The sequence below is a fragment of the Oryx dammah genome, unplaced genomic scaffold (genome assembly GCF_014754425.2).
Source record: "Oryx dammah isolate SB20612 unplaced genomic scaffold, SCBI_Odam_1.1 HiC_scaffold_21, whole genome shotgun sequence".
NCBI classification, from domain to species: Eukaryota; Metazoa; Chordata; class Mammalia; order Artiodactyla; family Bovidae; genus Oryx; species Oryx dammah.
Window position 1 is genome coordinate 51,049,446 of NW_024070205.1, and position 60,948 is coordinate 51,110,393.

A 60,948-nucleotide genomic window follows, 5' to 3' on the forward strand; every position below is an offset into this window, starting at 1 on the left:
TTTCTCTATGTCTGTGAGACTGTTTCATAGATAAGTTCATTTCTGTCTTATGTTAAGATTCTTATGATATCACATGTAAGTGATATCATATGGTATTTGTCTCTCACTTCACTTAGTATAATAATCTCGTCAGTATTCTTGCCTGGAGAATCCCATGGACAGAGGAGCCTGGCAGGCTACAGTCCATGGGGTCGCCAAGAGTCGGACACGACTTAGCAAATAAACTACTAAACTACTACTAGGCCCATTCACGAAGCTGCAAATGGCATTATTTCATTCTTTTTTATGGCTTATACTCCATTCCATTCATCTGTCAATGGATATTTGGGTTGTTTCGACATCTTGACTATCGTATACAGTTCTGCTATGAACATAGGAGCGTGTGTATCTTTTCAAATTATATTTTCGTTCAGATATATTAAGGCAGGGATTCTTAACCTTTGTGTGTGTACCCAGGGCCCATTTGTCAATCCAGTGAAGTCTATGAGCCTCTAATGCAATAGTAGCTTCCAGATACACTATCAGGCAAGTTATCTGAGAAGTCCCAGAACAGAAAGCTCCACAGACTAAGATGCTTGAATTGCAAGGCTTATTAAATCAATTTGAAACACCTAATTGACATCTTCTGCAGCAAGGAGAACAACATGGGGTGGATAACATACCCAGGACAGGCTGGAGGAGAAATGGAGCACACCATCTAAACCTGGGGTCCTGCAATGTTCATTTGTTCTGTCTCTCTCTGAGACTGACAGTGGGGTTAAGAAGACTGGAACTGAGGATGTTCAAAGTTATTCAACAGAGAGTAAGTACCTGGAGCCAACCCACAGTCACCTATCAGAAAGACACAGGGGCAAGCACACCTGGCCGCCGATGTAGCTCGCCAATAACCTGCTGAACAGACGTGGGTTTTATCTGCAGTTCTTGAGCAGAGCACATGGAAGCCAGAATGGGATCACAACATTATCACCAGTGAGTGGCTATTAGGGATGACACAGTTGTCAACCCAGAGGTCAAATAATGATGCCTGTTGATTTCGTTATCCTCCAAGTAAAATTTTTTTATTTGTTGCATCGTATATTCCACTTACTCTATTCACATGCAACATATCAAACAGGTCACTACTTAAGCTTCTTGCCTAGGTCTGTCTCACAACCTACTAGCCTACTCAACATCTGCATCTCAAAAACTTCTGGCTTTTTCCTACTGTATGTTTAACAAGTTTTGTTTCATTCATCCTGTTTATTTTTCTTTTCCTCTATAGAATGGAATATTCTCAAATAGAGCATATTCCATTATAATCATGTTTTAGATGAATAAAATAAAATGCATAGAATTGAAAAAGAAACCAGGTATATACAGTTCTACATTAAATAACAAGACCCAGGGCGATGGCACCCCACTCCAGTACTCTTGCCTGGAGAATCCCAGGGACAGGGGAGCCTGGTGGGCTGCCGTCTATAGGGTCGCAGAGTCGGACACGACTGAAGTGACTTAGTAGGGTGGCAGGTCTTTCAGTGACCGAAATTTAAGTAGTGATGAGCTTAATACTGAGTTCTCCCTGTTGACTAAAAAAAGACGTACAACTTGAGAGTTGTGAGTTAAGTTTTATTTGGGGAAAAATGAGGACTGCAGCCTGGGAGGCAGGATCTCAGATATCTCTGAGAGACTGCTCCAAAGCAGCAGTGGGGGGAAAAAGTCAATATATAAGATTCTGATGAAGGGGGAGTTCACTGCCATGAAACACTCATTTTACAAAAGGTTTTTGTTAGTCATGAGGATCTGATGTCACCATGAAGGGATTTAGTGCTTCTCTAGATATGAGGAGATCATAAAATCTGTTCCTAAACACATCCAACTATCTAAAGACCTGTCCCACCAGATTCCCTGGAGCACAGAGTGCCTCATTCCACCCTGAACTCCCTCAGGGTTGTTGAAGGTCAACAGCTTTAGCAGCATGGGGTTCAATCTCTGTAGAGGCAGACGGCAAATGCCTTTGTTGTTGTCATTGGCAATGCTCTTGGTAAGTGCAATTTGTACCCAACAACTGTAAACTGACATGAAAGTGCTGTGATAACTATTGATGAGACTCCTGAAATTTATATCCATGCATTAAAATTCATATGAAGGCAATGCTAGACTTCAGTTAGTACTCGGTCCCAGTGGTCCGCGGACTGTAGTCAAGCCCAGGTGAGGGCCTGCCCCGGTCCTTCGGCTGCCAAAGGACTTTCCCCAGCCAGTCCAGCCCCTTCCAGATTTGGCCGCCCTCAGGGGAGAGGGGACACATGCATTAAGAAGGGACAAGGGTGGAATCAGCTGTGAGGACACTTAAGCCTTCCTGGGGACAAACAGTTAAAGGAGACAAATGGTGAAAGGACTGGCACCCCGTCCTTCCCAGAGCTGCAGGCGAGGGGTCTGCCCGGCCTCTTGCCTCCGGCCTCTTGCCTCCAGCATCCTGGAGAATGGTCGCGCAGCCGCGGGCGCCGGGGAACTACCGCCCCCACCCCCGGCCGGTAGGGGGCGCGCGCGCGCCGACGGCCCCGCCCCTGCGCCCGGGCGCCGGGGCGTGCTAGCCGCCAGGCATCAGCAATCTATCCGGAGCGGCGGGTGGCCTGCGCGGCGTGTTCGGAGGCGGTGGCGGCGGTTCAAGGCGCCTGGCCGCCTGCGGGTAGCGGATCGGTGGGTGAGGCGGCAGTAGCAGCAGCGGGTCTCCAGATCGCAGCGTCGGGCTCCCGGAGCTGTAAGCGGCAGGAGAAGAATGGCGGAGTCTTCAGACAAGCTCTATCGGGTCGAGTACGCCAAGAGCGGGCGCGCGTCTTGCAAGAAATGCAAAGAGAGCATCCCCAAGGACTCGATCCGGATGGCCTTCATGGTGCAGGTGCGGGCGGAGGGGGCGCTTTGTGCGCGGCCGGGCCTTCGCGCGTCCGAGGAGGGTGGGGGGAGGGCCGGCCCGGAGCCGTGGGCCTGGCCGACCGCTCCCAGCCAGCGCGGGGCCTGCGGGCACAGCTGCTATCGCGGGACGAGCCCGCCGGGTGGACCCTTCTTCCGTCAGGTTTTGCTGATCTTGCAGGAAAAGCCCGGGAAATATGGGCTGGAGCCGGTGGGGCCTTTTACTTTGTGAAAATAGGGAGCCGCTTCTATTCTTAGTTCTGGGTTTATTTTATTGCCATACGCTTCGGGAAGGAAACTGACTCGTGGTTTTTTTAAGCTAGTCTGGTTTTGACCTACCTTGTTTTGGAAGATATTTGTCCTACATTGACGGTGGCGACTGGCAAGTGACGATTTGGATTTTTTTTTTAATTGGTTTTTGGCTATCATTTCAACACCCGCTCACTCTTTTTTTTTCTTTTAATTAATTATGCAAAACTATGTAAGTCGATGTCATTTCAGTACAGTGCGTTCACTTTTGGCTTACGTTATGGTTTAACATTTTCCCCCAAACTTTCCAAGTTCACAGAACGTCGCGTTTGTAGCCATCCGGTTTGAGTAAGAGTGGTTCCTAGTGATTCTCATCTGGGCTTGTTAATAGAGTCACGATTCCCTCCAGTGGTCCCTGAGGCTTCCGAGCAGGCCAGGAGGGGTGTTGGAGTGAGGTGGTGCGTCTGAAGACCCCTCCCAGGCAGAGATTCCTGCCACTTTCAGCTTCCAAAAGCTCCCGTCTGTTTGTGTAATTCTAGTTCCCACCCTTCCTGTCCTCCCCACCCTAAGGTAAAGCTTTTGTCCAAGCTTAGTGCTCATGGTCTAGATAGCTTGATTTTCCCTCCACCCATGAGGCAGTAGGTATTTTAGGAATGACTAGGTGGTATTGCTGCATTCGCAGTAGTTAGGTGGTGTAGGGGAATGGGTACCAGTGTGTACTTAGGCTATCTCATTTCATAATATTGTTACCAAATCCCAGCTCAATCTGCTTACTGCTGGACAGGCTAATTGAAGCAAGGAATACTAACTTTATTATTTGGAAAGTCAACTGACCGAGAAAATGGCAGACTGTTGTCGTAAAATCAGCTGTCTTGTTGGGGTCTGGATGCCAGCTTCCTTTATAGGACACAAAGGGGAAGGAATTGAGAAAGTAAAGATCATTTTCTTTCAAATCTCTCCTGAAATGACCAACCTTAGGGAGGGGAAAGAAAGAAACTGAAGTTGCTTGGTCGTGTCCAACTCTGCAACCCCATGGACTGTAGCCTGCTGGGCTCCTCCGTCCATGGGATTTTCCAGGCAAGAATACTGGAGTGGGTTGCCATTTCCTTCTCCAGGGGGTCTTCCCGACCCAGGGATCGAACCCAGGTCCCCGGCACTGCAGGCAGATTCTTTACCATCTGAGCCACCAGGGAAGCCCTTAGAGAGGGGATGTATGTGTTAATCCCTTTAGACAGAGGGGCAGGGTGCCCGGAGGCAGGTTATTATATATGATTATAATAAGGAGCAATGAAAAATAAAGGTTAAAGTCCAATAAACAGGTCCTGATCCATCTGGGAGTTAGAATTACTGACAGTATGTCACTTCTCAGGTGGCACTAGTGGTAAAGAACCTGTCTGCCAGTGCAGGAGACCTGAGAGATGCAGGTTTGATCCCTGGGTCAGGAAGATCCCCTGAAGAAGGAAATGGGAACCCACTCCAGTATTCTTGCCTGGGAAATTACATGGACAGAGGAACCTGACAGGCTCCAACAATATGACAGGGGTTGGCATTGTCATCTTAGTATCATTCTCAGGGCCACCTAGCTCACTGCCCAACACTTAGCGCTTAGTAAACACTCACTGAGCACCAGTTAGGTTCTAGGCGTTAAGTACCATGGGCACAAGGACAGACTCCATTTCTGGGAGCTCCCAATTTGGTTAAAGGGGTGATGACTGGTAAACATTGCTGTCCTGGGGTGGGTGCCACCTGATGGAGCTGTGCCCATGGCATGGTGGGTGCCAAATTGGAGCTCACCACAGAAGTGGCAGGAAGTTGAGGATGGAGGAGTAGAGGAGGCCTTCTGTTTGAAGAGCCTTATCTCCCCCAGACCGTCTTTTCATTTCATCCTGACGTTTGGTTGGCTGGCTGATCTCGTGAACTCCCCATTAATGCAGGGGCTCTTAACCTGGAGTCTGTGGGATGGCACATAGAATTCAAGAGATCCATGAGTTTCAATGAGAAAAGATTCCTGTCTTCCCTGGACTTCGATTACAATTCATTACTTTCTACAGTTATGAATGTAAGCCCCAAAGCAAAGGCACATTAACAGTAACTGCAGTTTTTGTCATCAGTAGTAGTTATTTTCATATCATTTACAGTTGTTGGGGATTTTTTAAAATAATCATTTATACTCATCTCAACAAGATCGTGGGCTGCCCTGGTGGCTCAGACAGTAAAGAATCCACCTGCAGCAGGAAACCTGGGTTCGATCCGTGGGTTGGGAAGATCCCCTGGAGGAGGGCATGGCAACCCATTCCGGTATTCTTGCCTGGAGAATCCCCATGGACAGAGGAGCCTGGCAGCCTACAGTCGTACATGACTGAACAACTAAGCATGGCATAACATGGCAACAAGATTACAGTAGTTGTTAGCAATAAGAATATAGTACTTATTAAAGCGGTACTGTATCTTGTTATTTAATGCTTTAAAGTTTGTGGTGAAGGCCAGGGAAGCCTGGCGTGCCGCATTCCATGGGGTCGCAAAGAGTTGGACTGAGCGACTTGTAGATTACTGTATCCCAGTAAACTTTTTAAATGTTTTCACAGTTATTTTAATACCATTGACTTCCTTTGTGAACTTACATATTTTATTGTGCATTTTAAAATGTTAGTCTGAGAAAGGGACATCCATAGGCTTCACTGGACAGTCAGAGAGAACCCTGTTCTATTGGGACATGGGTGAGGAGTAAAGAGGCTGGTTGGCTCTAGTCCAGGCAGTTCCACCGAGTAATCACTTTCTAAACTAAACAAAGTGTAACATTCTGGGCTCTCCTGCTTACTTGTTAGTGAAGAAAATTTTGTTATTAAAATTAAGTGTGATTTTTCTCTAATGGTAATTGAGGGTGGAGTTTACACAAATGTTTTGTAGGTCCTTTAGGCTGAGCTGGTGAAGGCCAGAAAAAAGAAGCCTTTCTTCCCCCACCCCCGCTTTGGATTTAAATACCTTCTTTTACATTTGTGTGGGAGGATTGTTCTTGGAGTATCAAATACCTGATACTTTAGCTGGCAGGCCCTGGGGCAGCTTGGAGGGGAATGAACAGGACCTTGGTATTCTTGGGAGGGCCTGCAGGAAACGCCTGCTGCCTTTCTTCGTGGTAACAGTTGTTCTGCACTCTCTAGGGTAGGCTGGCCCTGGTGTGGCCTCTCTTTTATAGCCCATTTCTCAGGAAGCAGCCTGAGAGTGGCTCGGTAAGGACCCTGGTGCATGGTGTTTGCTGAGTGTACAGCCAAGGATTCTGCTCCTTACTGGAGCCAGCGACTGCCTGGTGAGGCAGTAGTCTTGTGACCTTGGTCTGGTTACTTTCTTGCCATCTCATCCTCAGTCCTGAGTTCTTAAGTATAAAGCTTTGCATAGATCAAGGGTTCTTTCCTCTGGAGGGAGACCAGCTGCCTCGGCAGTCCTGGAGTTTGTGCCATGAGTATACCCTGGTGGAGGCTTTTCATGTTTGGCACTGTGCCGGTGGCTGGGGACACAGCACTAAGGCCAAAGTTAAAGGAGCAAGTGTGGGGGCCCTCAGAGAGCCAGGAAGCAATTGTGGCCATAGGTTCCAGTGAGGGGCAAGGCAGAGCCATGAGTCAGGGGCCCCCTCTCTGCACTTAAAGAAGGCTTAAAGAGGGGTTCCAGGGCAGGCAGAGCCAGGTCGAGGCCACTGCAGATGCTGTAACAAGACGCCCGGGTGTTGAAGGATATGTTGGCTGCCTTGGTGAACGTTTGAGAGCCAGGACGCGAGTCTGTTCTCTGAAATGCCGTTTGTTAACTGGTTGTGGATGGGGAGGGCTGTCTTGGAGTGAGCAGCTTTCCCACAGCAGGGGTTCCTCGGTCCTTCCTTTCTTCCTCTTCCCTCCACACCTGGGGCACCCCACAAATGTTCTGAGGGCCTGCCGTGACTGTGCTGGCAAGACAGGCATTGCATGGCGCCTCTCAGGCAGCTCCTGACCTGATGCAGGGCACAGGCCTTGATCAAATAATAACCCAAACAGATCTTAATTCTGGGGAGCCATGGGAAGGGGCATCTGTCATGGGACATGAGGAAGTGCTGTTGGCTCTGGTTAGAGCTGGGGGACCCAGGGGACAGCCATTGCTGCTGTAAACCCAAGCTGCACAACCCTGAGTCCTTGTGCCCCAGCCGTTAACCCTGTATTTTATTCAATGCTGTCTATAAAACCCAGAGAGAGGCTGCTCACCTAGTAGGAGAGGGCCAGTTGGGAGAGCTTGTCCCTGCTTTTCCTGAGCACTTTCTGTGTCCGCATGACTCCATCCTAAACGTTCTGCTTGGTGTTTATTTTTAACGCTGTTTTATGCCATCTGCTTGACATTTAGATTTCTGTCCTATCAAAGCAGATGTTTGGGGCCTTCAGTGAGAAGAACCGTTTGTGTATTTTTAAGTACCTCTTCCTGCCGAGCGACGTAGAGCAGCGTAGTGGAAAGAACCGGGGCTGAATCACCTGCTGCCTGTCTGACCGCACCCCCATGAAACTGTGAAATGAGGGTGCTGGTTCCTCAGAGACAGCTGTGGGGTGTCCCATGGTGGGTGGTGGGCAGCAGGGTCCCTCCAGCCCCTGGGGGTGGGGTGCCCCCCTGCCGGTGCCTTTCAGTCTCCCTCATGGAAGTCCTTCATTCCGTGCACATCTGCCTGGCTGCTGCCAGCATGACATTTCTCTGACACGTCTGCTCAGCCCGGCGCTTATCGGGGACTCATTCCCCATTGTCCTAGGTGCACAGAGCCCTGGGGGCCATGCAGGCCCTGGCGGTGGTCGGCCGGGGGGCCCCGGGAGGCAGGACTGGCATCTCCTCTGCCCTCGCCGAGCTCTGAGCTGAGTTTGCGACTGAAACGCAGTGGCAAGTTTGGTAACCACGCTCAGGGCTGAACTCTAAGCTGAAGTGCCGGTCAGCCCCACGGGATGGCCTGGTGCCTGTCCCAGGGCAGGCAAGGCAGCTTCCTCAGCTGAGGGGTGGGTGCCGTCCTCTGTTGACAGATAAGCAAGGGGGTTGGGGATGTCTGGTGCTGAGGCCCGCGCCTGAGGCTCACAGCTCTTTTTCCGCCTCTGATTCCGCCCTTCTAGTCGCCCATGTTTGATGGGAAAATCCCACACTGGCACCACCTCTCCTGCTTCTGGAAGGTTGGCCACTCCATCTGGCACCCTGATGTTGAGGTGGAGGGGTTCTCCGAGCTCCGCTGGGATGACCAGCAGAAGATCAAGAAGATGGCTGAGACTGGAGGAGCAACAGGTGTGTGCGCAGCGGGGAGGCGCGGGGGTCTCCCCAACCCTGGAGCTTCCTGGGTAGGGGCCCGCTCTGGGAGAGCAAAGAGTAGGTCCTTCAGCTCACTCTCCCGTAACTCCAGCAGCATCTCAATGACCCAGAGTTGTCTTGTTGGTACAGGATATGTTACTTCTAGATGCTTGAAATGTAGCCTTTAAATTTGCTGTGGTGGTTATCTTACTAGACCCTCTTTTAGAGTAGTTTCAGGTTCACAGCACAATTAAGCAAAAAGTATGGAAAGTGGAGAGTTTAGTTTTCACAGAAGCGTGACCTCTTCCACCTTCAACTTCTCCCAGCAGCTGAAGTTACGTTGACACATCAGTTCACCCAAAGTCCAGAGTTTATATTAGCCATCAGTCGTGGTGGGGTACATCTTTCCTGTAAGGGTTTGGGCAAATGTTTAATGACATATATCTATCATTATAATGTCATTCAGAGTATTTCCATTGCTCTGTAAAATTCCTCTGCATTCTACCTGTTCATCCCTCGGTCTCCCAACCCCTGGCAACCACTGATGTTTTTCCTATCTCCATAGTTTCATCTTTTCTAGAATATTATGTCGTTAGAATCACACAGTATGTAACCTTTTCAAATTGGCTTATCTCGCTCAGTAATATACATTTAAGGTTCCTGCATATCTTGTCACAGGTTGATAACATTTCTTTGGGGCACTAAATATTCTACTGTCTAGAAGCACCACAGTTTATCCCTTCACCTACTGAAGGACACCTCAGGTGCTTCCAGTTCCATTATGAATAAAACTACCATAAATGTCCCCACGCAGGATTTTGTGTGGACATAAGTGTTTTAATCGTTTGGATAAATACTAAATACCAAGGCACACGGTTGCTGAATTGTATGGTTAAGAGTATCTTTAGACAGCAAGCTTCTTCCAAAGTGGCCAGACCATTACATTCCTACCAGCAGTGAACGAGAGTTCCTGTTACTCCATGTCCTTACTGACCATGTTTGTTACCAGTGTTTTGGATTTTGGCAAACTAATAGGTTTATAGTGGTATCTTGTTTTAATTTGCAATTCCTTAGTACCATATGGGCAAAGGTTAGTGAAGGTTAAGTCACTCAGTCGTGTCCGACTGTTTGCGACCGACCCGGTGGACTGTAGCCCACCAGGCTCCTCTATCCATGGGATTCTCCAGGCAAGAATACTGGAGTGGGTTGCCATTTCCTTCTCCAGGGGATCTTTCCAACCCAGGGATGGAACCCAGGTCTCCCACTTTGCAGGCAGATGCTTTAACCTTTGAGCCACCAGAGAAGCCCATATGGGCAAAGCTAACACAATTCTGCTAAGAGAATGCACTGGTCATAGCAGACACCCTTTGGTGACAACATAAGAGACACTTTACACATGGGTAACACCAAATGGTCAGTACTGAAATCAGATTGATTACATTTTTTGTGGCCAAAGATGGAGAAGCTGTGTACATCAGCAAAAACAAGACCTGGCGCTGACTGCGGCTCAGATCATCAGCTCCTTACAAAGGAGCTGAATTTTAAGCAAAACTCAGGCTTAAATTAAAGAAAGCAAGAAAAACCACTAGGCCAGTAGGATCTAAATCAAATCACCTATGATTATATAGTGGAGATGATGAATAGATTCAAGGGATTAGATCTAGTAAACAGTGCTTGAAGAACTGTGGACAGAGGTTTGTACTATTGTACAGGAGGCAGCGAACAAAACCATCCCAAAGAAAAAGAAATGCAAGAAGGCACAGTGGTTGTCTGAGGAGGCTTTACAAATAGCTGAGGCAGGAAGAGAAGCAAAAAGCAAGGGAGAAGGGGAAAGGTCACCCAACTGAATGTAGAGTTCAGGAGAATAGCAGGGAGAGATAAGAATGCCTTCTTCAGTGAACAATGCAAAGAAATAGAAGAAAGCAACAGAAGGGGAAAGACTAGAGAGCCCCTCAAGAAAATTGGAAATAGCAGTGGAACATTTCATCCAAAGATGGACACAATAAGGGACAGAAACGTTAAGACCTGATAGAAGCACAAAAGATCGAGAAGAGATGGCAAGAATACACAGAAGAACTGGACAAAAAAGATCTTAATGACCTGGATAGCCACAATGATGTGGTCACTCACCCAGAGCCGGACATTCTGGAGTATAAAGTCAAGTGGCCCTTAGGAAGCACTGCTGCCAGTAAAGCCAGTGGAGGTGATGGAATTCCAGCAGAGTTATTTAAAATCCTAAACAATGATGCTATTAAAGTGCTGCACCCAGTATGTCAGCAAATTTGGAAAACCCATCTGTGACCGCAGGACTGAAAGAGGTCAGGCTTCACCCCAGTTCCCAAGAAGGGCAGTACTATAGAGTACTCGTCTCCCGTGGTTCATAACTGTGGAAGACTCTTAAAAGAGATAGAAATACCAGACCATCTTACTTGTCTCCTGAGAAACCTCTGTGCAGGTCAAGAAGCAACAGTTAGAACCTTATATGGAACAACTGATTGGTTCAAAATTGAGAAAGCAATATGATAAGGCTGGTTATTGTCACCCTGTTTGTTTAACTTATATGCAGAGCACATCATGCAAAATGCCAGGGTTTATGAGTTATAAGCTGGAATCAAGATTGCTGGGAGAAATATCAACAACCTCAGATATGTAAATGATACCACTTTAATGGCAGAAAGCGAAGAGAAAGCCTTTTGAGGGTGAAAGAGCAGAGTGAAAAAGCTGGCTTAAAACTCAACATTCAAAAAACTAAGATCATGGCATCCGGTCCCACAACTTCATGGCAAATAGAAGGGGACAAGGTGGAAGCAGTGACAGATTTCCTCTTCTTGGGCTCCAAAATCACCGTGGACGGTGATTGCAGCCATGAAATTAGAAGACAGTTGCTTCTTGAAGACAGGAAAGTTACAACAAACCTAGACAGTGTATTAAAAAGCAAGGACATAAAAGTTTGTATAGTCAAGGCTGTAGTCTTTTTCTAGTAGCCACGTATGGATGTGAAAGTTGGGCCATAAAGAAAGCAGTGCTGAAGAGTTGATGCTTTCAAGCTGGTGCTGGAGAATACTCTTGAGAGCCCCTTGGACAACAGGAAGATCAAACCATTCAATGCTAAAGGAAATCAACTGAATACTCATTGGAAGGACTGATGCTGAAGCTGAAGCTCCATTACTTTGGCTACCTAATGCGAAGAGCAGACTCATTGGAAAAATCCCTGATGCTGGGGAAAATTGAAGGCAGCAGGAGACGAGCGCAACAGCAGATAAAATGGTTGGATAGCATCACCGATTCAATGGACATGAACTTGGGAAAACTCCGGGAGATGGTGAGGGACAGGGAGGCCTGGCATGCTGCAGCCCATGGGGTCACAGAGAATCAGAAACAACTTGGCGATTGAATAGCAAGACGTGCCATATGATTTTGAGCGCCTTTTCACTTCGTTTTATTGAGTTCATCATATAGTTTGGACAGCAGTCTTCTCTCAGATATGTCTTTTGCAAGTATTTTCTCTCAGCCTGTGGCTTATATCTTTTATTCTCTTGATGCTGTCTTTCACAGAGTAGACATTTTTTATTTTAATAAAATCTGACTTACCAATTATTTCTTTTATGTACTGGGTCTGGTACCACCTCTAAAAAGTTATCACCAGGGGCTTCCCTGGCAGTACAGTGGTTGAGACTCTGCGTCTCCAATGCAGGGGGCCCAGGTTCAATCCCTGGTCCAGGAACTAAGATCCTACATGCTGTAAGGCACAGCCAAAAAATTTTAAGAATAATAATAATTGATAAGTAAATAAAAAGTTGCCACCATACCCAGGTGGTGCTAGTGGTAAAGAACTCACCTGCCAATGCAGGAGACTTAAGAAACACAGGTTCAGTCCCTGGGTTGGGAAGATCCCCTGGAGGAGGAAATGGCAACCCACTCCAGTATTGCCTGGAGAATCCCATGGACAGAGGAGTCTGGCAGGCTCGTGGCAGTCCATAAGGCCACACAGAGTCAGCCACGACTGAAGAAACTTAGCACCATACCCAAGGTCATGTCGATTTTCTTCCATGTTATTTTCTAGAAGTTTTATAGTTTTATGTTTAATCAATACGTTTAAGTCTGTGATCCATTTTGAGTTAATATTTGCCACAGATGTAATCTGTCTAGATGAAATTTTTTTGCGCATATATGTCTTACTGTCCCAGCACCACTTGTTGAAAAAGCTGTCTGTTCTCCACTGTGTTGACTTTGCTCCTTTATCAAATATCAGGTGACCGTATCTGTGTGGGTATACTTCTGGACTGTGTTCTGGCTTATTTATCAGTTTCGCCAGTATCACACTGATTTGATGAGATAGCTTTACAGTGAGTCTTGTTGTCAGGCAGTGTCAGTTCCCTGACTTTGTTCCTCTTCACTATTGTGTTGGCTATTCTGCATCTCCTGCCTCTCCATATAAGCTGCAGTCAGTTGGTCAGTATCCACAAACTTAACTTGTGGAGATGCCTTTAAATTTTAAATGGTCTTTTTTTTTTTTTTTTTAATCATCCTTTGAAGGCTATCTCCCGAGACTCTATTCTCATTTCTCTGCCTTCCTGTGAACTGACCCAGTTTAACCTATGGTTGTGACTTCAGGCTGTTGTTGAGAATGAGAAGTTTTAAATTGTCCCAGATCCTGTAATTTGGAAAGAACTATCATTAATATTGCAGGGTGTCTCATTAGAAAATGTTTTTCTATTCAAATATTGATGTTTGTGTGTTTTTATTCCTGGAGAAAAAGGATTCTACCTTAAGTATAATACTTCTTTTTTAATGTTCGGTCACCTTTTCTTTGTGATAAAATATACATAACACAGTGCTTACCACTTTAAGTGTACATTTCAGTGGTGTTAAGTGCAATTCACAATGCTCTGCAGCCATCACCATCATCCTGCTTCAAAACTTTTTCATCTTCCTAAACTATTGCTTCATACCCATTAAAGATTAACTCCTCTTTTCTCCTCCCCTTACTCTCTGAGAACCTCTGTTTCTGTCTCTGTGAATTTGATTACTTCTAAGTACCTCATACAAGTGGAGTCACACAGTACTTATCCTTTTGTGTTTGGCTTATGCTGTATTTGTCCATCTGTGTCTGACTTATTTTACTCTGCATAATGTCTTCAGGGTTCATTCATGTGGCGTCTGTCAGGACTTCCCTCCTTTTAAAGGCCGGATAAGAATTCTGTGATATGGCTATTCCACATTTCATTTATCTGTTCATTCATTGTTGGCATTTGGGTTGTTTCTACCTTTTGGTAATTGGTGAATATTGGTATGCATTTATCTGATGCCGACCTTGTTTTGTGTTCTCTTATGTATATACTCATAAGTGCAGTTATGAGTGGAATTATCATATCAATACTCTACATTCAGTTTTTGTGTAAACTGCAGTACTGTTTGCCGCAGCAGCTGTGGGGTTACGCATCCCCACCAAAAATAGACAGATTTCTGATTGCTCCACATCCTTATCAACACTTTTGTTTTCTGGAATTTTTTGTTTTTTCAGGATTTTTAAAAATATCCTTAATGTTTTGAAGTGATATCTCATAATCTTGATTTGTATTTCCCTGTGGTCTACACATTGCATTTTACAGTTTAATGTTTACTCTTCTCACGTTAAAAGTTACAGATTTCCATCATTATTGTTTAAGATAACGTTGTATTCATTTATTCAGATCTTGCTAAATTTTGTGCATCGTTTGAGTATTCGGCATGTATTACAGTAATTTGATTGAATCCTTGCCGCATTGCTGTATCAGTTTTTCCAGTTAAGCTGAGACACCTGGAAGTTAGTTGAGTGCCCCAAGGTTAGCATGGTGGTGAACTCCCGTGGCAAGATTCAAGCCCAGACTCTCTGCTTTTGAAACTAGGCTGTAAACCATTTAGCTCTGTTACAAACAGAACAGATTTCTCATGTATCCTGGGCATCTATCCAATTATTTCTTTAATTCTAAGAGGAGGAAATACTGCTAAAAGAGATGAACTGTTTCAAGGTGTGTGTGCCAACCTGCCTTTTAGAAAGATTGTATCAGTTCTACCTGTACCAGCAATGTGTGATGTACTCATTTCTCCACTTCCACACCATCCATCTCTAAGTACTTTCATTACTTTTCATTTTGTTGGACATGTGTTTCATCATCATGAAGCTTCATCTTTGAGTCAGTGTTCTTGTTGTAATATCTCTTTTTTCACAGTAACTGTTTTTAGTATTTTGAAATTTTTCATCCAGAATTTTTAAAATAATACACAGTTACATGCACAGACTTTACGCGTACAGTTCAGTGAATTTTGGCAAGTGCATGCACACGTCTAACATTCACTCATCAATAAGAAGCCCCAGAAAGGTCGCTAGGGTCCTTGCCGAGTCATGCTTCCTCTCAGCAAGGTAACCACTGTTCTGATTTCTGTCCCTTTGGATTAATTTTGTGTGATTTAGCATTTGGGAGGAAAAGCAATAGTCTCTTTTTCTCTTGTAAACTGCTTTTGCTCAGCATGTCTGTGAGACTCATCCAGATTGTCTTATCAATTCTTCTTTTTTAATTACTAAAGAACAGGCTTTTGACTATAACTCAGTTTGTTTGTTCATTCTCCTGTTGATCTACTATCATACATCGTAGTAAGCACTTACTAAGTTCTTTCAAAGTGAAGAAAGGGGCTGTAGAGGAGGGGTCGGGGGTGGGAGTGTTAAGACCACCACCAGCTAACATTGTGCTGTTTCCAGGAGCCTGAGAAAATTTTTAATTTCATTGCAAGAGAAGAAACTGTTACCCAACCACAGTAGTTAGAAACAAATGTAGATGAGATGGACCAACTGTGGTTGCCCAAAACACAAGGTGTCCTGGTAGAGGAATCCCAAGAAGTAGAGGAGGACAGGGCTCTTTGGAACTACACTGAGGCTGTTGAAACGAGCATGGCTGTGTTAGATGTTTCAGGCAAAGGCCAAGATGGAGTTGGCAGCAAGACGGAGAAGACCCTGATGGACTTTGGGGCAGGGTACGCCAAGTCCAACAGAAGCACGTGCAAGAGCTGCATGGAGAAGATAGAAAAGGTGAGAGCTTGGGGCTTGGTCTGTCTGGCTTTCTGGGTTTCTTGCACTGGATGTCATTGGATAGCTCAAAAAAAAAAAGAAAATAGGGCTTCAGCGGCTGGGTAAAAATAAAGTGAATCCTCTTAGTAGCAACAGGAGATAACTGACTTTTCTTGTGGCAGATCTAGCCCTGATCATTCACAGTGCTATCCTTGCGTGTCACTGAACCTGCTCTCAGGAAACCTGGGAGAGTTTGGAAAACATGTACACAGTGCGTCTCTTCTGGACCCCCGAAGGGCTGCAGGAAGCTGTTGGTTGTGTTTTATGGTAGACTCAGTTTAAGGAGTGCGGTTGTTCCCTAGTGTCAGCCTCCAGGCTTTCTTCTGCTTAGCCAGGAGCTTCTTCCACCCTCCTTCCTTTCCAGCTCTCAATAGCTGGTCAGGTGGAGTGACGGGACGCAGATCGAGGGGTTGGCCTGTGCCCTTTAGCCTCGTTACCAGAGATCCTCTCGTCTTAGGCAAACATTCTGGTTAATTAATTCAAGGCACTGATGAGAAGTTTCCACCTCCTAAGTATTGTTCAGAAAGGAAAAAACGTGAAATTGCTAGACCTTCTCCAGCTGCCTTCTACCACAAGAATTTGAGGCAAAAGTTGAGTTTCAAAGGGAGCTGCCAAGGCCATGTGTCGTGGCGTGTGGCCAGGCCTGAGGTGGAATTGTGTCAGAGCCGCTTGATCCAAGTTTCCCCACCTGGGGCTCACGGGCCTGAACCCATAGGGATGTCAGACCTGGGCAGGATGGCAGGGCCGGATGCTAGCTTACGGGTTGGCTACCGCATTTCAGGGATCCTTCAGCTGCATAAAGAGACTGAGGTTGCAGAAGATCCCTGCTAGGATTGAGGCCTGCTGTGTGTCCCTCAGGGGCTTCCCTGGTGGCTCAGATGATAAAGAATCTGCCTGAAATACAGGAGACCCAGGTTCAATCCCTAGGTCGGGAAGATCCCCTAGAGGAGGAAACAGACAACCTGCTCCAGTATTCTTGCCTGGAGAATTCCTTGGACAGAGGATCCTGACGGGCTACATTCAGTGGGACTGCAGAATCAAATACGACTGAGCGACTAACACTTTCACTTCTGGCTCCCTTGAGCCTGGAGTATAGCGTCCCAGGCATTGTTCTTAACTCTGCACCGGGGCCTGCAGAGTGTCCTCAGGGTGGTGTTACCACTTTATCACTTGGACTTAAGCTTATTTAAAAATAGGGAGCAGAGGCTTCAGGGTAACAATCCTTAATGGCATAGAACCAAAACCTTCCAGCAGCCCTCCTATCACCTTCATTGTGGACCTGGTCGCCCCTGGGCCACCCCGATGTTTGACCACCCTTCCTTGTCTCTCTTTGGTAACACGTGTGGATTCTCCTACAGGGCCAGGTGCGCCTGTCCAAGAAGGTGGTGTACCCCGATAAGCCCCAGCTGGGCATGGTTGACTGCTGGTACCACCCAAACTGCTTTGTTCAGAAACGGGAGGAGCTGGGCTTCCGTCCCGAGTTCAGCGCAAGCCAGCTCATGGGCTTCAGCTTCCTCACCGCAGAGGACCAAGAAACCCTCAAGAAGCAGCTCCCGGGCATCAAGGGTGAAAGGTGGGTAGAGGGCTGGGGATGGAGGGTGTCCATGGGGCTTCAAGGAAGGGTTTCCGGCAGGCCCAGAGTCTGTATCAGACTGCTGCACCCACCTGACTGCCCCGTCTGTGCGCCCCCCTGACTGGAGTCCGCCACCGCCTTTCCTCTCACCGCTCCATGACCCATTCTCACGTCCCCATAGCATCCTCAAGTGCAGAGGCGGCCTTCAAGCACTATCTCAGTTCTAAATGCGTGCGTTTAGGACTTCCCTGGTGGTCCAGTGGTTGAGAGTCTGCCTTGCCATGCTGGGGGCACAGGTTCAACCCCTGGTCTGGGAAGATTTGACATGCCGCGGGGCAGCTAAGCCTGTGTGCCACGACTACTGAAGCCCATGTGTCTTAGCCCATGCTCTGCAGCAAGAGAATCTACCACAATAAAGACGTCCTCGCACCACAACTAGAGAAAGCCCACACTCAGCCACAAAGACCCAGAGCAGCCGTAAGCAAATAGTAAATTTTAAAAATGAAATAAGTGCACAAGTTGGTTGTACAGCACGTGTGGCTCTGGAATGTTAAAGTAAACTAGAAAGTCAGAGGCATGGATTTTAAAGTCCTCAGGGCGCTTTGACACTCGGTATAGGTGTAAGAGGAATGTATAAGCTTCCATTTATACCATAACCACCAGAATGGGTTGAGCACTTCTGGTATGCTGGGCATTGTGCTAAGCCTTTTACAGGATAATTCATTTAACCATCACCATGATCCTACAAGGTAGAGGGTATTCTTTTCCCCACTTTAATGAATGAGGGAAACTCCAGGGGTTCGATCTCAGGCCAGCGTGACAGCTGAAAGCATTAACCACCATGCCTGGCCTGCCCTGTTTCTGGGGGCTACTGATGACCCTCGGTGCCCTCTCTCAAGTCAGGGGCGATGCTCCTTGGTCAGCAGTGTTTGCTGACCTGGCTGAGGCAGACTGGCTGGCAGCGCCTAGACTACCGCTTCTTGTTGGGCTTGAAATGATAGCTCAGCCTCCCGCGTCTGAGAACAGCCTCTTAGCCTCGGGAGCAGCCCCATGTCTTAGCTTGAAAGACTCAGTGCCTGACATTGGTGCTTTGACTTCTGCGGTCCCTGCCAGAACCCTCCAGGCCATCTTGTCTACGCCAGGAGATGGGTGGCACTTTGATGTCAGATGGGGCCTGAGCCCTGGGTGCTGCGCCGCGTTGTTCCAAGGCTCTGGAGCGACTGCTGGCCCGTCCTCGCAGCTGAGTGTGTCATGAAGTGGCAGCTGCAGACCTGAGCAGACGGCGAGCTCCTGAGTGGGCAGCGCCTGGCCGAGCCGCCTTAGAGTGCCGTGAGGATGCTGTGTCACCCGAGGCGTTGGCTTTCAGGGTCTCAGCGGTTCTGGTTCTTTTTCTCACATCCTTTGTCTCTTTCAGAAAGAGAAAAGGCGATGAGGTGGATGGAATAGATGAAGTGGCCAAGAAGAAATCTAAAAAAGAAAAAGACAAGGAGATTAAACTTGAAAAGGCCCTCAAGGTGAGTCCCGAGCTGCATGTCTCCTCTCGCCATTCAGTCTAATTGTCTTCCTCATTCTGGGGAGAAAGTTAAAGGAGGTGTGGGTGTCCTGCTTTATAAGAGCTTTTAAAATTCCCAAATCGATAGCTGCTGTTCAGTAGCCTGGCTTTCCTCCCGGGCTTTCTTCCCTCCTCCCAAAGCAACGTGAAAGCATCCACAATGGGCTCTCAGCATCAGACCAGTGGCCAGGCTGGTGGGAGCTGAGCTGTTGCTTCCCACTCAGCAACCTCGTGCTGGGATGGGCGTGTCTTGCCTCAGCATCCCAGACCTAGAGCACGTTGGAAACTGGGTATTGAATTCAAGGATGCTGAGCATTCTTGGCACAGAGAATGACTGAAAGAGATAAAATTCAATTTTTTTTTTTTTTTTAATGAAAAATCTCTTCTTGGGGGAAAAAAAAATAGAAGGTATATAGTGAAAGGAGAAAACTGCCCATGAGATCAGTGGTCATTGACCAGAGACATTCATCACCATGTTGGTAAACGTGTGTCGAAGTAAAGTAAGAATTATTAACAGAAAATGGTGAGTGTTTGTTTGGGAAACTAGGAGGGGGCCGTCGGTCTCTTCTTGGGGGTGTGATTTCCATGCTTAATACGAATCACAGACTCGGTGTGGGTTGTCCTTCAGTTTAAAACGTGTCTGTTTTGTGCCAGCCCTGGCTGCAGGGCCGCTGCAGTGGATTTGGTGTTCTTCCTTCCGTGCTCCACACCCCCAACCCGGCACATCCATTTGTGCTGGCTTCCCATCCTTGGTCGCGTAGGTGACATCCTTCTGCTGCTTCCAACTCATCTTGCGCCCTTAGACTTCTTCCTTGTCCTCCCTTGTTCCTTATGCTCTCTCATTCCAAGGCTCACCACATGGTCCTGCAGGGGTGGATTTTTTTAATTGTATATTTTATTTTTAAAAAGTGATGCATACTTATATTTATTTTCACTTTTTTTTTGGACCACACCATGCAGCATGTGGAATCTTAGCTCCCTTGCAGTGGAGGCACGGATTCTTAGCCACTGTACCACCAGGGAAGTTCCAGGGGTCCCTATTACTGAGGCCCTCACTGAGGTGGGGCCAGGGAAGCAGTGTGTGTGATGCAGCTCTGTCATATTAAAGCCCTTCTCATCCGGTGCTGAGAGGGCTGGCATTTCCATCTGTCTTGCAGAGGTGGAGTCTCAGGCTTAACTGGGCATGACCCGCCCAGTCCCCTAAAGCGGGAGGAAGCGCTCCCCTGCCCTGGCTGTGCTCTGGGGAGGCCCCTGCCTTCCTAAGCAAAGCACATGTGAGAATAAGTGCAGTGACGGGGAAAGGGCCCACAAAGAGTAAGCACTGCATAAATACTACCACAGAGACTTACAGTTCTGTTTTCAGAAGACCTGAAGTCTGTTCACAGTAGTGAACATAATGCACGATTGAGGCGGTCGGGGTGTTTGGGGCTTGTCCCTGCTCGCTCGCAGGTAGTTGGGGAGCCGTCCCTCCTCCCTTTGGTGCTGGGTGTTGGGACAGATAAACCTGGTGCCTTCCTGCTTGTGTGTCCTGGGATTTGTCTCTGAGGGGCTGGTTCCGGGGACTCCGGTGCCCAAGTGCTCAAACCCCAGGCTGACTTGGACACGGCGCCCCGTGCTGGGAGCAGAGTCCTGGGGAGGCAGCAGCTCCGCTCAGTGCAGGGCTGTGAAGCCAGGGCTATGATGGGAGCCGAAGCAGGGCCAGGGTGGACCCTTCCTCTGGTTGGGCTTCTTTCTCTGAAAAGAGCCAATCTCTCAGCTGCTGGCTGTCGTACGCAGGCCCAGAACGACCTGATCTGGAACGTCAAGGACGAGCTAAAGAAAGCGTGCTCAACGAACGACCTGAAAGAGCTGCTCATCTTCAACAAGCAGGAAGTGCCCTCCGGGGAGTCGGCGGTGAGCTGCCCTTGTGTTACAGGAGCCGCGAGCCAGGCGGCCAGACCGTGTGCGGTGACTGTCCCGGTGGAGTGTGGGAGGCCCTCCGGTTGAACACCTGCTGGTATTAATTGGGAGTGACGTTCCACAGTCGTGTTGCATGGTCATCGCCATCGAGGTCGCCATTTGCGGGGCAGGAAGGGGCAGGCGCTCAAGCGCTGAGGTGGGCCGCACGTCTGCCTTGTGTGTGCATGCCACGCACTTGGGCCCAAAGAGCTCTCTCTGCTGCCCTCCTCCCAGGCTCCCCGGGGGCCACGAGGGCTGTTTCCCCGGCAGGCCCTGCCATCACTCTGGTGCACTCAGAAGCAGTGGATTCTCTGGGCTCTCCCTCTGTTTCTAAGTCACCGAGGGAAGAGGTAGCTGCAGGAACACTTCATGCGTGGACATAAGTTCCAAGCTCCAACCATGATCCGCCTCCCCTGGGGAATGTTAGGGAGCCTCAGGGCACTCCATGTTTTAGCAAGTGAAGTCTGTGCAGATTCTTCATCCCACATTGGCAAATGTCCTCTCACGGCCCCCCGCCTTTCCTCCCTGACGTGTTTCTTCACTGGCTTCAGATCTTGGACCGCGTGGCCGACGGTATGGTGTTTGGCGCCCTCCTTCCCTGCGAGGAATGCTCGGGCCAGCTGGTCTTCAAGGGCGATGCCTATTATTGTACCGGGGACGTGACTGCCTGGACCAAGTGTATGGTCAAGACACAGACGCCCAACCGGAAGGAGTGGGTGACCCCAAAGGTAAGTCAGGTGGGAGGTAGGAGCAATCCTGAGATCTATTTATAGAAAAACCTGGTCCCACCTCCCATGCTTGTCCACACTCGAGGCCACCACGACTGCAGAGTAGAGTGTCTCAGACCTCTTTACACTGGGGCCTTCCTCATAATCAGAATATAAAGTTATGTCACTAGTTCTGTACATCTGCAAACTACACAGATGGAGAACCAGTGCACTTCCAGCTGGAGCACAGGTTTGTCCAGCTGGTATAAAATGCGAAGACTGTGAGTCATTTTTAATTTCTGTTTCTCTTTGCCAGGCACTGTCCTAGGCACAAGGGACACAGTGGTGAACCAGTGGCGATTCCTGCCTTTATAACAGGAGGGTGCTTCTCAAGGACATTTCCTTGCCTAGGTGCTGGAGGAGGAGGAGGACCCAGGGTTCACGTGTCCCCCATCTCCTTCTCTCTGCTGAGCTCTTAGAATGCAGAAAGCCTCAGTTGGGTCACCTTGTTAGGAGCCGTGCTGCTGGGGAGCATGCAGTGTTGGGGGCGGGCTGCTGGAAGGACCCAGCACCACTGGGGAAGGTCGTGGCCCTGCCACTCACTGGGCTTTGGGGTTGGCGCCTGTCAGGTTCCCTCACTGCCTGTGTCTTCTCCTGGGCATGGAGCATTTGGATCAGCAGCGTAGGTAACTGTCGCCTGCATCGGGGCTGATCGCCGCTTTCCCACGTTTTCCCCTTTTGCACTCATTCTTTGCCTGCCTTCTCTGTCCCCTACAGTAATTATTGAATACCTCTTGGGCAGCTGCTCTGAAACAAATCTGACTTTGTCACTGCCCCACCCTTAAAACCTCACAGTGATTCCCCATTTCTTCTAGAAATATTTTCCCAGTTCTTCTGAGAATGCCAGTGTTATGAGCCCCTGTGTGGTATTTGTATCCCCTTCAGTATCTGAAGTTGGGGAAAAAATAAGATTGTTACGTGAACTATTTTGTGTTGATACATCAGTTGCGCTGCATCTGTTTGTAGGTTTCAAAGGGTTATTAAACAAGGACATCTGGATATGCAAGATATTTTGTCAGGCCAACAGTGCTTACTGCCCAGGCGAACCCATGGACTTAACAGGCCCTGTGTAGGGACTGTGTAGCCACCAGGGGCTTGGCTCACAGAATCAAGGGCATCTCCTTGGCTCGAACCGCCTTTCCCAAAGCCCTCCGTGATCTGACTCCAGCTGCCTTCTGCAGCCCCTCTTTGGCTCTTTTATCCTCTTCACTTACTACTCTCCCCACTCGACGCATGTTCTCTCTGTCTCCGTCTCACCCCTTCCCCAGTCCATCCTTGTCTGTGTCTTTTTCATTACACACACTGCAGTGGGGAACGAGCTACAGTTGTGTGTTCCCAGAACATCACAATACCCGTCCGATGCTTTTATGTAACTACCTGCTTTGCAGCTTCCAGCCAGCAGAGCAGGTCACTGCCTCTGAGGAGCCCTCCCAACGTTCCCAAAACTTTTTATCTTGTATTGATGTATAGCCAGTTAACAGTGTTATAAACAGTGAAGGGATTCAGCCATACATATGTACATATCCATTCTACCCCAAACTCCCCTCCCATCCAGGCTGCCACATAACATTGAGCAGAGGTCCGTGTGCTCTGGTGAGGAAGGGCTCTGTTGGTGGGGTGAAGACTTAGGAGAGTAGAGACCTGGTACCCCTGAGCCTCGTGTGATGTTTACTGCGTGACCGCTTAGAGCAGAGCCCATGGTGACCCCCGGGGTGCAGCTGGACACTGACCGTTGTCGGGCCGCCTGCATCCACGGTCGCTTCTTTTAGGAAGGGAAGAGAATTGCCTTGATTTCCTTCTAGGTAATAACCTGTCTCCCGGGATGTGGAGAGTCTGGGGGGGCTTTTGGTCATGGAAAGGACATATGACCCCAAGACAACGCCTCTTGACCCTTAGGATTGCAACTCGAGAATGAGGCCCGAGGGTTGTAATCAGTTTCCAGCAGGGGTCCCTTGACCAGATAATCAACAGATTTTTTTCTTTTTAAAGAAAACATTTTTCTTCTTAAAGCGTCACAGTACCAGCTCTATTATAAATGTAGAAGCACTAGTAATAAGTACTATATCAACAGTGTTTCAACTGTTATTGAAATACTGTATCAACTGTATTTCATACCAGAAGCCTCCAGTCTTTCTATTTTGTCATTCTTTATTGTAAGAAGAAAAAGATTCTCAAATTCTTTGCTCTGTCAGTTGGTTATTTTGTGGGAGAACTGGTTTAACTATAACTTACATTCTTTAGGAATTCCGAGAAATCTCTTATCTCAAGAAACTGAAGATCAAAAAGCAGGACCGTATATTCCCCCCAGAGAGCAGCGCCCCAGTGGGGGCAGCACCCCCACCCTCTGCAGCTTCAGCGCCTGCCACTGTGCCCTCTGGCCCCCCAGGTACAGCTCTGGGCCCTGCCTGGGTGGGGAGGGCTGGGGCCCTGAGCTTAGCGGGGAGAGGCTGGGTTCTTCTCCTGTTGGCTGATCCCATGGGGAAACTCTGCCCTTGTTCTCCCCGCCCCACCGCCAGCAGGAGGAGGAAGGCTGGGGAGGGGCTTTTGAGAAGGATCAGGGAGACGGTTGCCTGTGGGGATGCTGTCCTGCCTGCCTGAGTCTGCATTGCTGAGCAGAGTCAGTCCAGGCCTCACCTTGCGGCCTCTGGGCAGCACCCCCACCTCCACCCCCACCATTCATCCCCAGCCAAATGTGACACTGGGGCTCTGTCCCCTCTGTGATCGACATGAAAGGTATTCCACAGCCCAAAGACAGGGAGATCAGTCTGTGTTTTCCTGACAGAAAGGGGCCACTGTCTTTGTTTACGCAGAGATATGTGGCATAGTTGTGGCCACCGTGTGGCGGGTGGAGGGAGAGGATCCATCTGTGAATGTCAGCCCACCAGTGCCCTCCCTCCATCCTCCTCGTGTGGTCATCCCCAGTCACCCTGCCGTTTGCAGGTGGGCTGGTGGGGTTGGCATCCGGGCCCTGCGCTGAGGGTCCCCTCTGCTTCCCCTCACTTGCAGTTCACAGCTCAGTGGTTCTGTTCGCTTTGGAGACCTCAGCCAGCTTTCAGTTAAACCCTGTGGGTGTCCCTGGTTGTTCCCCCCTCACAGTTCAGTTTAGTCGCTCAGTCACGTCTGACTCTTTGCGACCCCATGGACTGCAGCACGCCAGGTTTCCCTGTCCTTCACCAACTGCTGGAGCTTGCTTAAACTCACGTGCATCGAGTCGTTGATGCCATCCAACCATCTCATCCTCTGTTGTCCCCTTCTGTTCCTGCCTTCAATCTTTCCCAGCATCAGGGTCTTTTCCAGTAAGTCAGTTCTTCATATCCAGTGGCCAAAGGATTAGAGCTTCAGCTTCCAATGAATATTCAGGACTGATTTCTTTTAGGATTGACTCTTTTGATCTTGCGATCCAAGGGACTCTCACAGGGATGGCTTAAAGGATTCCACAGCATCACTTATGGAAATGTGTCACTAGCTCTATACATCTCCATTTGCAACAAATAGAAGGCACACTCCTGATCCAGGTCTTCCTGGCCTGGGGTTAGTGCTGAACACCTGAAATGCCAGGGTTCTTGGTGTCTGAATCCATCTCAGCTCAGTGTGGTCCTGTTGACCAGGGCTTCCAGTGGTGGATGACACTGATTTTTCAAATGGGGTTGATTAATAAGTATCCTATGAAGATTGTAGTTTGTTTCTAGTTGTGGAATAGGGGGAAAAAATAACAGAAGGAATTGCGAGTTAATATGATGACTCCGGCTGCCCACCACTGCCCAGACCCCTGGTCCTTCCTTGTCTGTGGTACAGACCCAGATGCCCCCAGACATCCCTGCTCATGGCCTAATTTGGGTGCGGTTTGCTGTCCTCTGCTTTCCTGGTACTCTAGCTCTTTGTTGTTTACATGGCCTTTTCCCTAAGGAGACCCATTTCTCCCTGATCAGAGAGGGTGCTGAGGCCATTTCAGGGGCCTTGCCGCCTGTCTGACTTTTCCCTGGGAGCTGCTGCCTAGTTTTCTGCTCTTCCCTACCACAGGCAGCAGCCCTGTCTCATGATCCTGTTTTCCATTCCAGACAAGCCATTATCCAACATGAAGATCCTGACTCTTGGGAAACTCTCCCAGAACAAGGATGAAGTGAAGGCCACGATTGAGAAACTCGGGGGGAAATTGACAGGGACGGCCAACAAGGCCTCCCTGTGTATCAGCACCAAAAGTAAGTCTCACTGGCCTGAGAACCAGGGGGACCCTGTCTGTCTCTCGTGATTGTGTTGAGCCCAGTATCCGACACACACAGGGACCCTAGAAGTGTGTCTCTTACTGTGGGCATGGTTCAGGTTCTCTGTGAAGGGGCGTGGGCTCTCATAACTTGGCCTTGCTCCATGTTGTGGTGTGTGCTCACTTGTCTGAAGACCAGCCCACTCTTCTTGTCGCTTAGCACTGTTCACAAGATGTTGGTAGATTTTCCACTAGAACAAAAGTTCAGAGCTTAAGCAGGCTTGAAACGCAGAGTTCAGAGGGTCCACAGATTTCTTTGCAGGCTTATTATACTGATGACCATCTTAAGTCTCCAAGAGCAGAAAGCACTACACCACTTTTCCCATACAAACCTGACTCGCCTTCTCTGTGAAATCCTTGTTGACATCTGGTTCTGTAGAAGGGTTTGGAGAAAGCAGCTCTCATTCATCACACCTTAGAAAAGGAGGGTTGTTGCTAGTGGCAGACAATTGTCAAAGTGAGCAAAGTTCCTGACTGCTAGATTTTGAAGGAAAACAAAACTGAGTGGGGAGGAAAGTACCAAGTGAGTAACGACACTGGAGTAATCTGAGATTTCGCTTTTTGTTCCTTGCAATTTGAACAGAGGAGGTGGACAAGATGAATAAAAAGATGGAGGAAGTAAAAGAAGCCAACATCCGCGTCGTGTCTGAGGACTTCCTCCAGGACATCTCCGCCTCCACCAAGAGCCTTCAGGAGTTGCTCTCCACCCACCTCTTGTCCCCCTGGGGAGCCGAGGTGAAGGTGGAGCCTGTTGAAGCAGTGGCCCCAAGGGGGAAGTCGGGGGCCGCGCCCTCCAAGAAAAGCAAGGGACCCGTCAAGGAGGAAGGTGAGGCCCTGAGCAGCCCCATTGGGTTCACCCGTGCAGAGCCTCTCCCTTTGTGCCCCAGTGGTCTGATGAGTGCTGCTCCTACCAGCTTTCTCAGTTCATCTTCCCTTGACACAGAATGGCAGCAGCTTCAGGTGGTGAAAGGCAACACACACATCCCCTGTTGGCTCTGATACAGGCAAAGATGACTCACTTGCTCTATCTGCCACCTTCCCCTTTCTGGTTTATTTTTAATGTTTGCATTTCTCTGTTTCCTTCCAAGGTACCAACAAATCTGAAAAGAGGATGAAATTAACTCTTAAAGGAGGAGCAGCCGTCGACCCTGATTCAGGTGAGGAAATGGGAGTAAACAGAGTGGGCTGCCGGGTTCCCTGGTCCTGGGGAACCAGCTGGGTCCCCTCCCTCCCCCCACCATGGGGGCAGACTCTCAGGAGCTCTGTCCTGACAGGTCTGGAACACAACGCACACGTCCTCGAGAAAGGTGGGAAGGTCTTCAGCGCCACCCTAGGGCTCGTGGACATCGTCAAAGGGACCAACTCCTATTACAAGCTGCAGCTCCTGGAGGATGACAAAGAGAGCAGGTGCGCCAGGGGGCGGGGAAGCGTCCAGAGGAGCGAGCTCCTGAGAGTAAGGCCCCTCGGAGCTGGGCTGTCTGCGCACCTGGGGACCAGCCACCTCTCAACAATCATAGGTGTGCGGTGATATCTTCAGTGAAGGAGGGAAGAGCCGTGGTCCCTGGACAGCCTTGCTGTCCTTGGTCATGCATGTCACCTCAGGCTCCTGGGTTACCAAAGGCATTTGGGTTTGCTTCTTTATTTTTTATTTTCAGTGTAATGAAGCCAGGTAAGAGCTGGTCCTAGCATGCTGAGAGACTAGGCTGGCTTGACTGCCCGTACTTAACCTAATCGAAGTGGTCCTCTGACATGCAGATGGGCCCTTGTTACAGCCACTGTGGAATGGGAGCTACGTGTAAGCCGGAGAAGTGTGTGAAAGGAACTCTTGCTAAACCCAAATAGTGGCAGAAAAGCACTTTGTATTTTGAACTTGACCTTTTCTTTTTAGCAAATGGAAACAGTTTACCCGTTGAAGTCTAAGAGATTCAAAAGAGCTTTACTAGTTGAAAGGCAGACCCCTGAGAGAATGTCACAACTGGCAAATCTCGGCAGCTGCAAGTTGTAGGCACTGGCAGGCTCAGGCTCTTCCCATTTCTTCAGCTTCTCACAAACCTGTCATTTAAAATGTGAACCTCAGGGACTTCCCTGGTGATCCAGTCATTAAGAGTCCATGCTTCCAATGCAGGGGGTGTAGGTTCAATCCTTGATTGAGGAACTAAGATCCCACATGCCACACAGCACAACCAAAAATCAAAAGACTGCCAAGTCTATCCATATGAATGAAAGAAGGTTTTAAAATGTGAACCTCAAAGGGCACATAACATCCATGTGGCTATTCAAAGTTTGTAAAGAAATAAAATCCTACATCATTTAGTTTACTGCTGACTCCTGTTGGAGATTTGAAGATAGAGTTTCTTGCTTGTAAAACATAACTTTCAAAAGCTAGCTGTGTATTGGAGTGCAGGAGGAGGAGTAGGGTTTTTGTAAAAACACAGAGTGCTATAGTTCATAAACCGCAGGCAATGAGAACAGAACTGTCTACTACCAACACACAAGAAGTTAAACTGGTGATTTCAAATGGTTGGCTTATCCTGGTGGCCTTGACTTATTGGTTTTTACAGGGAAATGGCATTATAGGCTGTTAGAAGATAACAAGTTAGGTCCATGTGGTATCTGCCAAACATTTCTAGAGGGGGAAAAAAAACCAACAGAGAATGAACTTATATGCCTCTGGGCAGTAGCCCAGAAAACCAGCAGGAAGCACCAGCTTTTCTTTGAAATCTCTGATTTTACTGCTATATCTGTACTTATTGTGGTGTGAGATTTAACTTCTGCCTGATTTTCACTAAGAAAAATGCACTCCCCCAAAGCGAGGCAGCCCTGCCCCTAGAATGCCTGGGACTTAGCTCTAGCTTGAGATGAAAACTGAGGATATTAGCCTAGGTCTGTAGGTGGCTGACCCTGTGGACCACTCCCCTGCCTCCTCCCATTTCATTGTATCTCAGCCTCTGATCTGAGTCAAAGGTTCTTCATTCTTTTTAGTACCTATCGTTAATGAATGCATAACTTCCAGGTAATACTTGCTGTGTTTATTTTGGAAAAGGAATTGGATGTTTTTATGTAAAGGCCTCTGGAGAAGGAAATGGCAACCCACTCCAGTATTCTTGCCTGGAGAATCCCATGGGCAGAGGAGCGTGGCTAGCTACGGTCCATGGGGTCGCAAGAGTCGGACATGACTTAGTGACTAAACCACCGCCACCACCATGTAAAGGCCTCAGGATTTATTCCTCAAGTTCAGCTGCCAGATCCAAGGTTAAACTGTTCTTTGGTACTTTTTATAGCTCACTTGCCAGTATGATATGGAAGGGCATTTTTAAATTACTTTAAACTTAACAACTCTCAGTTTAATAGAAATTAAAATAAAAGTTTGTTTAATACTGGTTCCTTTTGTTCCTCTTTGTCAGTTACCATCATTTTGGGTTGTTTACAACTCTTCTCCCTCAAGGGAAATAGCAGGGAGAGGAAGCTCATCCTGAAATATGACCGGACGACCCGCAAAATTGTATCTGATGCTCTTCTGCTCTTCCCACAGGTACTGGATATTCAGGTCCTGGGGCCGTGTGGGCACGGTGATTGGTAGTAACAAACTGGAGCAGATGCCATCCAAGGAGGATGCCATTGAGCATTTTATGAAATTATATGAAGAGAAAACCGGAAATGCCTGGCACTCTAAAAACTTTACGAAGCATCCCAAAAAGTTCTACCCTCTGGAGATTGACTATGGCCAGGTAATCATGCTCTGACGCTTGCTAGTGCTAGTAAAAGGTTTTCTTTTAAAAACCTGCCATGAATCAGATGACATCATTGATGAATTCCACCAAATATTTAAAGAATTAATACTGGTCCTTCGTAAACTCTTCCAAGAAGCAGAAGAGGAAGGACCACTTTTCAACTCGTTATACAAGGCCAGTATTATCCTGATAACCAAAGACAGATAAAGACCTCACAGGAAAACTACAGACCAATATAGTTACGGATATAAATGCAGAGCCTTCGACAAAATGCTAACTGAGTCTAGCAGCACACGAGGATTAGACCCCATGATTGAGTAGGATTTATCCCAGGAATGCAAGGTTGGGTCAGCATGCAAAAATCAAATCAGCGTAGTGTAACATGAGCGGAATAAAGGATAGAAGCCACACCGTCATCCTAAGGAACACAGAAAAAGCATCGAATAAAATCCATGCCCTTTCATGAATCAAATCTACTCCATTAAGTATGAGGTGAAGCTTGTAAGAACAGTGTGAGCATTTTCAAGACTGTCACAAAGGAGCAGTCTTTGAAGTTGCTCCCTAAACACAAGGGAGGAGGAGTTCATAGAGGTTGCTTATCTGAAGGTCACGTGACTTGTTTTATCATCCTGATAGAATTATAGTGACTACGCTGGGTCACAGTTTTTAGTCCTAAATTATTTCATGATAATTTCCCATTATTTTTATTTGTAGCTTAATCGTCTCCCTTTACATTACCAGGCAACCTTCCAGTGTCTCTTGACTGATAACTGTTGAGGCCATTTGTTTTGACAAAATTCTTACATTGTTTCTATATGAAAACCTGTTGCTTTTATAATGAGGGGTGATACACATTTATTATGCAGAGGGAAAGAGATTTATTACAGTGGTATAGGTTTTAACTCAAATCTTTGAGGTCTAACATGTCTCAAAGGGGGATTTGAAGAATTTATAAACTGTTAAGTTCTCTAGTGTATAGAGTGTCATGAACTTTACCATTAAAAACAGAAATTAACTCTTGTATAATGCTAGGGTAGAGAACTTGGACTTGAGTGTTGGACATACTTGGTGTAACTCAGCAGTGCTCCCTACTGAGTTTATTTTTTGCATTTCAAAAAGATGTACAGTTGAACAACACAAGTTTGAATTACATGGGTCCACTTACATGTGGAATTTTTTCATTGTAAATCCTGCAGTTCCATACGATCCATGGTTGGTTGAATCCACGGATGTGCTGAGGATAGAGAGGAACCATGTAAATTATATGCACATTTTCAACTGCAAGGAGGGGTAGCTAGCACCTGAATTGTACAAAGGTACAAAAAATTTAAGCTCAAGATATACATCTGTATATTCTTCTTTTCAGTTGACAGGTACTTTCAGCCATCATATCCTTGGAGTCTTTCCTTACGCACTGTGTCACCAGCCACCCACGTTTTGCCTTAATGTTCTAGGAGTATTTCTCCATGTCCTCTAGAGCAGTGCTGTCCAACAGAGAGATGCAGCCACTTATGCAGTTTTAAATATTCTAATGGCTACATTTTATGAAGTAAGAACAGTGAAATTAATACTGTTTAACCCAGTATGTCCAAAATATTATCATTTTGATATGTTGATATCAAAATATCTTTCCTTTTTTTTTAAACTCAGTCTTTGATATCTGATGTTTTTCTAGCTCTTAAAACATATCTCAATTCAGAATGACCACAGGTCAGAACCAGGGGCTGCTCTGTTAAATGGGATTGAACTAGAGCGTCATTTCTTAAGTCTGTACAGAATTCCCTCCTCTGGTAGTAGCAATAGTGTTAGTCGCTCAGTCATGTCCTACACTTTGTGACCCCGTGGACTTGAGCCCACCAGGCTCCTCTGTCCGTGGGATTCTCCAGGCAAGAATACTGGAGTGGGTTGCCATGCCCTCCTCCAGGGGATCTTCCCGACACGAGGATCAAAACCCAGGTCTTGTGGGTGGCTGTAGTTTGTAATTTACCAAACAACACTCTCCCATCCTCCAGTTAGATATTTAGATTATTTCTAGGTATTTGCTATAATGATGCTGATGTACATATCTGTATGCCTTTTTGCTAACTATCCGTAGAGTTCCTGGTTACAGTATATGCATATAAATAAGGCTTTTTAACGTATTAGTAGTTTGCCTTGCAGTAAAGTTACAGCTAGAAGATAAGAATGCACTTAAAGACGTGTGTTTCAGCATTGAGAGTAGATCCGCTGTGACACTGATAGCAGCAGCCCTGAGCACTAGCACACGGGTCCTTCTCTGCAGCTTCATTAAGCCAAGCAGATTCCAGGAGCAAAGCCCAACACCAGTTCTCCTCATTCAAGCAAGGTCTTCGCTCAGCCTTGGGATCCCCAGCTGGCAGGAGTTAAAGTCCTGTGTTGTTAGTATATTAGGAAGAGCAATCCCAGGGAGCAGGGGTGAGGGGTCGGGATGGTGCCCGTATGTGCTTTAACGCTGTCAAGCTGCCTGGCAGGAAGTGGGACTGGTTGCTTGATCCTTTGGCACTATAGAGAAGGCTGTGTGAATTCAGTCTTGGGTGAGGCAGTGTAAGAGAAGAAAGGAGGCAGAATTTGTCCATCAGTCCAGTGTGCCTTGGGTCCAAGGTTTGCCGTTGTAGGTGCCAGCACTTCCACGTTGGGCATGAATGGGCACAGGGCACCAGCAACCCCAGTGTGGGAGGGCGTGTGGGTGCCTGCAGGTCTGCCTGTGCAGAACTGGATGCTTCGGCGGTGTCTGGAATAAGAATCGGGAGCAGCCAAGAGGATCTGGGATGCACAGGCAGTCTCATCCTGTCCATACTCAACATGTTTCTCCTGGCAACTAATGCCAAACCTTTTACATGCAGCCTTTTTTTTTTTTAAACCTTTTTACCATTGGCACTCCATCCTATATCCTTTCTCTGCCGGATGACACTACCACAACTTTGCTTGGGTTGTTTAATTGGGTCTCTTCCTGATTTTCCCTGCAGGATGAAGAGGCGGTGAAGAAGTTGACAGTAAACCCTGGCGCCAAGTCCAAGCTCCCCAAGCCAGTGCAGAGCCTCATTAAGATGATCTTTGATGTAGAAAGCATGAAGAAGGCCATGGTGGAGTATGAGGTTATTGCACTTTTGTTATGTTTGTGAGCATTTGCTGGGGTGGATGATTGGAGTGCTGAGTTGGCAACGAGTTCAATGGCTGGTCTTCAGCTTGAGACATACAGGAGCGCTGAGGCCTGGGGTACCTACACTTTCACAGAGAATCATTGGCCTGTTGTGAAATAGATGGTATGTTGTCCCCATTGCACTTTTTCCCTCGAAGTCGCCATAAAGGCGTGTGGGGCATGGTTCTTTTGTGGCTCAACCAAATAGGCCACTGAGTTGTCGTGGAAGTCCAAGATGGAGCCCATTTACAGTGAAAGAACTGCTATGACCAGCAGAGAGCTCACACTTGCTTCATCCCATAAAATGCATACCAGCCAATCATAGGGGTGGGGTGGGGGAGGGGAGTGATGAGTGAATCAGTCATATTTCTGTACAAGGAAAAGTGGCAGGGACCACCAGCCAGGGTCAGGTGCTCTCTGTCCCCTGGGAGATGCATGTTCTTGCTGCCTCGAAGCTTGGAGCCGCTTTGAAAAAGAAGCAGGGACCAGCAGAGTGCAAGAGTTGCAGATTAGCCTTGACCGTTCCGCCCCTTCACCAGCTTGCTTCCTCTCTGCTTCTTCCAGCCAGCCTTAGAGAAGGCAAGACAAATCTGGGTTGTAGAGACCACTAGCAGCTTCTCTTCCTCAGCCCTGCATCTCCCTGTCTTAAGCCCAGCCTGGCAGGACTGCTCGGGCCCTGCTGTTGTTACAGTGTTGGGTCATGTCTTAGACAACCCCCAACAGGTGTGAAGATAGCTAGGGCTTGTGCAGATATCTTGTTCAAGTAAGATATACAACCAGGCTTCTGGCTGGGAGGTCTGACAGGTTTGAACAGCTTATGGGCAGGCTCAGCAAGAATGCCTAGAGAAGAGGTGTGCCGGAGTGGGCAGGGGCATCTTCATTTCATGAATCTTTCAAAAGAAAGGTCCCACATACCCTTTCTGGTTTTCTGTACTCTGGCTTCTCTGTGACTCATAGAATTTCTCAGCTGTCATCAGACCCAGTCTCTTTCTGTGAAATGATTTTTTTTTTTAATATTGTTTTACACTCTAAAATGGGCTTTGCCTGGTGGCTCAGATGGTAAAGAATCCGCCTGCAATGCTGGAGACCTGGGTTGGGAAGATCCCCTAGAGGAAGGCATAGCACCCCACTCCAGTATTCTTGCCTGGAGAACCCCCATGCACAATGGAGCCTGGTGGGCTACAGTCCATGAGGTTGCAAAGGGGTCAGACATGACTGAGCAACTGAGCACACACACACACACACACTCTAAAACAACCTAGAGATAGGGAACTAAGCGGGTTGAGCATGTGGAGAGTGGGGCACCCACTCCCAGCCCAGTGGACTCCACGTGGGATGGGGTGGCCAGGTAGATAAGGAAACATAGTAACCAGGGGCACTGTGTGCTCCCCGTGAGGCAGGTAAGTCCTGAGCCCAGAGCAGAGTTGGAGCCGGGGCGGAGAGGGTGTGTGCTGAGTCCAGAGCCCACGCTCCAGCTTTGAAGCCTCCTTCCCCCACCCCGTAGCCCACAGTCGGGAGTGGAGGTAGCTTGTGCTGGTTGAGCCCTTCCCTTGTTCTTGTGGGCTGTGTCTGTGCATTTGAGGGTGTAGGTTAGAAAAACCAGGTCTTTGTAAAACAAACACCAGAATTACCCAGCTCGGGGAAATGCTTCCCTCAGAGTTGGTGCTGTCACTGTGGTCACACTGCTCTTGGAGCGTATCTTCTGAAGTCCCCTCTTTAGAAATGCTTTAGAGCCAACTCACAGTCCATGCTTGGGTCACTCTGCTCTTTTACTATACTATGTCCTTGGCTCAGAATACATTATCCACTCTCTTTCCTGGAGTGCACTCCAACTGTTTAACTCTTCCCAGAAACCAGCTCTCCCTGGGGATGGATGGATGGGCAGTACTGAGAATGCAGACTCTGTCACCACTGGTCCCTGATTGGTGCCTGTTGGGCTGTGAGCACCTTCACATCCTCTTAATGTTTCATGTAGTCAGATAGCAGTCCCACTTCTTGAGTGCTTGTCCAGGTCCATCTTTGTTCCAGGCCCTGCAGATACTAGCCCCAAAGATGGGCTGAGTGCAGTCCCAGGGCCAGGAGCTCAGGAGGTCTGCTGGAAACAACCCTAGAGACAGCAGCTCAGGATTCAGAGCAGGGGCCCCCATGGGGCCCTGACAGAGGAGGGGGCCTCGCCAGCATTCAGGCAGGTCACTCCCACAGGGAGTGGGTGCCTCACTCGATAGCTGGTGACCAGACCCCTGGCCACAGAGTTCATGCTTCTCCACTGCAGCCAGCTCCCTGCCTTCCTGCTGGTTCCAGGGTGTTGTGAGCAGCACTGTTGTAGGGACAGATGTTTAACCTTCAGGGTGACTGATTTGAGGGGTACAGTGTTAGCTTGATGTCAGTATGTATGTTCAGGAGCGTGTCCTTTTAAAAATAATTTTTACCACTTTATGGTTATTTTCTGGCTGGGGATGGCCTTGGCTCTGAGACCCCAGGGAGGGCCTCACTTGGGAATTAGATGAGAGTCCTGCTGTGTTTTCTTCAGAAGTGTGGGACTGTTTGAAACCCAGTGCAGGGGTGGGGGTTTGGCTTATCTCTGCCATAAATGAACAAGAGTCTTCTGTCACAGACTCCCATCCACTGCACTGGGGGTAGGGCTGCAGAGCCTGTGGAATTGGGTCACCAGGTCTCCTTAGGAGGACCAAACAGACTGTCTGCTTCTTTCGGAGCCCGGGAAGCCTGGGGTGATGTTTGGTCCGGCTCTCCCATCATCGCGCCGGACAGTGCCCAACTTTCAAAGGGAAAAAATCCCCCTGTCTCCTCAGATTGACCTTCAGAAGATGCCCTTGGGGAAGCTGAGCAAAAGGCAGATCCAGGCTGCATACTCCATCCTCAGTGAGGTCCAGCAGGTAAGACACCAACCTCTCCTCCAGCTGCCCCATGTAGGGGGCAGGGGCATCTCCTGGGCTGCCTCTCATCCTCGGGTGGGGAATACAGCAGTACATTTACTCAAGGTTAGGAAAATAGACATACTGATTCCTGCTGATTGAGGTGGTTTTCAATTCACCAAGTATGACAAGGAAAGTAAGATGATTACAATCCTGATGAATTAGCAGTGTTTTCAGTTGTCAGATATGAAGTAAACACTATATACCTGATGAGGAATTTCATTCTCCTGCCTTGTAAAAACGTTCTGATTTTATTTTGTGTGTCCTTAAGAGAGGCTGAGTTTATTTGGCAGTTACTAGGAAATCATCAAGTAGCAAGTTAAATATCGCATTGCTCTTGCTCATGGTCATTCCATGTCAACTTGCTGAGCATCTCCCAAGGTCCCCCAGTCCCCAGTGTCTTCCAGCCTCTGCCCTGGAGGGTTCCACCTGTGTTTGGGGGTCGCACATGAAAGAAGAAAACCACACAGAACGCTGAAGTCAGACCAGGGCAGTGGGCTCTGGCTGATGCTGGAGAGGAGGCCCTGAAATGTAGTGGTTAAATCTAGTTACAGCCAGTCCTGATCAGTTGATCAGACTCTTTTCTTGTTACCCACTGCTGGAGACCTGAAAGACTTTCCTCAGCCTGAGCTCTTTCCCATCCCAGAATGTCCGGGCGGAGTGGCTGGGGTGGTGTCCTTTGCCTGTTGCACAGAGCAGCCTGCAGCATAGGCAGAGGTTTACAACGAGGACAAGCCCATGTCGCCGTGAGAAGCCCACTTAGGGCTTCAGATGCTGACTCGTTGCCCCTTTACCCTCCTGTCGGCACCGAGGGTGTCTGCAGAGCGTGCACTGACTGGAGGTCCAGCTCCTCCGTTTCTTTGTGCATTTACTGAGCACCTTCTGTGTGGAGCACTAACTAGCGGTGCGGCGTGGGGAGGGGCTCACCTTTCTGTGCTGGCCCTGGCCCACCCCACCCCACCCCCGCCTTAAAGGTGAAGGTCAGTGGCCAAGGGGGCCAGATTGAATTTTATAGCAAAGGGTCTTTTTTCCTCCCCCTCAAGCTTTGGGGTTTTTTTGTTTTTGTTTTTTTATTGTATGAGGTCTTAGTGGTGACATGTGGGTTCTTTGTGGCAGTGCACAGGGTTTGCTGTAGTTGGTAACGCTTGGGCTTAGTTGCCCCGTGGCATGTGGGATCTTACTCACATTCCCTCCACTAGAAAGCAGATTCTTAACCACTGGACAACCACGAAAGTCCCCAACAGTTTGTTGTGAAATCTTTTCAAACATGCAGAAAGTTGAAAGACTTCTGTAGCAACAGCCAGTGCGCCTACCACCAAGATGCCCCAGTGAACGTTTTGCATAGCGGTGCAGGGTTTATGGGTGTATAAACCCACAACTGTCTGTACAAGTGAAATCGTGTACGGGAACCCCGTGTGTCCGGAGCCACCCAGTTTGAGGATGGGATGCTGCCCCTGCCCAGCTGAGTGACAGACGCTGTAGAAGGTGGTTTCCCAGCCTGGCCACACAGACTTGGCGGCAGCACCTGGCTTCCAGAGGACAAAGTCCGGAAAGGTGCTGGGAGCTCAGCGGTGCCTCAGGCTCTTCCCTCTGTTCCCTCCCCACAAAGGCATTGTCCCAGGGCAGCAGTGACTCTCACATCCTGGATCTCTCCAACCGCTTCTACACCCTGATCCCCCACGACTTCGGAATGAAGAAGCCTCCGCTCCTGAACAACGCAAACAGCGTGCAGGTAGCATCGCGGCCCAGGGGGAGCCGCTGGTCTGGGCTGTGCGGGGTTGGGGGGTCACTCCCTCATCACTGCCCCTCTGTGTTGTGATCCCCGAGGGCAACGGCCTCTCATTTCAAAGTAGGGTTTCTCCCCATATTAGGAGCCTGCCCATGGGTAGAACAGTTGGGTTTTCCTGCCCTTGCTGAACCACGTCAGTCGGGAAAAAGAACCATAGGAGAGGGGGGAGCATCTTTGTCTCTGCTTTCCTTCTCTCCTTCATTAGCGAGCCAGTGAGAGGTCTCCACCTGTTACCAGTGTGTGGGAGAGAAACCCCCACCACACAGCCATGTGGTTGCTGCCTCTTCTGCCCTGGAGAGCGAGCCTCCTTAGCATTCCAGAAATCCTTAGGCGTGTTCCCCGTGAACAGAGAACAGGCTGTCCCTGGACACCTGGGTGGGACCTCGTCACTGTCTATGTTAGATATCTGGGTTCTGGGTGAGTCTTTCTCCCTCACCTTGTACTTAGCTCTAGGTTTTCCTTTCCTCCAGGCCAAGGTGGAAATGCTAGACAACCTGCTGGACATTGAGGTGGCCTACAGTCTACTCAGGGGTGGTTCTGATGACAGCAGCAAGGACCCCATTGATGTCAACTATGAGAAGCTCAAAACTGACATTAAGGTAACAGGGCCCGCCCTTTCTGAAGCATCAGACCCTCTGTCCCAAGAACAGTGGTCCCCAAACTTAAACATGCATCAGGATCTCCTAGAGAGCTTGTTAAAACAGATTACTGGGGTCCAAGGATTGACCATCCTGGTAAGGTTCCTAGGTGTTTCTGCTTGTGGTCCTCTGAGAACCTCAGAGCCTTCACCTGTAAAGAAGCACCTTGTTTGCGAGGCAGGCTTCCAAGTCAAGGCAAGCGCCTGATGGCAGCCGTGTTAAAGCTGCAGTGTCTAGATTCCTGTTCTCTGGAGTCAGAGTGGCCGTGTTGGTGCGCACAGTTCTTGAACTTGGGTCTGTTGGAGGCTTGGGCAGAAAGCACCCTGCCTTGGCCAACCGGAGACATTTTTGCCTTAGCTGCAAGTTTGCCCTGGCTTTGAGCCTGGTCTCACATCTCACATGTGCCTCATTTCACAGCCCATGTCCCGCCCTGCAGTGTGAGGAAGTTCAAGTACACTGGGATCTGTTCAGCCTGGTGTCCTGTGTTTACATAACTAAAAAGAGCCTTTGCTCCGTGCTTAGGACAAAGTATAGCTTTTGTGTGGTGTGTGGGTGTGTGCAGGGTAGGATACCAAACAGCCTGGTTCTTCATGAAGGGTTTGTTAATGTCTCCATTAATGATTGTAAAGCCATTTAGTTAAGAAGCAATGAGGAGAACTAGAATTTGTACATTCTCTGAACTTATGGATTAGACTGAAAATATAAGTCCCATCACACACTCATTGATTTAGGCAGAGATTCCATTATTTGACAGTTATTTAGTGCACATTTGCTCTGATCCATGATGTGCCTGTCCCTGAGGATTCAAATGGAGCACCCATCACCATCATCAAAAGCCCTAGAGTCTGTCGTATCCTTGCTGCTTTTGGTTGCAAGTCTTGGCTGCAGGGTGTCTCCTGGCCCCCAGGCTTTAAGTCATGGTTCAGTTTAGTACACACCAGCAAAGCCATTTCCGACTCTTGGTGACCCCATGAACTATAGCCCGCCAGGCTCCTCTGTCCATGGAATTCTCCAGACAAGAATACTGGAGTATTCATTTCCTTCTCCAGGGGATCTTCCCGATCCAAGGGCTGAACCCAGGATCTCCTGGTTAAGTTATGGTTAGGGGGACTATTACCTGAGAGCCAGCTAGCTCCTCATTGTAGAGGTTCCCCGCTCCCAGACGGTGAGCCCCACGTTCCAAGCTTTGGTAATGGCCCAAAGCATAGGGTTCTAAGGCAGGAGGGAGGCTGGGATCATGCAAACAGGTGATGCCCAAGGAGGTAGGGGGTCTGGAACACAGGCTGACTCTCTTCCACCCGGGCTCCACGTGAGCCACGTATTACTTGTGCGTCAGCTGAGCCTATTGTTGTTCTCCCTGCCGCTGTGTGGCTCTCCTTGCTCTGATTCCAAGACGCTTTATTTCTAGGTTGTGGACAAAGATTCCGAAGAAGCCGAGATCATTAGGAAGTATGTGAAGAACACTCATGCGACCACACACAACGCGTACGACTTAGAAGTCATCGACGTAAGGCGCTCTCCTCCCTCTGCCCCCTTTGTGTCCGGCCAGCTCTTCCCTGCCCATTCCTCCGACCTGGGCCTGGGTAGAAAAGAGTGGTTGGCTTTGCTTTAAATAACCAGAGGAAGTGATGCAATTGTTTGTGGGACACAAGTCCATAGTGTTGTGGTTTGGGGTTGGCTTTTTATTCTGTTTTAAAGGACATTTCCTACCTACCATTCCAAAAACCTAGTTCTAACCTAGTTTTGGAATCAGAACTATTAGGAGAGATCCAAATAAAGTGCCTCAGGTGTGCCTCTGCTGCATGCAGTGTGAATTTAGCTGCTGGTCCCTGCTGGACAAAACCTTGAGTGGCCTGTTGCCGCATCCCAGCCTGACTGGAACACCTTACATACTGCAGAAGGCCTCACGTGTCCCAGCTCTGTCTCTGTGTCTTGTAAGATCTTCCAGTTCCCCCATAGTAACCGGTGGCTCCTTCCACTTTTCTCTTTTATGTAATGACTCCGACCAGATCTTCAAGATAGAGCGTGAAGGGGAGGGCCAGCGTTACAAGCCGTTTAAGCAGCTGCATAACCGGAGGCTGCTGTGGCACGGGTCCAGGACCACCAACTTCGCGGGCATCCTGTCCCAGGGTCTCCGGATAGCCCCACCTGAAGCGCCTGTGGTACGTATCTGGCCTGGGAGCTGTAGCAGGAGAGGGGTGGGCTCTGCCCATCTCTGCAGCCATCTCCACTTGAGCCCTGTGGGCACCTGTGTGGGAAGCCTCTGGGTGCCTCTGTGACCACACGGCCTTGTTTAAAGATGAAGGTGCAGCCGTGGTGGTGAAGGTGAGCGTTGCCGCATGGCCCTTTCCTGACCTCGCTACCAAGCTGCACACAGTTTCTGGAACAGAGGAAGCGAAGTGTTTTCCAGACCCTGCTGTGAATGATAATTGGGTGTTGACTGGCAGAGAGCACAGACTTTGGCCACGGGCCAGGCTGAGTCCCAATCTACCTCTTGCACCTCCCAGCTGGGCACCTCCAGTCTGCCTCGGTAGAGCCCGACCCAGACCCAAGTCAGACCGCTGTGTCAGCTGCTCAATTATAGACATGACCCACAGGCAGAAACTTCAGAAGGGTCTGCCAGGCCCCTTGTTCTGTAGTTGTAGAAAGCAAGGAGCTTAATGACTGGACTCATTAGTATGGCAGAGTCCACTGTGCTGTGCAGCAGCAAACACTCTAATGCCTCTTGACCCCATTTCCCCTTAGAGGAATAAAAAGTATAGCCGTGTTTACTGGGCGTTCACATGCGCCGCACCTTGGTCTAGGAAGCGGCTAGTAGCTCATTTAATTCTCACAGCAACCCCGTAGGGTTCTTTTCCCAGTTCAGCGAAGAAAGTGGGGTCCAGAGAGATCCAGTGACTTCTCACAGCCCCTGGGCAACACGTGGAGCTGGGATCTGAGCAGCCTGCTCCCGAGCGCGGGCCTCTGCCCGCTGTGGGGGCCGCTGGGAACCGGTCACGGCTGTTTCCTCGGCGCCTGGCTCACAGTCAGCACTCCCGTGAGAAGGCTTTCAGCTGCCCCTTTTCCATCCCTCCAGACGGGCTACATGTTTGGTAAGGGGATCTATTTCGCCGACATGGTCTCCAAGAGTGCCAACTACTGCCACACGTCCCAGGGAGACCCAATAGGCTTGATCCTGTTGGGAGAAGTTGCCCTTGGAAACATGTGAGTAACCCCAGCTCTGGGGCTGGTGGCACTTGATGGGGGTGGATGGGGTGAGCTGCAGGAAGGAGCTTCCCCTGGCTAGGGGTGATCCTGGAAATTCCCCACCACAGTTAAGAGGATCCACCAGTTTGGCGGTGGGTGTCAGACACCAAGGCAAGTCAAGTGAATGAGGGAGGCACAGAAATGTTTCACGAAACCAAGACAGGAAGACAGCTAGGCCTCAGGAACTCGAAGTTCTGCTCTTCCTGTGGACTAGGAAGCACAGAGCGTGGTTACTTCGTAGCCCCTGTTCCCCTACTGATATTTAGATTTCCTGTCTGAGACCAACTCAGGTTGAATTAGAATCTGAATCCCACTTGCAGATTCCTTGCAGAGAAAATCTGATTGGCTTAGCTTGGATTGGTTGTTCACCTTAGACCATAACCCAAAGAGAGCAGGGTTATGTAATAGACCAGGAGGGGTCTCAGGGTCCTGGACTGGACAAAGTTCCAGAATGGCAGCTACACCATAGCTCTAATCAGGCCCTTTCCTGGAAGTGGCCTTCTGGCAGTGATCGTTGGCACCAGCTGTTCAAAGGGGACTGCACCTTCCATGTCTAGAACCAGAACAGAGGGGAGCTCCTAGCAAGGAACGTGGACTGGACTCTCTGAGTGTTAGTCTCAGCAGCTTCCGTGGCCTTGCTCTGCTGTTCGTACTGTTGGTCTGAGAGCCCAGTGACCTTAGAGGCTCTTCTGAAACTACCTTCTCTTATAGGTATGAACTGAAACACGCTTCACATATCAGCAAGTTACCCAAGGGCAAGCACAGTGTCAAAGGTAATGTGTTTCGGAAGCTGCTGCTGCAGATACCCTGGACGGCACAGGGAGGGGGCTTTCTTTCCCCCATAGTCACAGTTTCTGTGCCTAGCTCTTACAAGTTCTTTTTTTTTTTTTTTTTAATGTTTGACTCTGGCCCCAAATGACCCTGATTTTACAAATGCCATAGAAGAGTCCTGGTTCCAGCTTCTAATAACCAAGTGCACTGGCTCTGGGTCCTAACCTGACTCTTAGCTTCAGTATTGAGGGCCTTCTGGTGGCATAGTGGTACCTGGAGCTTCTTGAATTGCTATAGCTCATAGCCCATAATGACTTAGGACTTCCTTCTGCCTGGGTAAAGTGAGGGCTTTAGAATTCTACTTACCAGAAAAGCAGGGTGGGGGCACTACTATGCTGATGAAAATCAGGCTGGAACTTGGTGTATACCTATAGCTTTATGTGTGGAAGGAGGACACAGTATTGGGTTTTGTATGTCTTTTAAATGTATACACAGATGTCATCTCTCTGGAGCGTTTTCGGCATGTTTCCACAAATCATATCCCGTCTGCCTTCTGTCCTGCAGGTTTAGGCAAAACTACCCCTGACCCATCGGCTAGTATTACTATGGATGGTGTGGAGGTGCCTCTCGGGACAGGGATTTCATCTGGTGTTAATGACACCTGTCTGCTGTATAACGAGTATCCTTTTACGAGTGTGCTGTGCACGCCTCAAGCAATGGTCTGGGGCTGTGAAGTCACTTAAATGTAGCCAGTTCACACAGGGGCGGGCTGGCTCAAGACCGTCCTGTGGTGTGTCTCACGGGGAACAGTTCCCCTCAGTGGTCTCCCCGGTCAGGATGAGAGACCCAGCCCCCGACCTGGGAGGGTTTGTGGGGTGTAGCCGTAGGCCGGCTTATGGGCAGCAAGCTCGCCCTCCTTTGTGGAAGCGTTTGTGCCTTGACACACTTCCCCTCCAGGTACATCGTCTACGACATTGCTCAGGTACACCTGAAGTACCTGCTGAAGCTGAAGTTCAACTTTAAGACATCCCTGTGGTGAGCTGTGAGGTGTGCAGGCTGGTGACTGTCGTGCTTTGCACTGACTGACCAGGCAGAAACCTCAGCTGAGTTGTTGAGGCATAGTAGCTTCACTCAATCTCCTTAGAAAGGATTTTTATATGAACACTTGGTCACACGTTTCAACGATTTTCCCAACTTTTCAAATCCCTTGATTGTTGTGTTGGGCGGGGGAGTGGGCGGGGGGTTGTTTTGGGGTTTTTCTCCTGCCAGCCATAACCCTGGTAGGTACAACTGACAATAGAGAAAAGTTGGGGAGGGTCTTAACTGTGTCTAGATTAGCCCAATGAAAGAGCCTTGCAAGCCACATTAGAACCTCTGCCTTACTGGTTTCCCCAGGGAAGGAAAAAAATAATCTTCTACCCTTGTTTCTAAGTATTCATCTTTAGTTTTGGAAAAATGTTAAGTGTTTATTTTGAGGTCAAAATAAAAACTAATTTCATACTATTTAGATTTCCTTTTTTTAAAAAAAAAAAAATTTTGTATTTGTTGTCACCCTTTCAGCCTCTTGTTTTTCTGTGAGAAGTGTTGGGAGACCACAGGGAGGAGCTTTAACAATTTCTCATACTGAGAAACAAAAGGCACTTTCCTTTTCTAGAAACTCTCGAACGTGGAAGCTCTTGGAATACGTAGTAGTTTTAGATTGCATTTGAAATTCTGTTTTCCTCTGAGCGGTTTTGTCTTCTAAATTAAGACTAGCATCACCAAAATACCAAAGGGCTAATAGTAATTCTGGATTCAAATGGAAATGGCTTCTGTCCTTACATGTGTTTGGTCTCATTCTAACTGCGGATCTATTAATCTTCACAGTGCAGGGTCCACAGAGACTGTCGGGGGATCGTTTGCACCCGTATCCATGAAACCCCAGAATGAGCCAGGCAGCATACAGCAGTGGCCAGCAGGAAAGCCCCGTCTGAGTAACAGCCAAGCATAGGGAGACCATGCCTCTTTCTCTTCCGTTTATCAGATAGTTAGCGGTGGTAAACCCGTGTCAGCACGCTCTTCCTTTATGTGGACTGTTATCTGACATATACTATATTGCCTCTTACCACTACTGTGTATTTGAGCATGGTGCTTATTAAATATTTACATCTAAGTTCCCTGAAAGCCAGGATGGTATCTTACGACACTTTAAACCTTCTACAGAAGGAGAATGGGAAGTGAGGGCTAGAAGGTAGAGTCACAGGTAAGAGAAGACCTCAGAATGAGGTGTTGTCGCAGCCCCAGACTTACATGGGTGTTCTGGGTCAGAGAAACAAAGAACAGACGTCATTCCAGACAGGAAAGAAGAAAAACACATTTTCTCTGAGTTGAATTTCATTGAAGTGACGATAGCCGCAAATGCAGTTTATGAACTGTGACTGTGTTCATTGTAGCCATGTTTGTGGCTTTCTGCAGTTAATAAAATTTGAGGGCCATACAAACCCAAGTTAGGGTGTCAGATTTCAGAAACGGGCAAACCAGCTTCTTTTATCTGTTGTTTGGTGTCCTTAACTTTTGATGAAAATCCTTAGCAAAATCAACCTTAGGCCCCTCTCCTGGTTAGCTGGCCACTCAGTAATGCTCTCAGACTCCCTAGATCCTGAATATTCTGTACTCTTCACCATTTTTTATCAGCACAGAGAAGGGCAATTACCAGCCCCCACCCCTTCCCGCACCACAGTACCTGATTAAACAGAGTATTTTTAGGTTGGAGTGATTGCTTAATGGGTTTTCTATAATCAGAACTGATTTCTTTCTTAAAGAGAGATTCTGATTCCATACTTGTCTGCCAAAATAGGGAACTTGCCATGTTATGTTTCAGTATTCATATTTTTATTTTTTTTCTTCACTTTACAAAAATTCAGGTTAGCAGCTAAACTGTGTGTAGTTAGTTTAAAATTGTAAGTGATTCAGAAGCACAGGGTGCCTGGTGCGCCAAGGTGCAGCCCTGGGCCTCTGCTGGGAGCTGCCCACTCTCCTGCCTATGCCTGGAAATGCCCTTGGATGGCAGCAGCTGCCAGAGACAGCATTTGGCTCACGTTTCAGTCCACACTTCCACACAGCGTGGCGCACGCCTGTGGTTTAAATGTTCGGAGCAGAAGCACCACCCATCACTCCAGTGTGTTAACCAACAGGTTTTGCATTGGCAGTTCTCTCTTGCTGCCCTCTTTTGGAGGCTGGGAACAGCACCTCAAACAGCCCTGTGAGAGCAGGCCTCTGGAACTGCTATAGTAATGTGATGACTGGAGCTTCGCACTGGGGTGAACCCCAAAACACTGTGCTTTTAGGGTCCCCTTAGTTAAGCCCAGCGGCAGCTTGGCCCCCGGCACATGCACAGTGTGTGTCCTGTGCTCAGTGTTCACGCTGAAAGCCCTTTGACCTGCTCCAGACACCTTGTGTCTTCTCTCCATAAGGATCTGAATATGAGGGATAGATTTCTCTCCGACCTGTTGGGCTGGTTTTAATTACTCTCCTTATCACCCAGCTACTTTAAGAATTTCATATTTCCAAAGTAGCATCGCTTCCTCTTCAATTCCCCCAAATACTGAGAGTTGTTTTTTAAAGGAACAGTGTTCTAAGTAAGGCTGTTCATATTGTGGCTTCCTGGGGGCTTATAGCTGGTTTTGTGGGGTCCAGAGCAGTGATGACCAACATCCCACCACCCGCCTCACTTCTGCCCAGTAACCTCTGCCTGAAAGATCATCAGGCAGCTCCTATTTGCATTTTTCTGGCTTAGGAGAGCAAAGCCAGGCCAGGATCTAGGTTATAAGCAGGTACATTTTTGGAGACTCATTTTGGAAAATGAAAAGATAATGGCCTGCAAACGTTTTCCTCAGGTAAGAGGTTGCCGGCTGGTGGACAGTGCTGGTAATGGGGACACTTAGGCATAGCCCTATTCCGCCACTGTGCCTTTCTGGGCAGGGGGTCTCACCTTGCAGCAATGGGCTTGTGCCCATAAGTCAGCTGGTTTTGCCACATGTCCCTTCACCCAGAAGTGGCCTCATTGAAGGTGAAATGGGTCCTAAAGCTGAGCCAGTGTGCCAAACGGGGTGAGGCTGCCCCATAGGGCCTGTGAGATCCTAGTTCCCCGATCGGGTCAAACCCTCGCCCCCTGCATTAGCAGCATCGTCTTAACCACTGGACTGCCAGGGAAGTCCCCAAGAATATGTTTTAGATCAGATACCAGCCTGTGGTCCTAGAAGCAAGGGCTGGAGTGAACATAGCTCCTGATTCTTGCCACGTGTGACTTCCCCTGGAGCTCTGCTGGTTTGGAAGTCCAAGGCCCGAGGGAGACATGCTTCCCTAGGGGCCACAACAGTGGTTCCACCGAGTTGGAAGATAAGGCTACCACTTTAGGGCTCTAAAAACCACAGTCCCCACAATCAGAGAAAGGGGTTACTCTACTGGCTAGTGTGACTGATTACCCAGTGGGAGATTTGGACGCTGGACCTTGGAGGTGAAAGGACAGTCTGCAGCCCAGGGGTTTCTCAGCATCACCCTTGTCCATAGCGTAGTTGGACGGGGTCAGTAGTGGGGGGAGGGGGCGGAGCTGCAGTCAGTGGAAGTCAGCAGCCCGTGACAATAGTGGGGCTGTTGAGGACCTGACCCTCAGGAATGATGGTTCGGGCACTTCACCAGGCAAAAACATCAGCTAAGGTTCAGACTGAGGGCGGCAGAAATAGGAAGGAAGCAGCTATAGGTAACAACTGTGGTTTTATGACCCGAGCATAAACAACTGAAACAACCAGGTAGGAGGCTGTAGACAACTGGCCTGAGTGGCCTGAGCCTAGGATTTGAGATGATGGGTTAGAAGGGCTATAAATGTAAAATTGTTTATAAAGTGTCTATAAATGTCAATATAGGGCTTCCCTGGTAGCTCAGCTGGTGAAGAATCCCCTTGCAATTCAGGAGACCCCAGTTCAATTCCTCTGTCAGGAAGGTCCCCTGGAAAAGGGATCGGCTACCCACTCCAATATTCTTGAGCTTCCCTGGTGGCTCAGATGGTAAAAAATCCACTGCAACGTGGGAGACCTGGGTTTGATCCCTGGGTTGGGAAGATCCCCTGGAGGAGGGCATGGCAACCCACTCTAGTATTCTTGCCTGGAGAATCCCCATGGACAGAGGAGCCTGGTGGGCTACAGTCATGGGGTCACGAAGAGTCAGACATGACTGAGCGACTAAGCACAACACAGCCAGAGGTCAATAAGGTTACATTTGTACCCCCAAGCTCCCATACATAATTCAGTAGATCCTGAACTCAGGGATGCTGTTGCCTGAGAACTGGTGGTGGGTTCAGCTTGGGGGAAGCAAGGTTCAGGGCCCAAAGGAGAGAACCCCTGTCTTCCCAGGGTCATCTGAGTCCTTTCAATCAGGGCTTTTTCTCTTGACTGCAGAAAGATGAATCAGGGCTTTGCTGGTGGCTCGGTGGTAAAGAATCCACCCACCAATGCAGGAGACAGTGTCTACGTGCCACAGGACAACTAAAGCCGTGAGCCACAACTACTGAAGCTTGCACACCAAGAGCCCATGCTTCGCAACAAGAGAAACCACCACCGTGAAAAGCTGGTGCACTACAACTAGAGAGTAGCCCCTGCTCTCCACGCCTGGAGAAGGAAGGCTGTGCGCAGCAGCCAAGACCCAATGCAGCAATGAATCAATACATTTTAAAAGGAGAATGTCAAAAAAAGGGAAAATCTAGCCATTCTGAATACCTGAAATCTCTTGGTACCAACCTCTGAGTTGCTCTGAGAATGTGTGTGCTAATTCCTATAAAGTACTTGGCATGGCTCCTGACCTTGATATGCCCTCAGTAAACCTCAGCCATTATTGTTGAAATCTAATGGATACCTTGGCCTGGGGTGTGAGTTGAAACAGGAAGCTCCAGTTTTAAAAAAAAAAAAGAAATGGGCTTCCCTAGTGGTCCAGTGGTTATAAGACTCCACCCTTCCACTATAGGGAGGCATGGGTTTGATTCCAGGTGGGAAAGCTTTTCATGCCATGAAGTGTGACCAAAAAAAGAAAAAAGGGAGAAACCAAGGAACAAGACTAAGGAATAAATCCTGTGCTCACTGGGAGCCATTGGACAATCAGGAGGAAGTGAAAGGAACGTGAAACTGTGAGTCACAAAGTCGCGTCTAACTCTTTGATCCCGTGGACTATAACTCTCCAGGCTCTTCTGTCCATGGGATTCTCCAGGCAGGAAAGTGGAGTGGGTTGCCATTCCCTTCTCCAGAGGATCTTCCCCACCCAGGCATCAGGAAGAAAAGCCCAGGGTTATAAAGGTGACCTTAGGCCCACATCTTCAATCTCCTGTGAAACCTCAGTGACACCGGCATACCCCCAGTGTGCCTTCATTCTCCACCCCTCCATATCACCCCCTTAACTGTAAAGGGACAGACGCTCCAACAGCGCTCCCCCAGGCCCTGCCCTGCTTCCAGCCAGGCCTCCCGGGGCTCAGAATAGCCCAGCTGCTGTCTCAGCAGATGGCCAGTCTAATTTTAGCCATGTGGTGCTCACCCAGAGACCAGGCTGGGCTGTTCAGATTTGAATAAGCCAGTGTGCGACTTTGGTTTGGAGCCAATAACGAAGCTTTGAGCTGTTGTGATCTGTGTCTGCTCGTGCTTTACAGGCATTCCAGAAATATAATTTTTGAAGTATTTTGTTTCTCTAAACCAACAAGAGCCCAAAGTGTAAAAAACCAGCAGGCAGTCAAGCCTGCGGTGTGGTGGGAGCCAGCCAGGAGACTGAGGATGGACGGGGGTGAGAAGCAGACGGCGGTGTGGGCTCCTGCCCTGCTTCCCCAGCGACGGGCAGGTGGCCGGGCCTTGGTATCCAGGGCACACCTACCCCTTGATACTGTCTTTGTCAAAACACAAGAAGAGAGCCTTAGCTTCCCAGTGCATCTGCTGAATCACTTCTGGTTGATGGGCTGTATTTTTGCTGCTGTGGAAGGACTGTGATCAGGAAGAAATTAACCACAGATGTAAAAAAGAATGGGCTTTCCAGGTGGCGCTAGTAAAGAACCCGCTTGCCAGTGCAGGAGAGGTAAAGAGACTTGGATTTGATCCCTGGGTAAGGAAGGTCCTGTGGAGGAGGGCATGGCAACCCACTCCAGTATTCTTGCCAGGAAAATCTAATGGACAGAGAAGTCCGGCGGGCTACAGTCCATGGCATCACAGAGAGTCAGATGTGACAAGCAACTTAGCATGCACACATATACAGTCCCTTAAGGTAGCGTGAAGTGGCAGATGTGGAAACTGAGTCTGGGGGAGGTGAGACTGTCCAGGTTCCCACCACAGATTGGAATTGAGCAGGTTGAGAACCTTTTTTTTCCAGCATGATGTTTCTTACACATCATCCCCCATATATGAAGACTGCTTTGCATACATATTCTCTCAGAGAGTTAAGACAGCCCAGTGTGGCTTGGAGACCCCTGATGTAGCCTGCCTTTGCCTTTCTGTAAGCTGATAGTTGAGGACCCAAGAAGACAATTGCTAGAATGAGAAGACCAGGCTCTAGTTCACAACTTCCAACGCTGGGTCTGTGAACGCTTAGAAGGTGCTGGATGGTCATCAGGGAATCCACTGAGTCAGCAGATGCTTTCAGCGGTAAGAAAAGGAAAGCAGGAACTTCCCCTGGTGGTCCAGTGGTTAAGACTTTGCCTTCCAATGCAGGGGGCATGGGTTCAATCCCTGGTCAGGGAGCTAAGATGCCACATGCCTTTTAAACAAAAAAAAACCTAAAACATGGAACAGAAGCAATATTGTAACAAATTCAATAAAGACTTTAAAAATGGTCCACATGAAAAAAAAATCTTTAAAAAAGAACAGGAAAGCAGTTCCAACAATAATAATACATGTCATCTCTCTGGTCCCATCACTTCATGGCAAATAGATGGGGAAACAGTGGAAACAGTGGCTGACTTTATTTTGGGGGCCTCCAAATCACTGCAGATGGTGATTGCAGCCATGGAATTAAAAGATGCTTACTCCTTGGAAGGAAAGTTATGACCAACCTAGACAGCATATTCAAAAGCAGAGACATTACTTTGCCAACAAAGGTCCATCTAGTCAAGGCTATGGTTTTACCAGTGGTCACGTATGGATGTGAGAGTTGGACTATAAAGAAAGCTGAGCCCAGAATTGATGCTTTTGAACTGTGTTGTTGAAGACTCTTGAGAGTCCCTTGGACTGCAAGGAGATCCAACCAGTCCATCCTAGAGGAGGAGATAAGTCCTGGGTGTTCATTGGAAGGACTGACGTTGAAGCTGAAACTCCAATACTTTGGCCACCTGATGCAAAGAGCTGACTCATTTGAAGAGACCTTGATGCTGGGAAAGATTGAAGGTGGGAGGAGAAGGGGACGACAGAGGATGAGATGGTTGGATGGCATCACCAACTCAATGGACATGAGTTTGAGTGAACTCCGGGAGTCGGTGATGGACAGGGAGGCCTGGCATGCTGCAGTCCATGGAGTCTCAAGGAATCGGACACAGCTGACCAACTGAACTGAACTAAACTGTCCAGAAGTGGACAGTGGCAGGATTGCTTAATTCAGCTCTCTTATTTCTCTTGACGGTGACAGAGTGGCAGCTGGACTTCTAGCATCAACATCCAAAGGAGGAGAGAGTTGCCCCCTCATCCTTCTCTTCTTACTAAAAAGATTTTTTACTTTTTTTATACATTAATTTACTTCTGTGCTGGGTCTTTGTTGCTGCTTCCGGGCTTTCTCTCGTTTCAGTGAGTCGGGGCTACTCTCTTAGTTTAGGTGTGCTGGATTCTCCCTGTGGTAGCTTCTCTTGTTATAGAGCACGGGCTCTAGGTGTGCAAGCTCAGTAGTTGTGGAGCATGGGCTTAATTGCCCCGTAGCATGTGGGATCTTCCCGGACGAAGGATCAAACCTGTGTCCCCTGCATTAGCAGGCAAATTCTTATCCACTGTACCACCAGAGAAGTCCCAAGACAGACTTTTCTCCATTACTCCTAGTAGACCTGGTCTCACTGGCCAGGGCTGGGACACAGCTTTGAGGGAAGTTAGACCCAAAATATCTGGTGTTTTCAGCCTGTTTAGAGGGAAGTGGGCTCTACCAGCAAGGACCAAGGGGGTCAAGAATGGTGGTCGAGTGCATATCAGTCCCTGGGAAGTGGATGGGAAGGAAGTTGAGGCCCAGGCACACTTTTTTCCGGGCAGTGGGTCCATAGAACCCATCAGATTCTCAGCAGTCCATGAATGCAAGGCCTTCCCAGAACCATAGCTGTGGAGAAACTACACCTCACTTAGCTGTTCTGACATTCTGTGGTGTTCCTGAAGAAAGATACAGACCATCATAGAAATAGAAACAGTTGTCTGGGATAGTTTAAACGGCAGTACTTCGTGCTCATCTTGGACTTCCCTGGTAGCTCAGATGGTAAAGACTCAGCTTGCAATGCAGGAGATCTGGGTTTAATCCCTGGGGTGGGAAGATATCCTGGAGGAGGGCACGGCAACCCACTTTAGTATTCTTACCTGGAGAATGGACAGGGGAGCCTGGCGGGCTACAGTCCATGGGGTTGCAGAGTCGGACACGATGGAGTAACTAAGCACAGCACGGTGCTCATCTCACAGGCAAAGTCAGGCTTCGCTGACACTGTCGAGGTCACTGTCAGCAACCCATGGGAACGCCAAGCTCTTCTTTTCCTCTTTAGCTTTATTTTTTGCTCTAAGCCCCAGGGTCCTTGTCCAGAAGATGATCACGCTCTGCTTGTCTGGAGCTGAACTTCTTCATCTGAGTGGGCACTGGATTCCAATTGGACTGGTGGTGATTCCATTCCTGCTTGGGTTGGGGCAGCCACTGTGGTGCCCAGGACACCAGGAAACGGCTCCAGCTGGCTGGGCCAGTCTGAGGAGAGCTTGCTGCACTGGGTTAGTGACTCCCTAGGGACAAGGGCCAGAGGGTCACAGGCAGCGAGAGCTGCCTTGAACCTGGTGAGCTGCAGCCTGGCCGCCTCGGTTACCAGCCCCCACTAACCCTTGTGCAGGGGATCCCTTCTCCTGGAAAGCCCTGATTTATGGCAACAACTGTGGAAGCACACCTAACACCCCTGCCAAACACATCTCATCTATATTATGTTGAACAAGCACAACTTGTGGATCAAAACCATTTACAGTAAGTCTATATACAAATGGGTTCTGTTCCAAGAATGCGTTCATAAGTTTAATTTGTTCATAAGTCAGAGGTAGCCTAGGAACCCAACTAACACAATCAGTTATATAGTACTGTAGTATGTTTTAGTCACTCAGTCGGGTTCTACTCTTTGTGACCCCATGAACTGTAACTCATCAGGCTCCTCTATCCATGGGATTCTCCAGACAAGGATACTGGAATGTGTTGCCATTCCCTTCTCCAGGGGATCTTCCTGATCGAGGAATTAAACCCAGGTCTCTTGCATTACAGGCTTCCTTGGTGGCTCAGAGGTTAAAGCATCTGCCTCCAATGTGGGAGACCCGGGTTCAATCCCTGGGTCGGGAAGATCCCCTGGAGAAGGAAATGGCAACCCACTCCAGTATTCTTGCCTGGAGAATCCAATGGACAGAGGAGCCTGGCAGGCTACAGTCCACGGGGTCACAAAGAGTCGGACACGACTGAGCGACTTCACTTCACTTCTCCTGCATTGCAGGCAAATTGTTTACTGTCTGAGCCGCAGGGTAGCCACTATAGTATAATAGGTTTATAATACTTTTCTGAAAAATAATACATAAAAAGCAAAAAATAAAAGTTTTAATCTTCGAGTATAGTACTCTGATATCAAGGAGATTAAACTAGTGAATCCTAAAGGAAATCAACCCTGAATATTCATTGGAAAGACAGATGCTGAAGCTGAAGCTCCAATACGTTGGCCACCTGATGTGAAGAGCCGACTCATTAGAAAAGCCCCTGATGCTGGGAAAGATTGAAGGCAGGAGGAGAAGGGGACAACAGAGGAGGAGATGGTTGGATGGCATCACCGACTTGATGGACAGGAGTTTTGAGCAAGCTCTGGGAAGTGGTGATGGACAGGGAAGCCTAGAGTGCTGTAGTCCATGGGGTCACAAAGGGTCGGACACGACTGAGCGACTGAACAACAACAATACCCTGAAAAGTGCAGTAGTACAGTACAACAGTTGGCATACAGGGAATGGCATCCAGTGAACAGGCAAGAAGAGTTACTGGGGGAGGGAGAGGAGGTGGGAGCCAGAAGAGCAGAAGGATCATCAGCAATAGAAGACGGAGGGCAAGCTGCAATTTCACCCATGCCTGATGTTGATGAAACACTTGTTCACGCCTGAAATTTCGCAACTTGAAGGTTTGTATGCAGGGGACTTACTGTATTTTTCTCCCACCACCCTTTTAAAATTGTTCAGTGAAGGAACCTTTCTGCTGCCACTGGGGAAAAAACTCTGCAGGCAGGCAGGCCCTTGACTTCCCTTCTATAAAAGCAGATGGTCTTTTACACCCCATGTTGACTCTAAGATTCAACCATTTCAAGTCAGCCCAATCCAAGATGACAATCAAGTCTCCAGACTTGGTTTTAACGTTACCATTTCTCCCTCCTTTGGCTCTACTGGGCTTCAGGCTGGAGACTGAGATGGGAAAGGGACACAATGGTTCTCTTGTCAGGCACTCTTCTTCCTGTCTGGTTTCTGGCCAGTTTCAGGGTCCCAGAGAGGAGAAGGAAGGGAAGCAAAGGCTGGAGGCTGGGTCAGGTCCCCCCTGCACAGGCACCTGGCTGACCTGTTTCTGGCAGCCATGTGACACTGACTTTCTTAGGGTGCTTTCGTCAGCTCTCAGGGAGTGCCTCCTGGGCCCCTTGAGCCTGGCAGGTGTGTCTATTATGGTTTCGTGGGGCAGGTCTTTAAATCATACATTTGCCTCCAGGTTTTCCTGCTGCCAGGCTCCTCCCAAAACACAGGCAGCTCCACTGGACAGGCCACGAGGGGACCTCTCACTGTACTCCCCCTGGTCACCCCTATGCCCCCCGAATCCCACCCTGACTCTCTAGAAGCTTGGCCAGTCCCAGCACAGTGACCCTTTCCAACCTTCGCTCTCCAACCTCCGCTCTCCAACCTCTCCTGCAAAGCACTCGATCTGTTCTGTATTCCCTGGTGGGAGACAGACTCTAGTCCAGCATGCCCCAGGCTGAGGGCTTCCAGACAAGCCTTCCAAGAAAGTCATCCACTTCCCCTTCCTGGGGGAGAAAGATGGGTTCTCAGCACAGCTTTTTATAAGATGCTCCTCTACTACATGCTGACTTCCTTTATATCCCCAACCTGATTGAGGGTTCTAAGATTCTTAAAACTCTTCTCAGACTGTTTCCTGCTCATATCAATTGTATTTCAGAGTCTCAACACGCCTTTTATTGCCTGCCATGCCACTCCTGCATGCTTAGTCATGTCCGGTTCTTTCCGACCCTTTGGACTATAGTCCACCAGGCCCCTCTGTCCATAGGGTTTTCCAGGCAAGAATACTGGAGCTGGTTCCCATTTCCTTCTCCAGGGGATCTTCCCAACCCAGGAATCGAACCTGCCTCTCCTGTGTCTCCTGCACTGCAAGCAGACTCTTTACTCACTGAGCCATCTTGGAAGCCCTGGCCGCTACACAAATCCTACTGAATGGGTAGACCACATGACAGTCCCCTTCGCCTAACCCAAGGCCAGCAACTGACAGTCAATATGTTCAGTGATCTGTACAAAGAAAAAAAAAAAGAAATGATTGCTCCCCCATGGAATGCTTTGAGGGTGACGGAAAGGTTATATATCTTGATTGTGAAGTCAAAGTCATTGAGTTACACACTTTAAACAGATGCATTATTAAGTTATACCTCACTGAAGTTGATTTTGAAATATCAATCAATTAAATAATAATAATAACCTCTGGCCCCTCAGTATGAGGAACTAGAGCTAAGATGTCATTATGCAGACATGGAGCTGGGGACCAACTTGGACTCTGCATGAAGAACTAGCGAAAGTCATCAAAGGGAAGGGAGGTGCCCAGCAGAGTTCCAGAGAAGTCACTCAGCTCCCACCTCAAGGGGAAGAGAAGACTTTAGCTCCTGACTTTCTACTTTCCTCTTTCTGTTTCCTTCCTTTGGACTCCCAAGGCCTCTGTAGCTTTATCGTAAGGCTTCTTCTTTTCTTGAGCCAGACCAAGTGGACAGCTGTTCTCCACCCCAGCAAAGGGGCCCCAGTGCAGGCTCTTGGGCCCAAAGTCCCTGTCTGAGTTCCCAACTGTCACTTTTCTGCTGGGCTGGCCCTCTCCTTCTGGGGACTGCATATTCATCCAGGTATCCTGACATCTGATGAGCTCACCCTCACATCCCCACATAGTGCCTACAGGGCCTCTCTGGAAAAAGGGCTGATGAACAGGGAAATGTATGATGGCTGTCTGAGGCCAGACCCAGTCTGCTGTTTGCTGGTGTGGCTCCTGCTTGGAGGAATGAGGCAGGGAGAAGCCATAGAAACTAACCAAGCATGTGAGTCAAAGGGAGCACGTGAGCCTACTTTCTGCATGAGAGGGACAGGAAGGACAGGGCCACTGATGCCTGAAATGAAGAAAGCACTGGTTTGCCCAAACGAAGGAGGTTGGTATGACTGTTCTGAACCCTTGTAGCTTGAAGGGGAGGGGCCTGGCATGATGAACCCACAGTCAAAGCCCAGGACAGGAGAGCATGGTCTCCAGATACTGCCTGGACTTCAGTCCTGGCTTTACCCCAGTTGTGAGACCTTGGACAGGTTACTAAACCTCTCTTTGCCTCATATTCCTCATCTGTAGGTGAGGATCACAGCACCTATTCATGCAGATGTTGTGAAGGCTTGGGACAATTTTTGTTTCTTTAGTTTCCATGAGTTAGAATGTGAAGTACTTAGATCAGTGCCTGATACAGTGTGATTTTGTGGCCACAGCAGCAAAGACCACATGGCTTCAGAAAGTACCTCAACAGTCAATACCAAACTCTTCTCACCTACTCCCAGCCCCAAACATGCTCCCTCTCAGCCAGCTCTGTCAATTTTAAACTTGCTTAAAGACTTGAAAGTCTTGCTGAAAGACCTTAAAACACACTTGTTTTTAGATTTCACTTGCTTATCCCACTATCTATGTATATTCATCTCATTAAAGTTGAAATTAGATTTAAAATTTAGTTAACAAATTAAATTTTTAAAAGTTATATTCATGAAGCAATTCTATAAGAAAAATTGAAAATATACCAGCATAGAAAAAACAAAAAAGATTGAGAAGAAACCCCCAAAATGTAAAAATAGCAGTCTCTATGTGGTAGCCTTATAGGTACTTTTTATGTTCGAGTTTTTCACATTTTCCCACAATAAGCCTTAAAAATCAGAAAATAAAAATAATCAGCTTCCCCAGTGGCTCAGCAGTAAAGAATCTGCCTGCAGTGCAGGAGATCCAAGAGACATGGATTCAATTCCTGGGTCAGGAAGATCCCTTGGAGAAGGGTATGGCAACCCACTCCAGTATTCTTGCTTGGAGAATCCCATGGGCAGAGAAGCCTGGCAGGCTACAGTCCATGGGTTGGAGAGAGCTGGACATGACTGAAGCAACTAAGCATGCATGCATGCAATAAAAACAATAAATCTTTTTTAATATAGTTGGAAAGTCAATTTTCCTGTCACACTATTATTTCTGCTCTTTACTGGTAAAGCACTGGTCTTTTTGTTTTTTAATTAATTAGTTAATTTGGCTATACCAGGTCTTACTTGGTGGCAGTTTCATGGTGCCCTGCAGGATCATTTAGCTGCGGTATGTGGGATCTAGTTCCCTGACCAGGGATCAGACCTGGGTACCCTGCATTGGCAGCACAGTCTTAACCATTGGACCACCAGGGAAGTCCCCCTGAAGTCTTTTCTGAGATTTCCCCTTGAGAGACCCTGGGTGCCCTCAGCTCGAAGCAGAAGGCGCTGTGGCAGAGGGGCACAGGCACTGCTGAGTGACTTTCTGGAGCCCACCCCCCCCACCACCACCAAAAGCCACCTCCTCAGGCACCTTAGCTGGGGCTGTTTGTCTCCAAGACGCTCCTGCCTTCAGTTCCAGAACACAGACCTGCAGACTGCTGCTGGCCTTGGTTTCTGAGAAAACTTTTCCCAGGCTTCACCTCTGGGTGGGTTATAACCACCCACTGGTAGAGTCAAAGGGGCACTCATTTCTCTGCACTTCCAGGGACTGACCATCTTTTCTGACTGGGAAGTTGGGTTTTACCAAGGAAAAGGTCCACTTGGTCAAGGTGGACCCCAAGGGGAGGGTGAGCTCTGCTGGCTGGTTAAAGATAAGGGAATGGGGAACTGTGGAGCGGAGGGAAGACAGTGATAAGCTTCTGGAACCTCAGGAACTTCTCCACATGGGTCCTGACTGTTAGCAGCCGCCTGCTCCCTAGTGATTAGCAGCAAAACTCTTGAAATGGAAATGGGTCAATGTGCTTGCCTTTGATAGCAGCAAGAAAGAGGGAAGCAGGGAGTTCTGGGCAGCCCTCCTCAGCACTCCAAAGAGTCGAAGGGTGAAGGGTTGGTCAAGGCCTCCTGCAGAGGGGAACATATCTGGGAGGATGGTCCTGATACAGGGGACACTTGGCTGAGCAGCAAGAAGTCCAGGGTGGAGCCCCCAGCAAAACTCACCTTCACATTATAAATCCCACATCCTAAGCAAAGCTCAGGAAGCCTGATTTAAAACCCACGTAGAGATTTCCCTGGTGGTCCAGCAAGACTCTGCACTTCACTGCAGGTGGACACTGGTTCCATCTGTGGTTGGGGAGTTAAGATTCCATATGCAGCGAGGCCCAGCCAAAAGAATAAAATAAAACCCAGATAAATATTAATAGTAACTTGTTAAATTTTTAGAGGTCAAAGATACTTCTTCATAGTATGTCATCTTTTAAGTTTGTCTATGACATCTTCATTGTTTACTTATTCATTTAACCAACACTTAGCTATAGTATGTTTTATTTGCCTGGTTCTGTTCTAAGTCCCTCAGAAAAAGATCAGTACATTGAAACTACTGTATTTTATCTTAAAACTAGAAAATAATTAATTGAAAAATCTCACTCCATATTTTTTTGTAATTTTTAAGAGGAAAAAAATAAAAATTTTTTTAACCTGGCTTTTACACAAAATTCAAGGCCATGGGTGCTTTCAACTAGATTGACGGTGTCTCTTTGTAGTTGTCATTTCTCTATTTTAGGCATGAAGCTCAGCCAACTTATCTATCAGTCATCCTACAGATTTCAGGAAGTATATGAAACAGTGAGGACTTTCCCCTTTAGGATGCTATGTGTCCAGTTAACCTGCCAGGCCCTGCTGTGCTTGGTAATGAATGGTGCCCCACCATTCAGTTGGGGAGCAGAGGTTGAGCCCCCATGACAGGGACACACAGAGGCTTAACTTCCTGTGGACAAGAGATTAACAGGTGTTATCTGATGCCTGAGGAGTGGGCTCCTTGTCCATTTTCCACGGTGCCTTCATGCCACAAACTATGTCCACTTCTATCCCAAGAAGCCTGTGAAGAGACGCCCCTCTCCCACAGACGAGGTTTCGCAAGTACCTCCCATTAAAAATCAGATCTCTGAGGAAACCGCAGGGCCTGAGTCTGACTGTTCTTGTTGCAGGCTATGTTTGTTCCAAAGGTGATCAAAGAAGCAGCAAGAAGCAAAGCTGGCAGCATTTCCAGGCCAGGAAAAACACCTGGACTCTGTTTTAAAACCCTTTGCTCCATTGATAATTTGCCCCAAGGTGCTCAGCTGAGATATTTTAAGGGCAGATAGTCAAGTGTATTAGAGCTTTTCCCCTTTCATCTATCAAAGCACTGGATTGAGAAAGTCATTTTATATCCAGAAAACTATATGCCCGTCTGTTCTGAAAGCAGAAAATTATTACCAAAAAATTATTTTGTAGAAAATCTTTTAAAAATCTAAGTAAAAAAATATATCCTGTTCTATTCCAAGGAACACTCTTGGAACGACTGTCTTGGAAGTTGCTTTATTTAATGGAAAGCAAATAAATTTATGGGCTGAAGTTAAACAAGTCATCAGGAAATCAGTGAATGGATCTGAGTGCATCACTTAACCTGCTGTCCTTCATTTTCTCTGATAGACGATGAGAGCTACCTTTCAGTTCAGTTCAGTTCAGTTCAGTCGCTCAGTCATGTCCAACTCTTTGCGACCTCATGAATCTCAGCACGCCAGGCCTCCCTGTCCACCACCAACTCCTGGAGTTCACTCAGACTCACGTCCATCGAGTCAGTGATGCCATCCAGCCATCTCATCCTCTGTCGTCCCCTTCTCCTCCTGCCCCCAATCCCTCCCAGTATCAGAGTCTTTTCCAATGAGTCAAGTCTTTGCATGAGTGGGCCAAAGTACTGGAGTTTCAGCTTTGGGCTGATCTCCTTCAGAATGGACTGGTTGGATCTCCTTGCAGTCCAAGGGACTCTCAAGAGTCTTCTCCAACACCACAGTTCAAAAGCACCAATTCTTCGGCACTCAGGTTTCTTCACAGTCTAACTCTCACATCCATACATGACCACTGGAAAAACCATAGCCTTAACTAGACAGACCTTTGTTGGCAAAGTGATGTCTCTGCTTTTCAACATGATATCTAGGTTGGTCATAACTTTTCTTCCAAGGAGTAAGTGTCTTTTAATTTCATGGCTGCAGTCACCATCTGCAGTGATTTTGGAGCCCAGAAAAATAAAGTCTGCCACTGTTTCCACTGTTTCCCTACCTATGTTCCATGAAGTGATGGGACCAAATGCCATGATCTTCGTTTTCTGAATGTTGAGCTTTAAGCCAACTTTTTCACTCTCCTCTTTCACTTTCATCAAGAGGCTTTTTAATTCCTCTTCACTTTCTGCCATAAGGGTGGTGTCATCTGCATATCTGAGGTTATTGATATTTCTCCAGGCAATCTTGATTTCAGCTTGTGCTTCTTCCAGCCTTTACTTTCAAAATTAATAGTCCTAGTTGGTTTTGGGGGGCTTTGTTTTTTAGTTTTTGGCCCAGCCTAGCGGCATGTGGGATCTTAGTTCCCAGACCAGGGATCGAACTGGCACCCCCTGCAGGGGAGGCAGAGTCCTAACCGCTAGATCCTCAAGGAAGTTCTAGTCCTACTTGTTTTACCTCATGGTGAGGGAGGTCTTGAGATCCCAGCCAATCTTTCTCTTAAAATGTAGTCTCAACTCTCCAATCTGCAAAGGACAGTGGCTCAGTAGTTCTTTTCTGCTTTAGAATGAAATTGAGTGATATGGTGTGCTGCGATTCATGGGGTCGCAAAGAGTTGGACATGACTGAGCGACTGAATTGAACTGAACTGAACTGAACATTTAGAATGAAATAGAATGTAAGACAGTAAATTACAAGGACTTTGGATTAAATACCCAGAAGGAGGTAAGAAAAGGCATAATGTAAAAACAGTGGCTTAAACTATAACAGGGGGTAGAATACTGAGGTTTTTTTTTTTTTTTTTTCTTGTTTTGTTTTGTTGTTTTGCCAGTTTTTACCTGTTCTTGCCAATTTCCTGATCATGGGTTGTTAGATTTTTATCTGTTGGAGCTCAAGGGAACCTGAGGGGAATCTGTGAACCCTCAAATGTGACAGGTTGAAATGTTGTATGAGGGTGTGTTGATTCTAAGATATGCCCACAAATTCTTTGATAATTCTCCCCTTCAACAGTGAAAGTTGATTCCTCTCCCCTTCCTCGTGTGCTTGTTCGGTGACTTGCTCCCAGAAGCAAGGCATAAAGGCACTGCCTACAGGCCCTCCTTGCTGTCTCTCTCACTTCACTTGGGGAAAGCCAGCCACCACATCGTGAGGACACCGGCAGCCCTCACCAGCCACATGAGTGAGCCACCTCAGAAGGGAGTCCACCCAACCCAGTCCAGCCTGTGAACCAGGGTTTCTCAGCTTCAGCACTCTTGACATTTGAGGCTGGATCATTTTTGTGTGTTGAGCTCTCTAGTGCACTGAGGGAGGTTTAACAACATCTCTGACCTCCACTCCCTAGATGCTGATAGCACACACACCACACTC

The 60,948-nt window shown here is 48.2% G+C and overlaps 1 protein-coding gene and 1 long non-coding RNA gene across 2 annotated transcripts; one reads left to right on the top strand and one right to left on the bottom strand.

Moving 5' to 3' along the window:
- Positions 1-2,534: 2,534 nt before the first annotated feature.
- Positions 2,535-43,682, top strand: PARP1 (poly(ADP-ribose) polymerase 1). The gene is made up of 23 exons (XM_040263656.1): positions 2,535-2,875; positions 8,238-8,403; positions 15,348-15,472; positions 16,870-17,084; positions 18,499-18,598; positions 20,413-20,529; positions 21,126-21,302; positions 23,583-23,727; positions 25,400-25,540; positions 26,186-26,428; positions 26,691-26,759; positions 26,877-27,009; positions 29,135-29,330; positions 32,318-32,446; positions 35,301-35,384; positions 37,033-37,155; positions 37,683-37,811; positions 39,259-39,357; positions 39,860-40,012; positions 40,927-41,054; positions 41,808-41,869; positions 42,432-42,546; positions 42,825-43,682. The coding sequence occupies exons 1-23, from the start codon at positions 2,756-2,758 to the stop codon at positions 42,904-42,906; spliced, it is 3,051 nt and encodes a 1,016-aa protein (XP_040119590.1). The 5' UTR covers positions 2,535-2,755; the 3' UTR covers positions 42,907-43,682.
- On the bottom strand, positions 38,849-54,486 carry LOC120880333. The gene is made up of 3 exons (XR_005725007.1): positions 54,468-54,486; positions 53,655-53,660; positions 38,849-38,936 (listed from the first exon to the last, which is right to left on the bottom strand). It is a non-coding gene; the product is annotated as an uncharacterized LOC120880333 (long non-coding RNA).
- Positions 54,487-60,948: the final 6,462 nt, after the last annotated feature.

Bases quoted from the DNA above. Each gene is read 5' to 3' on its own strand.
- PARP1 (XM_040263656.1), top strand. From the start codon at position 2,756: ATGGCGGAGTCTTCAGACAAGCTCTATCGGGTCGAGTACGCCAAGAGC. The intron at 20,530-21,125 runs GTGAGCTGCCCT...CACTGGCTTCAG, and splicing joins TGCCCTCCGGGGAGTCGGCG to ATCTTGGACCGCGTGGCCGA. The intron at 32,447-35,300 runs GTTATTGCACTT...CTGTCTCCTCAG, and splicing joins AGGCCATGGTGGAGTATGAG to ATTGACCTTCAGAAGATGCC.